Source organism: Cajanus cajan, chromosome 3, assembly GCF_000230855.2.
Source record: "Cajanus cajan strain Asha chromosome 3, NIPB_CcT2T_4, whole genome shotgun sequence".
Taxonomy (NCBI): domain Eukaryota; kingdom Viridiplantae; phylum Streptophyta; class Magnoliopsida; order Fabales; family Fabaceae; genus Cajanus; species Cajanus cajan.
Window position 1 is genome coordinate 11,233,209 of NC_138519.1, and position 72,089 is coordinate 11,305,297.

General features: G+C 32.7%; 4 protein-coding genes and 1 long non-coding RNA gene across 5 annotated transcripts in view; 1 reads left to right on the top strand and 4 right to left on the bottom strand.

Moving 5' to 3' along the window:
* The window catches only part of LOC109789411 (disease resistance protein RUN1), a 7,264-nt gene extending 1,904 nt beyond the window's left edge, over window positions 1-5,360 (bottom strand). The window contains 4 exon segments of the mRNA XM_083070385.1: window positions 817-1,647; window positions 2,663-2,938; window positions 3,142-4,243; window positions 4,505-5,360. Of these exon segments, the coding sequence (XP_082926511.1) occupies window positions 817-1,647; window positions 2,663-2,938; window positions 3,142-4,243; window positions 4,505-5,118 (2,823 nt within the window). The 5' untranslated portion in view covers window positions 5,119-5,360.
* A 1,539-nt stretch (window positions 5,361-6,899) lies between these two features.
* Window positions 6,900-9,019, top strand: LOC109789415 (uncharacterized). Its single transcript, XM_020348359.3, has 2 exons — window positions 6,900-7,369; window positions 8,193-9,019. The coding sequence occupies exons 1-2, from the start codon at window positions 7,055-7,057 to the stop codon at window positions 8,601-8,603; spliced, it is 726 nt and encodes a 241-aa protein (XP_020203948.1). The 5' UTR covers window positions 6,900-7,054; the 3' UTR covers window positions 8,604-9,019.
* Window positions 9,020-12,478: 3,459 nt separating this feature from the next.
* Window positions 12,479-14,342, bottom strand: LOC114915159 (uncharacterized). Its single transcript, XR_003803087.2, has 2 exons — window positions 13,319-14,342; window positions 12,479-13,178 (listed from the first exon to the last, which is right to left on the bottom strand). It is a non-coding gene; the product is annotated as an uncharacterized LOC114915159 (long non-coding RNA).
* Window positions 14,343-20,480: 6,138 nt separating this feature from the next.
* LOC109789416 (protein OCTOPUS-like) lies at window positions 20,481-22,743 on the bottom strand. The gene has a single exon (XM_020348360.3). The coding sequence runs from the start codon at window positions 22,499-22,501 to the stop codon at window positions 20,618-20,620; it is 1,884 nt and encodes a 627-aa protein (XP_020203949.2). The 5' UTR covers window positions 22,502-22,743; the 3' UTR covers window positions 20,481-20,617.
* Window positions 22,744-56,525: 33,782 nt separating this feature from the next.
* LOC109789410 (uncharacterized) lies at window positions 56,526-58,781 on the bottom strand. The gene is made up of 2 exons (XM_020348353.2): window positions 57,594-58,781; window positions 56,526-57,521 (listed from the first exon to the last, which is right to left on the bottom strand). The coding sequence occupies exons 1-2, from the start codon at window positions 58,779-58,781 to the stop codon at window positions 56,526-56,528; spliced, it is 2,184 nt and encodes a 727-aa protein (XP_020203942.2).
* Window positions 58,782-72,089: the final 13,308 nt, after the last annotated feature.

Below are 72,089 nucleotides of genomic sequence, written 5' to 3' on the forward strand. Positions count from 1 at the left end.
ATTAAGTTACTTGCCTATCAATTTTACACTATATCTTATATTCAATAACTTACCTTATGTAGATGCATCATAATAAGGATCTATTTATATATCTAGAGAGGGGAGAGAGAGAGAGAGAGAGAGAGAGAGATCATATTAGATCGAAAAAGTTGTACCTGACTGTCAGATTGTAAAAACTCTTTATTTTGTTAATATATATATATATATATATATATATATATATATAGTTCCCTCAGTGCTAAACAACTGTGGTAAACATTCAAATTTTTGAATGTGGTTTAGAATATAGAAATTATTGTAAGATATATTATGTTTAACTTATAGCTACTTTAGTAATTTAATATACTATAATATGAATTTCTAGTACATATAGTTTAAAGTATATTAATTTTTTAATAAATTATCAAGTAGTGTAATGAAATAAAATTCCATATTATATTATAAATTTAATATACATTTATAGATAAGAACCTATTATGTATATCTTTTCATGTTTAGTATAATTTAAACTATATGTACTAATACTTATGTTTTAATGTATCAAGTTATTAATCTAAACAATTTAAACGTAATAATTTTTTTCATATAACACGACAATCATGTCAGTAGCCACATTAGCTGCCACATCATCAGCTAATTTAATACTACAGTCACATGGAAACTTCTTTTGTTTTTGTTGTAAATTATGTTTATAGGTGGTCAACATTTTGATTAGGGACGAAATGGATTTAGGAGAAGAAAACTACTGAATAAAAACATATTCATCTCTTAAAATTACAATAGTTAGATAAATATCATAGAGAAAGAGGGTGAAACCTGTAAAATGCTTTGTCTCAGAATATAGGTGGCTCGGCAACTTATTCCCATTTGAATTAAATGGCATCCCAACAATTTTTGTGACCCTGAAGTGTGCGCATGTTTATTGCATTCAATTAATGTAGAAGCATCAATATTTGACATTTTTGAGGTAGTTGTAGTTGATTCTAAATCTTCAAAATTTGTGGCATATAAGGCATCTATAATATTTTTTGTTTCTCGAGTTAGTTGAAGTTTTGAGTCACACTCTATGCAAAGACTTTCAAGCTTTGGAAGGTCCTCTAAAATATATGATAGATGATGAGAATTGATATTTGGCACATCTAAAGAAACAAGAGATGACATTCCTCCAAATGTTTGAATGCAGGATGAGAGACTATTGGTTGGTGACATCCAAGACCAAATGATAGAAGGAAACACATCACGTGAGAATCCTTCATAACCACACAAAGAAATATACCCAATGCTTTTTGACCTTACAATTGAAAAAGGCATTCTTTTTATTGCAGTCTTATCCGCAACAAGGATTGTCAAAGACTCCATTTGTTCCAAGTCTTCTTCCAACTTGTCAATCTTTGAACATCCTGAAAGAATGAGTGTTTTAAGGGTTTTCAATTTATAAATACTCCTTGGAAGGTTGCGAAGACTAATACAATCTTGCAAATTTATTTGAAGAATTTGATTGAGATGTCCAATGGTATGAGAAATCTTAGACAATTTTGGACAATCTATGAGTTCTAACTTTTCGAGACTAGGCAATTTTGAAAAGTCTGGAGTCTGAGCTAAGTAATGGGAATGACTGAGATTGAGAATTTTAAGTTTCTCCATCCGCTGCAAGAAAAAAAATACCATATAAAAAAATTAGCAATAAAGTTTTAAAAAATAAATGGAAGTAATTACAATTGTATATGTTATAAACCTTCCATGTTAGAATGTAGTATTCATTTTTCTATTTCACGAACGTACACATATATATGATTCATTTTACTTTTGCTTCTCAAATAGGCATATTTTATGTATATATATTTGACTTATAAACACATGCTAGTATTTAATTATAAGCCTTGTAATATTACGTAAGTCATATTTATAGGGGAAAAAATGTATAGACATAATAAATTATTAAAAGTTGTTTACAGAAATTTTACATAAAGTTTAATATTTTTTTTTTGGAGGATATATATGTTTTAAAAACAACATTCATAGTTTCAGTAATCAATTAATAAAAATTGTAATTCTTACCTCTCCCTTATTTTTATTATATTAAAGTCAATGCACAAAACTTAGGTGGTCTTATAAGCTTTGTGTGTTTGGAGCTAAAAAGGAGATTCCATGTATATTCATAACAAATAAAATTTATTGGATTATATAATCTACAATAAATTAAATTTTGACTTGTATCATTGGAAGACTTTAGATAAGATCTTTTATAAAAAGTAAAAAAAAAAAAAATCTTTAATCAACCTTTATTAGCATCACCTTAAATGCAAAATTGACACTAGATGTTCACTATAGGACTTTGTGGTTTAACATTAACAACACTAAAATATCATATATTTTTTTAGTTATGTATGAATAAATTTCACATTCAAAGTGAATCAAGTTTAAACATTTTTTTTCCTATAGACTAAATTTTTCGGCTAAAAATGTTAATTACATTCTTAACTTTAGAATAGTTACGGGAACAAATTCCTCAATAATAAATAATATTCATGATAACTTGATTATAAGGTAAACTTAATTGAATGTATTTACAATGTAAAAAATGGAAAAAGCACGTACAAAATTTGTGTCTATAAGTATGAAATAGTAAAATAGATATTTATTATTTCAGAATATTTAATACCTGAGCTTCTTTCCACACAAGTTGAACATTACTATTTTGTAACTCAATTGAAATAAGATTTCTTTGATAGAAGTTTGTTGGTATATATTTTAAAGGAAATCCATGCCAACAAAGCCACCTAAGATCTTTGGAAAGATATTTGAAATCTCCATCAAGTCGTACACCAGCAAGTTGAAGCAACTTAAGTTTCTCCATCTTTTTAAAAGCTTTAGTGCTCAAACATGTTGCATTATTTGTTGATAACCTCAAAGCCAATCCCTCAATAGCTTTTGTTCCCTATGAAATAAAATGGAATAAATGGTCAAAATATGCATAGCTTAAATATATGTGCTAGCTAAAACTTTCATGAGAAAATTCATCAATTGTTTTAAGAGCTAGGAAAAAAAAACAATTCACATCTAAACTATTTTTCAACTCAATTTGTATATTTCTTCCTTTAGCTATAGATACTTTAAATCCAAAATGCATAAACATCTTACCGTTTGTTTTGATAATACATCAAGCGCATCCTCATGAAACCATAACCTGCTACGCTTCTCAAGAACCTTTGGTGAATTTGCACGAATAATTTCCCTTCCCATGTCCCGTAACAAATCATGCATTTGAAGCTTGTTTTTATTATCAATTGTTATAAGGCTTCGCTCTACAAGGACACGTATTCCATTTTCTGCGAAAAGTCCACAATCATTTAATATTTGTATAACTTCATTCCGGTCCATGCCAACAAAGAAACAAGCTATATCGAGGAATATATTTCTCTCGGTATCATCATTTAAACCATCATAGCTTATTTGTAACTTCTTTTGTACTTGATGATTAGGAATTCTCTTGAGTTTCTTCAATACAATCTCCCACTCTACTACCTTCATATCAAACAAATAACACCCAAGAACTTCAAGGGCTAGTGGTAATCCCCCGGAATACGTAATTACATTTCTAGAAAGTTGGGTAAAATTTTCTCTAGGACTTGCTTGCTTGAATGCGTGCCAACTAAAAAGCTCAATGGATTCACCTTCATCCATGCCTTTCATTGTATATAATATGTCAGCTCTCCCTCTAAGTACATCTTGATCTCTAGTGGTGATGATTATTCTACTACCTGGACCAAACCATTTGTCACTTCCACATAAAGCATTTAGTTGGTCCAATTCATTCACATCATCCAATACAAGAAGTACCTTTTTATAGTAAAGTCTTTCTTTTAATATATTTTTTCCTGATTCAACATTACGTATCCTTGTTTTTGTTTCTTTGTTGATATCAAACAGAAGTTGTTCTTGTAAATTGACTTTGCCAGTGTCTTGCCTCCAAACTTCCCTGATATTTGCAAGGAAGCTCCTTCCCTCAAAATTGCGGCCAATCTTATTGTAAATGGCTTTAGCAATGGTTGTTTTACCAATGCCTCCCATCCCCCACATCCCTAGTAGTAAAACATCATTTGATGGTTTTTGGTCTACCAAATGAATAATTTCTTGCACTCGAGGTTCTACTCCCACTGGATTATTGGCAACAAACAACTCTGTCTTGTCTAACAAATGTGTGACATTTTCAACAATGTTTTTGATAGACTCACTTTCATTCCTATATAAAAAATGAAAAAATAAAAAATAACAAAGAGAAAGTACATTAAATATGACCTGTGTGTATCAACAACGTTTTTGATACTCACTTTCATTCACAATTTCACTTGATTACTTGTGTGGTTCATGGATCTTTGAAATATATGACCTATGAAGTGCTTTAAATACAACCTCCGAGTAAATTGTGTTGAAGTATTAAAGAAATGATGAGTATTAATTTGATGAAAAAAGGTGAGAAGGAAGGAAGTGTGAATTAAGTAACCTGGAATCGAGGACTACAACTCCTGATATGCCAGCAGCCTCACGAAGTGCCTCCCTCCAACGCATCCAACGTAGTTTATTAAACCGCAGATGCTCTTTTTCCCATATATTGAACTGTTCTTCAACTTCTTCTACACCTTTTAAAATCCTGTTCTCAAGTTTTTCCAATTCTTTTCCAAACTCGCCTTTTTGATGGCGCACTTCAGAGGGATCAACATCATAGAACACTGGCAAAACAACCAGCCCTGTGGTTCTGTGACACTCCATTATTGTATCTAACTCATCCAAACACCACAGAGACCCTGCATAATTTCTTGAGAATACAACAACACTAATTTCAGACTGTTCAATTGCTCGCAGCAATGTGTCTGAAATGTGATGTCCCCTTGGAAGTGACTCATCATCCTTGAAAACATTGATTCCAGCATTCCGAAGAGAGGCATAGAGATGTGAAACGAAAGAACCACGTGTGTCCTCCCCTCTGAAGCTCAAGAACACTTCATGGATTCTGCTATAAGCTCTACTATTTTCCGCAGGCTCAGGCGTAAACTCGGCCTCATCAATCTCAAATTTGGGAATGAGAATAGAGTAACCGGAGGCAAAAATGGAAGACATGAAAGAAAATTGTGGCCTCACAAAGCTGATGAACAAGAAACAAGACAAGGAGAAACCATTCACGACTAATATCCCTAAGCTTAAAAATAATATTTTAATTGCTAACAATACATGTGAAAACAGTTGTTGAGGCTAAAAGACCACCAAATAATGGGGTGCGTTCCAATGGAATTTATTATTATTTTTATTTTGTTTCAGGGAAGAAAATGTGCTGACTAGTTGGCCAAGATGGGTGTTTTGATAGTGTAGTTATTTCTGTCCCTGGTTTACCCAAGAGCTATATATACACCGTCCCTTCTTTTTTAAAGAAAATTACTACTCAACTATGTGATACCACCAAGTATATATTTTCAGACTCTCCAAACATTACAAATTGTCGATCACAATATAATATTGGACTTTTATTCTTTTAAAGTATTATTTTTTAACAAGTTACTACAGTCTTATCAACTCATAAATATTGAAGGTTACAAGCTTTTAACTTACTAGAATGAGGATATAAAAGTTACAAAATATTTTGAACTACTTAACTCTCACTAATACATTACAGAAAAATAAAGAAATTGTCCAACAGAGACCATCCATGCAAGATAACTTAGAATGATAGCTTTTCTTGGTCTCAAGAGAATCACACTTCATGATCTTTTTAATTATTGCATCCTGAGTCTTCTTTATCGAGACACTGAAAAAGATAAAACTAGAGACAGATGTTGCAGGAGGACAAATAGTTTGTTGCAAGAACTAGTGTGGACGATATTTTCTATGTGGATTAAAATGAACTTTATGTCAATTATTGTCACACTTTCTATGTCGGTTATTGTAACGATCGACGGGTGGATTAAAATGAACTTCATGTCGATTATTGTCACATTTTCCATGTCGGTTATTGTATCACATCGACGTAAAATGTATTTTTTATATTCCATTTGTTTTTTTTTAGGTTTGTTTATAGAGTATACACTAATCTCCTCGCTACGTCAGAAGTCAAAGATATCTCATTTGTTTTATCGTTTCCCTTCATGTAAATCTTTCAATTAATCTCAGTGTATGGTTGTCCTAGGCATGATCTTGCTGATCCATCGGATTAGGCAAATGCAGCAGTTGCATAACTGTATTCGGTGCAAGCATATCTTTGGCGAAGCCAATGAAGTGGCTGTGGTTGAAAAAATCATGGCCAAAAGAGAAAGAATAGAATTTGGCATTTTGGATTTGGGAACCGATGAGAATCTAACGCAGACCACATCAGCAGGAACCAGTGGGCACTCACGTTACAAATCAAATCCAATTGTTTAAATGTATTAAAGCAATTTATCCGTTTAATTCAGTTACGAAACTCTATCACCCTCATCTCATTAACAGATGAGAAGTTCAAATATTTTATGCAAATACCAAATTCATGGTTTCACCTTCATATTACCATTGAAAAAAAATTAATTTATTCAGCTAATTTTAATTTTTTTTTAAAATGTATCTTTAAGAAAAATTATTTAAACAAACTATTTATTCCCGAGTATTGTAAAATGATTTTTTAATGATGTGTTAATAATCTATTGAATGTGTCCAACACCGCTAATTTATTTAAATTTTAAAATATATATTATAAAAAAGCTTCTTTAAAACATTAAAAAAAATATATATATTTATTTTTAAAATAAAAGAAACACCGAAGAAAACATAAACCGATAAAACTAAAAGTACTTATTTTATTTTTTCAAAAAAAAAAAAAAAATTAAACAAGAGTGTATCCATAATCCATCTCCACCGAAGTCTTTCTTTTGTTCCCTGGAACACCCCGGAAGTGAAAACTGAAGTAGGAAGCAATAACCTTATCCATTAAGTTAAATTACGAAACCACCCTCACCCTCACCCCCTTAACAAGTAACAACAGATAACGCAGAGTGAAAGGAGAGGTTGAAAAAAAGCGTTGGATGAAACCATGATTGCTCTGAAAGGCATTCACGCTTCCTTGGGTCCCACGCGCACGCTGCACCACGCCGCCAGACCTCCCAACGCGAGGGCTTCGGTGTCGTGCAAGTCGAGCGAGTCCGACTCTGATTCCACAGCCGAAGGGAATGCTCAGAGCCAGGAGCTTCTGGCGCAAATCGCCATGCTTCAGACGCAGAAGGTTCGCCTCACCGATTTTCTCGACGAGAGGTCTCAGTATTTGAGCCAGTTCGGGGAAGAGGCTAAAGCCGAGTTCGACAAGGTTGGGGAGGACGCGCTTAAGGGATTGGATGAAGCTGGTGCCAGAGTATCTCTTCTTCTTCTCTTCAATTGCTCATTCTAACATTCTTCCACATGTTACTCTTATGTTCATTTTTTAACTTCATAAAAACCTTAAATTATTCTTTATTTAAAATAATTTCGAGGTTTATAATGAAATTGAGATATGAAATAAATAAATTAAGTAGAAATTTTAATTTTAAAGGAGATGTAATACTACTAAGGTTTGAAGAGGGGAATTTTGAATTTTCATTTTTCTCTTTAGATAAATTTTTCATGTTTTAATCGATGAGTTTTGGTCGGAAGACAATTGAATCAATTCAATTTATAAAAATATTAAATTAAATGAGAAATTAAATGTTTTAGAAGAAAAAAAATACAATATATTTTTCAATTGAAACCGGCGTGAGTTGGATCTAATAGAAGTGGCTAATCTCCTATAACATGGGCCAAAGTATGAATCCTTGTTAGGAGTGGTGTTCACCTTTAATATTCGAGTGTGTTTTGAATAGGATTGTCTATGAAAGAAAGTACATTTGAGAAAGAAAAAAAAAATTGATAGGAGATCAAATCCCACGCAATTCAAATTAGAGGTATTGAAAATACGATTAAACCTTATTTTTATTATATGCTGAAATAAGGTAATTTCATATATAAAATCAAATCAAATCAAATCATTGCAGAGTAAATATCAATAGATAATCTCAAATGAAAAATGCAATTACAAAATTAAAAATTTAAATAAAACAATAGACCTAATACTGCATATTTCAATCTACATTTGGAGAAAGTATATTGAAGCAAATTTTACTTCAACAATGACCCCTTTTACATTCATTTGTGATTAACAGATAACAGCAAACATAGAGAGCCAGATGCTAGAATTCGAGGAATCTACTGAGCTTAACAGACAAGAGATTGAGGAGAGTGAAAACAAAATAGTGGAGTTTGAGGGCCAAATGGAGAAGGAGCGAAACGAAGGGCTATTCTTCAAGAACCTTGATCAGAAGGCACCTGTTGACAAAGCCAAAGCCAAGGAGGATGTGGAAAAGATCAAAGATGTGAAGAGAGAAAACAATGGTAGCAAAACCAGGAAAAATGTTTACCTCTTCTTCATTGGCTTGCTCACTTTTGGAATAGTTGATTCTGTTGCCTCATCCTCGGGTGCTGATTGGAAAAGAGTTGCAATTCTTGGTGGTTTTCTTGTGCTCTTATTTTCTCTGTTCATCAATGAACAAAACAAGGACAACAAGAAAGACTAGAAATGAAGAGCAAAAGGGTCAACTTCATTTCTCATTGTGATCAAATAAGAACTTTCTTGGGGGGAAGACATTGTGAATAGTAATGGCTGGTTGAATATATGGCCCCAAGTAAGAGCTTACAACTTGGACTTGATGCAGCAATCAGCTTTTGCTAGGGCATCAACTTCAGCTGATATATTGGTGATATCACCATAGTGTGTCCAGAATTTGGGGATGAACTTAGTTTTCATGAGATGCTGCATAAATGCAGAATTTCTTTAAATCTTATGTTGATGCAGAAAATATATATATAGCTTTCAGGTGCATCATCGTCGTCGTCATCATGGCTATTTCAAATGTGTATTTAGAAGAACAACGTGTCACTGTCTTTTTATCATAGTGTCATCATATAAACAAATATTGTGAAACCATAACAAGTCAAGGTCAAATATTCTATTGTTACAGATTAACAAAGACGCGTACTGCATGGAAACCGAGCAGTTTAGTAATTGAAAAAATAAGAAATTCTATGGTACCTATTTTATTTGAGAGGGTACCGGTATAATTTTATTATATTTTATATTTTTAATAATTTATTTAAATAATATTTATGATATTTTATTTTTTAAATTTTTAAATTATTTAATTATTTTATTTGTATTTTATATATTTTAATTTATTTGTAATAATATTATTATATATTTAAATAGTTTAATTTTAATAATTTTTTAAGTATATTTTTATCTTTTTACTTAAAATTTTTGAATTTTTATATTTTAATTTTAATAATTTTTTAAGTATATTTTTTTAATTTTTAAATTATTTAATCATTTTATTTGTATTTTATATATTCTAATTTATTTATAATAATATTATTATATATTTAAATAGTTTAATTTTAATAATTTTTTAAGTATATTTTTATCTTTTCACTTAAAATTTTTGAATTTTAATATTTTAATTTTAATAATTTTTTAAGTATATTTTTTGTCTTTTTGTCTTAAATTTTTAAATTTTTATATTACAATTTTAATAATTTTTTATTTTTATTATTTATTAATTTTTTATTTTTTTAATATTTTATAATATTATTAAAATTTTATAATTTTAATCTCTATAATTTTATCTTATTTTATTTTATAAGTATAATTTAGATTATTTATTTTATAATTAATTTTTTAAATTTTTTATGAGTTTACATAGAAAAATGTATTGAAACCCCTCAATCTTTGAGAGTACTATAGCAACTCCCTTAAAAAATACTTAAAATATATTAACGTTCTCTTTTATCTCACGGGCATCCAATTTTTCTTTTTTCATAGATTTTAATAGTGATTAATTTGTTTTTTTAAAGAATTTTAAATGCTTTGATATAAGATGTATTGTTTTCCTAAAAAAATTTATAAAGAATTTAAAATTTAAATATTTGTAAAATTCTTTAATAATTTATAAAGATGTAGAATTTCAAATTCTTATACAAAAATAACAATTTGAAAAATTCTTTTTTTTTCCTTACCTCCATTTCTTCCTTTTCAAAATCAACGTAAAAAATATTAATGATTTTTTAAAATTATTAAATATTTAAATCATTTTTTAAAATTATTAAATATTATCTAATAATAATTTTTTAAATTATTAGTTTCATAAAATTAATATTTATAAAAAAATTGCCTAATATTTAATTTTATAAAATTTAATTTTATCTACAGTGAAAGTTAAATTATTTTATTTAAATTAAGAATTTAAAATCTCAAATATTTGAATTGACTTACTCAAAAAAAATAATTTAAAAAATGATGACATTTAAAATTAAGGTAATTCAAATTTTAAGAATTTTAAATTCTTTAAACTTTAAAATTCTTTATCTAAACGCGTTATTAAATTCTTATCAAATCATTGTTATATTCTTTATTCATCTTGTATTTTCTTTTACACACGACGGTTTTTTTTTCTTTTACACACGCTTTCTCTTTTCTTTTTTTTTCAGGAGTGTAGAACTACTTACTAAATTCTTATTTTAACCATCTTTTAAATGGTTAAAAGAGTTTATTTTATTCTTTTTCTTTTCTTTATGCATAGGACGATTTCACATTTTATAGAATATAACTAAGTAAAAAAAATGTGAGATAAATATTTTTTATTTTAAAATAATTGTTAGTATAACAACTTAATAATGTTAAGGTACGTAACAATTTGATGATCTCGGTAAATATCAAATCTAGCCCGAGCTATGAAATTACCATTTTAAATCCCGTATGAAATTAGCATTATAGTCACATGAACCAAAGCAACTCCTCATCTTAAAGGAAAACAATTCATAGATAGTTGAGTGTTAATTGACGCTTAGAGTGAGAAAGAGAAGTATAGGATTGATAAGGTGTATGATGTTATAATAAGAGGGAAAAAAAATATTAATAGAATGTTCTTATACTATTAATAAAGAAGATTATTTCATTTGAAGTACATAATTTTTTAATAATTTTATTTTTATAATTATCTCTCAAACTACTATTTTTCTTTTTACCATTTTTTTAGAAACTACTCTTACAACTATACTTACTCAAAAGTTTTTCTATTAATTGGTTAATTTTTAATTTTAAAAAATATAAAATGTCTTTTTTACACTAATAATATAGAAAGGTGTTCACGTAACATTACTCTATGTAGTTGCACTCTTCTCTCGTTATATCACATATCAAATTCAAAATTTTCTCAATAGTTCTTTGTATCGTCTATCTAGTTACACTATTCTTTGTATCGTGTGCCAAATTCATCGTGCCACGTACCAAGTATCGCAATATCAAATCACTTTCCTTGTAGTAATAATGTAAAAAGTGATTAATCATGTATCTACACGAAGTGCATCTCATACTGGAATCATGGACTTGGAATGTGTTTATCCCGTGCGTGTTTGCTTCGGCTTTTGGATCTTCCACGTAAATTTATTTCAAACCATGGAGAGAGAGTGAAAAATTACGTTTATAAATTCAAACTAAACACACACCCAATCTTTTTATGTAAATGTATAAATGCTAATCATGGGCCATGCCTGATAGGTACTTTAGCACTTTAGCCAAGAAAGACAACAAAAACACGTATATAGAAAACATTTGTCCCCTTTTGGTTGAGTAAGAATAGGTGTAGATATGTCTGTCAGTGGTCACTGTATCAATTGGGAAACCAACCAATTAACAGAACCCATAGCACTCTAATTGGGCTCTCACCAAAACTCTTGTTTCTCAAACAAAGCCCATTAACAAGAGCAAGAAGAAAAAGTAGGATAAAAAATTGCTTTAACCTATTAGAAGCCTGTAGAAGCATTAACTTGAAGCATAATCACAACTGTGATGAGTATATTATAATACTATTACCATATTAATTGTAATGGCAAATTCTGAAAGCTCCATGCACTGAAGCATCACCAAAAACCCAAATGCATCCATTTAAAACCTTCCATAATGGTATTGTGAATTCCTCTGCAACTACATGTAGAGCTGCAGATAATATACCTCTTAGCCAGGAGAATGAAGTACATGATCACAATGTTATACATGGTAAATCAGGCATAAAGCCCATGTGCAGAATCTGATATCAAAATCCAAGAGCAATGTCATTCTTCTTTCTTTGTCATTCAACAATCCCTATTTGATAAGTTCTGTTTTCTACCCTATATCCAGCATTCCCTTCATTTTATGTTATCCATATCTTTCTGCTCTATATAGGATTATTACAGGACATAGGGTGTTTTTGGTTTAGAGTTGAACGTATAAAAAAATTTATTCTATGACAAAGCAACAAAATATTGCTTCCTTATTTTGAGTCAGGGAAAGTGTGAAATCCCGTTTGCTTTACTGCAAAAGGGTTCCAATCATGCACATAGAAGTTGGAAAGCAACCTTTGATTCAAATTTCTCTCCAAAGAATTTATTAGTATTGTCAAGCTTTTAATCCCCTATTAAGGAGTCTAGAATTGTTCTAAATCCTTTTAATACTGAGTTTCATTCTTACAAATTAAAAACAAAAAAAAAAAAAAAAAATTTCAATCCCATACACGTGGGATCAATTTACATTAAGCATACTTTCCCATCTCTCACCACAAAATCTCTTCTGTCTCTTGAATTTTGGTTTGACACAATTCAATCCCAAAAGCTAAAGCTAGCTCATGAGAAGCAGGTTGTCCAAACCTTCATAGCATATGAATCTATTGTCAACATGAGATTTCAACATCATATCTCCTTATAAAAAAAAGCTTTTGATCCAACCAAATTACCTGCGCCGCTCAATTCATGAATCAGATAACTACAAGTGGCAACCTTAGTGCTTTTCTTTCATTTTTCCTCTTACTGTCCTATATCTAATAAACTTACCACATTCTTAAACAGCACATTGTCCCATATGTAAGTTATAACATTTGGACAATCGACCTCCCATCAAAAAATCTCCCATATTTCATCAACCTTCAAATCTTACAAGAGTGGAGTTGTAGGAATAGTGGTTGGTCACTGGAAGAAGATCCAAATGAACGTGATTCATTGAACAATCCTGTCCTAAATTTCCATGGCATATTCACGTTGTAGCTAGCTAATGAATATATACACTGTACAGTGAAAATATTGTCACGTGCGTATATTAACAGTATAGTGTAAGTGCATGAAATTGAAAGTTGATAGCTAATAATGCATATGAATAATGGATATTTTATCTAGCCATGTGTTCGGATGAGGAATTCGAAGGTACCTCGAGTATCGATTCCGGCACGGCAGCATCCAAGGGATTGAACGACGAAGGTGGAAATAATTTGCAAGTACTCCACTCCAACATCTAAGTCACTAAAAAAATGGGCTGAATAACAATGAGTCTTGAGAAGATGTGATATTAAACCTATAACTCATGTCACTACTTATAGTGAGAGAGTTATTATTTTACATAGATAAATTGTTATGGAGTCTTGAGAAGATGTGATATTAAACCTATAACTCATGTCACTACTTATAGTGAGAGAGTTATTATTTTACATAGATAAATTGTTATGGAGTGTATTATATAGTGTGTTGCGTCATATGTGGATTGTTAGATTCTAAAGTTATTATTTAAGACGTGATAAAATTGATTTTGACGTGACTAAGTCAGTTTTAATGTAATTAAATCTGTTTAAGAGTGATTAGGTTAATTTTAATATCACTAAGTCGACTTTATCAAGTGTAGATTTTTCAAGTGATTATGTTAAAATATTTTATATATAAATCAATTAAGATAATATATAAGATTGATTCAAGACTTTTCTAGGACACCATCCAAAACTCAAGAAAAACTACCCTTTAGTATGTACATTTTACCTTGGCACAACAACATTTGGCTATCTTCGGAGGTTGTTGCATATGTTGGCTTGTGAGTTGAAGTTAGTTAACACTTAGTTACAGATTCTCACTGCTTCATGTTAAACAGGGCAAAGCTCATGTAATAGGACCACTATTGGATTATCTTAAAGGGAGTGCTTGATGATCCCTACAAAGTACAAAGTAAAGGCCCAAACCAAGGAAGCGAGGAAACCAAAGTGCTCTTTCTCCCAAGTGTAGGACACTCGAGAAAGCTCCTCTACATTAAATTAAATTTAAATTTAAATTTGTCTCTAAATATAAGTAAAGGGAGTATGGCCTCCTACTTTTTTTTTTTTGGGTTCAATGATGTCTTTAATGGGCTTTCAGAGAGGAAAGTCTTTGTATCCTTCGTTTCATAGAACTTTTCAGCTCTGAAATTGCCAGCCATTGATTATTAAAAAAAATAACAATCACTTTGTTGCAAAAGTCATCACATTTGCAAGACTTGTTGCACTAACTGACTCGAATTTTTTTTAGATTCTTCAAAAAAAAATATTATATGTAAAATTAGTTCTATTATTACCCAAATGGAAAAATGACTTCCATATTGAGTGAAACGATCAAGTCATTTGATGTTACTAAGAATTAGTTTCAAGGAAAAAATAAATTAAATTAAAGAAGTAAAATAAGTCAAATTTTATGTTAGTTAAAGTCAAGTTTTGTACCTCAAATTTTTTATTTTTTTGTAAATTGCTTTATTTAACAAATACTTGGTCTAAGCTAATAATGGAATAAATATTACAAATAACTATTATCAATTTTTGACTTAATAATTTCATAATTAATAGCCTGTTTAAGCTGGTGCAAGATTAGTTGGGCCAAGTTATTGCCAAGAAATATATTTATAGAAATTTACCCACTCCATGAAGAACTATATTTATATATTTTTTAATCAACTACCAATTTGATCTTCTATGTATTATTTTTTTTCTCATAAATAGTTCAAAAAATAACATAATTGTATTAGTAATCCTGACATATTGAATATTTATCAATTTTCTCTTATTTGATATATGCTGTAGCTATTTATGAACCAATATTTAAAGAGTTTATTGATATGTAAAGGATTATTTAACACGAGTTTTAATACTATTTTTTTTTCAATTTTAAAGAACAGATTATTTCTAAGATTAATCGATATATTTACCCACAACTCATTTTTCTCACTTGATAAAAGAGAGACAAGTATAGCATTGCTGACAATTTTCTTTTGATTCAGAGTCCATTTGCATATAGTCTAAAAAAATATTTTTTTTTTAGAATTTTTTGATTAAAATTAAGAGTATTTTTTTTAATAGAGATATTCTTAAAGTTTTTTTATACTTATATCCAAACATGTTCTTAGTTAAGTTAAATATGCCATTTTGAGATATGATCCTCTATTTTTCTTTTTCTTTTTTTCTCAGAAAAGCTTTTCTTCTTACAATTTTTTTACACTACCCCACAACCCTAATTCTTTTCCACCGTAATTTGCTTTCTTTATCACCGAACTTTCATTGGAGCAAGCAGTGACATGCATAGATGTTTTCCTCCTAACTTTTTTGACTTGTGTAGCAAACGCGGTGATAATGGAGCTTGCTTTACATATATTGTATTGAAAAGAGAGAAAGCATCAAATATAATTTTTGGTAATTGAAATGGGGAAGGATTTTATTCCTTCAATATCCTGGTGGGTCATGCATTGATCTTACATCTTCAGCAACAATCATTAACTTGTAATTTATGTCTAGATGATGGGATTTGAGCTTCATACAGAGTTTAAAGTGCTTCTTTTTTGGACTTATTAGTCACTGCTTTCCCATGTTGCTAGACATATTTTTCTTTTCCTACGTTAGCATGTGGAATACCAAGTAACTTCAGTAGCCAAAACCATTAAAGTTGAACAAATGTGTACGACAAAATAACGAAAAATTTTCCCAATAGGGTAAGATACATGGATCAAACCATCATGATTGAACAAAATCGGGTACCGAGATAAATAACAAATCTACGAACAACTTTTTTAGGTTAATATGGAAAATATTACTTTGAGGGAATAGAATAGTATTTAATAATTGTAGTATTTTTTTTAGAACGCCGTGGTAAAAAGTGATGACTGAATTAACAACGGAGAATGGATTGACTGGTAAAAACTGGAGTGACAATTATAAACCACAAACCATTTTTTTTAAAAAGAAAAAAAGAAAGTGATTTTAATTTTGTACCAAATAATGATTTATGTTTTGGATATTTTATGTAAAGTAGAAGCTTTTTATTGAAATTATAAATATATATATATATAATTTTCATTTAAATTTAGTATTAACCTTTTGTATTTTCCAAAAACCACTTAAAGTAAATTAAAATAATAATAAAAGCTATTAAATTTCCTAAACTAACCATAGATTTAATTTCTTTTTCAATATTTTACTTTTCAAATATTAAATAAGCATACTAATTTTTAAAAATAAATAAAAATGTTTCTCGTCAAAAAAAATTTGACAAATGGGTCGAAGTCATAGTTTCCAAGGTGCGAATTATTTCTAACGTAAATTTTGTATCATATCAATTATTATAAAGAGGATATATTTTGGTAATCACTTTTTTGTTTTTTATTTTTTAGTAGATCATTATATCCCTTAAAATATAAAAGAAAAAAAAATATTTTTTCTAAATAATTATATATAATTTTTAATATTTATTTGTGTGTAATTATTAGAAGTACAAAGTGTCTCAACCCCTCTAATCGTTAATAATGGTATTAATTTAAGTGAATTTACACATTTTATTTTTACAGTATTTTTAATAGAGTTAACCACCTATATATTATTAGTGTAAAGTTTTTTTATACTAACAACCAATTATATCTTTTAATAATGTCATGTCAGTTGCTTATTTAATAAAATAATAATAAAATAAGTAACTTTAAAAGATATCATTGGTAGCTAGTATAAAAAACTTTACACTGACAGTGTATAAATGATTGACTCTTATTAATAACGTAAAAATTATTAATAAATTTTAGTATCATATTCTTAATAACGTAAAAATTATTAATTTACACCAACAGTCCATATCAAATTAAAGGATTAAAGTCTCTCTAATAATCAAATTAAGCACCACTTTTACAAACAGATTTTGGAATCAAAACACAATATAGATTTCATATTATAAATGTAAGAAGATTCTGATAAATCCTGGGTAAACTCACCATAATAGTTTAATCTTTAGAAAACCGGTTTCCAAATTTATAATATAATCCAAGTTTAAGATTTGTAATCCTCTCATTCCTCTATTTTAAACATAAAAAATAAAATAAAATAAATAAAAATATCAGATTTGAAGTGCATTTGATTTTCACATGTGAAAACGCATTAAAATACTCAAAATACAATTATATATAACTTGGAGCTTAAATACTTTATGATATAACAACATTGACGAGTTGACATAAATAAACACATAAAAGAGGATAAATTATGAGGTTGGACCGACAAATCTCACATACGTAATTGTTTGTTTAGTAGGGACCGACCCATATATTCTGCATCATTTGCCTTTCCCTGTAGTTCTCCAAGGTCGGCAATTCCCTTCTTACAAAACCTGTTTGGGGCATCCAAAATCTGTTTCCCTCAATCTCTGCAGAACAAAACTTGTCCCATGAAATAATATTCTAATACCATTGAAAATTCCCAAAGAATCTCAACTGTACAAGTTATAAATAAAAATATAAAATTGCATTTTGGGCTTTACAGTTAAGACTATTGTATGATCTTAAATAATATAAAAGTTCAAGAGTTTTTTTTTTATTTTCTTTTTTGAAATCACATGTAACCTCATGGGAGCAACAGTTGCATGTCTAATGAGGGGGGTGTGCAAGTGCATTCTCTTGTTTTAAAAATATTACGTATAAATATTTTAAAATTTTATGTCTTCTTGCCCTAATTTTATATATTTGAATTTATTATGATTTCTCATTCCTTTCTTGTGTATTGTTTTTTTATTTAAGTATTTGATTTGAAGATCTATCTTTTTTTTTTCTTCTTCTTCTATTATTAGTTTTTTTCTCTTAAAAGTTTCTTTTCAATTCTCTATCGTGTGTTCCTTTTTTTTTTTTTTTAATTAGATTGTCCACTCAAATGTTACTGGAAAGGGAATCAGGTTTGATTTAATTAAGTAAGTGCATGTTTGGAACCATTTTTATGAATGACATCCATCCAACACCGATTTCGCATCTAATAAGGCAAAATCTTGAAACAACTTCTTGTAAGTTTGCCTTTGACGTTCAGACTTGAGTCTAGTAGTGTGTTTGGAAATACGTTTCCACACATTTAATCACGTCCGTCCGAGATCAAAAACGTGAAAATAAGAAGTAAAAATTTTTTACTTCTCCATTAATGTGATTTTCAAACGTGTATCCAGACACACTCTAGGTTGACATGATGGAATACGAATAAGACACTAAGAATGTTTCAATGACAAAGTTTTCCCTTTACTTATTTAATAGAATATAACTAAGGAGTACTTGTTTTGAGTTATATTATTGCATTGCTAATAATCACATTCTCATAATATTATAACTTAAAACATTATTTATGAGAATTTTTAAAAATATGTTTCGTCTGATTTTAACATTTTTAAAATTATTCTTATAATTTTAAAATAATTAAGATAAAAAAAATATGCGTTAAAATAAAAGTTACAATAGAATTAAAAATATCTTCCAATAAGACCAATACCTAGAATTTTTTTAAAAAGTTAAAACAAACAATAATACTACATTTCCAAATTCACATTAAAGGAAATATTTGATTAAAGAAAATATCTTTCAAATATGTAAAACACATACGTTCTAAAATCCAAAATCGACACCACAATGATCGTTTACTTTCAAAGTGAAAAATATCAAAATTGATTTAGACTTTATTAAACATGATTTTACTAAACATATATATGTTATATTATTATTAAGTAAAATTAACTTTACCTCCAAATATCAATTTAATAAAATTGATATAAAAAATAATAATAATAAGTTGGATTAAAAATCTTGCACCATATTTTGCATCAAATTTACTTTCAAGATAAAGACTTCTAAACATAAAATCATTTCATTTCAAAACCAAATTAAATTAAAATCATTTTCACAACTCATTTTGACACACGATAGATTCACATTAGATCATCCAAAATCATGTTAAGATATCAACTTACGTTACTTTAAGTAAATGTCTATATGTTTGATCCCGAATTAAAAAAAAATGACTTTTAAGTCCAAAATTAGTTTAAACAACTTTTGCAAAATTATTGTACTAACTACTAACTTCAATTTAGAATAGAACATTTAAAAACAAATCAATTCACATCAAAATCGATTTTATTCAAAATAAACTTTGAAAATTCAATCTGATAAAAGCTAACCACACGTTGCAAAGACACATTTCTCATTTCCCGTTCCATATACAAAATGAATAGCTCAAAATATTACATGTGAAACACAGTGAATACCACAGAGAGCAGTTAATCACAATATTTCGTGAATAAAAAACCAAAGAGGCATGCACCTGCTATGCTTTCTATACCAAAATAAAATTACATTTTGCACCATCAAGGTTCAGTTGACGTTGACCTAACATACCAGTAGCATTAATATTCCTCTAGTTTCAAGTCAATCAGTAGCTCCAACACAGAATCTGCAAAATTGTTCTTCTTTTACAAACATGGAGGGCCAGCTTTCTGCACTCTTATCCCTATATATTCTTTTACTCTTGTCTTGTTCCTATTACCACCCTCCTCATGTTCATTTTCTCGGTAACCCCAAATGCAAGTGTCTTAATCTTCATCACTCCAACCCCACAACAATATTACATAGTGGTCTCTTTCCACATCAGTGAAAATGTCGTAACTTCTCATAATGGAGTGTACCCTTAATGCAGAAACGCCAAAAGGTGTTAATACCACCTTTGATAAGTTGAATCTTACACAACAGAGATTTTCAAACCTCTAAATTTTCCTTAGTGGACATAAATATGTTGATATGAGTTGATGTTTATGGGGCCATGGTCTGGGATAAGTCACATGTAATAAAGTTTGGTTAATTGATGCCAAAGGGAAAAAGGATCGACCGGTTATGTTGTACTCAAAACTATAACTCATGACAAAGAGCGATTGCAGGTGGCATGAGCCCCACCATGTAACCACTTTTGCAGGAATATAAAACATGCCAAAATTCAAGTTAAAAATGCTCCCAAATTATGAGCCTTCCGATCTCACGCCAATCACCAAAGCTTTTGCAGCATAAAGACAGAAAAAGAAACCATATCAAGTCCAAAGGAAAAGCATATTTTGAGTGGCGCCATGAATCTAGACACATGTCCATTCTTTTTTCTGCTAAATTGAAAGGGCATGAAGGAAGAGATTTAACATTTAAGCCACTATTCACTACCGGTAGCAGCATAGAGCAAAAGAAGGAACACAGAGAAAAAACTCTGGTTATTAAGAGTAAACCAAAGAAGCATGACGAAAGAAAAATGCAGGGTGCCTTAACCAACCAACCATTAAGAATAATAATAGTAATAATAATACATAGGGCATGTGTGGTTTACACAAGAAATGCAGAGCAAAATTAACAACATCAAACCAAAAGAACACCTTATGGACCTTCTTCTTCCATGTGAATTCAATACAATCCAAGCACGCTTCTTGCAATGGAATGTGCCTGATTTGACCTACTTTTCACAGAGCCATTTCTCCTGCTTCCCCTCATGGGAGTCAAGTAAAACCTCAAGAGACCATTGTCAATGTTGTTAGGAGAATACCTTGCACTCCTATTCCTTTCCAACACAAACTCGTCCTTCCCCTTCTTCCCATTCCCATTCCCCTGAACACTACCATTCCTCCTGAAACCCCCAAAGCCCCCACCACCATTCCCAATCCCCTGAGCATTCCTCCAACTCACACTACTATTGCTCCTCAACACCCTCCCATTAAAACCACCACCACCACTTCTGCCATCGCCACCCCACGACTCCGAATACGACCTCTCCACCCCATTCACCCTGCTATACCTATCCTCATCCTCGTCCTTGTTCCCGCCACGCCGGTGAATAAACCCCCAAATGCTCCACCGCCACCGCCGCCCCTTCTTCCCTCCCTTCCTCCCATCCCCATTCTCAATCACACCCACATCAAACATCTTCTCAGAACAGCAATCCTCCCTCATCGAATTCGACCCGAATTCTCCACGATCGCGATCATTAAGCCCCATCATCCTGACTCCTTGCACATACTCCACCCCAGCACCAGCAGGAGCCACCTTAGCATTAACATTCACATTGACATTCACATTATTACTCACACCACCACTCCCATTACTCAACTCATCCACCTCCAAACTAACACTCTTCCTAACCGAACTAGACCTATCAAGACTCTTCCTCCTCCTAGAACCCGAATCAGAGTAATACTCCCTAGTCTGTGCACTCCCACCAGGGACAGATTCATCCTCATTGAAACCCTCCTCCACGGGAATTTGCATATCAGTCCTCACCACATGGTTAATTGGCGCCGGTGCCACCGGCACCGATGGCACCGGCGCATCCTCGACCACCGACAACATCGTCGGCATCCTCGGGAGGGCGGCAGTCCTCCCGAGGATGTAACCATCCCAAGACGCCCGCGGCTCCTCGATCGAGTACCGCGGGTCGTCAAAGGACATCCGGCCGGCGTCAAGCGAGAACCGGCCGGCGTCGAGCGAGAAGCGGGGGTCGGTGTCGCAGGAGCGCCGGCCGAATCCGTAGTCGGCGATCTCCGACTGCGTGTCGCGGAATTGGCGGCCGATCGGCTTCTCCACCGGCAGCGCGCTCCGCCGCTTCTTGGCCTTCTGCTTCTGGCGCCACTTCTGCAGCTTCTTGCTGAAAACCGAGGCCGCGGAGAAGAAGCTCCCCGCGAGGTCCTTAAAGTCGCGATTTTTCTGCTGCTTCGCGTGGGAAGAGTCTTGTTCCATGTGATCCTTCATCGTCTTAAACTCTTCTTCTTCCTCTTCCTCTTCTTCCACCACGCCAAAAAGCTCTTCTTTTTCTACTTTTCCTTCTTCAAGTTCCTCGATTTCGTTCACATTGGGCTTGGGCTCCTCCAAAGCCCTAGTCTCGTCTTTGTCTTCTTCTTGCTCCTGTTGTGGGGGGTTGTCGTTTTGCGGTGGGGGGTTGTCGTTTTGCGGTGGGGGGTTTAGGTCTTGGTGGAAGAGGTTGGAGAGGGTGTTGTTGCGGACCCTGACGTCGCAGGATTTGCGCTGGGGCTCGAAGGAGGAGGAGGGTTCGTTTTTGGAGGCGGAGAAGGACTTGGTGCGGCGGAGCTCGGGGAGAGGGGGAGGGCGGAAGAGGGCTTTAAGGGCGGCGGCGGCGGCGGAGGAGGGTGGCTTGCGGGGGGAGGGGGTGGTGTTGGGGTCGAGGAGGGCGAGACGCTCGCAGAGGCATGAGGGACAGAAGCCCGTGAAGTTCTCGTCGGGGTGGCGGGGGCAGGAGGTGGAGGGCCGGTGGGGTTGCGGCGGTTGGGGGGGATTCATAACCGGAAGTGGGGAGTGGAGGTTCGGGATTTGCTCATGTTATGAAATATGAACGAAGTGACAGAGTGAAGATGCAAGAGTGTGATGTGTGATATGTGATGTGTGATGTGAGTGAGAGAGAGAGTGTGTGTGTGTGTTGATAGTGAGAGGATGGATTGAAGGTTGGTGGAACTGTTTGGTTACGAGGGACAGGGAGAGAACAAAAGTGGCGTGACAGAAAATTAAGGTTTATGCTTCCTTCTCTGCTCGTATAATATTAATAACTATAATGTGGGATGTCAAATAAAATATTTGGATTTTTTTAATGTCGAATAAGATATTTGGATTAATGGATGGATGGATATGCAATGTGTGTTCCTGTCATTGTTGACAAAAATTATGAAAAGGAAAATGTAGGGTCCGGTACTATGCAAATTTCCAACTTCTCCCTGCATTCAAATGTGACTATATTATAAAAGGGAAAGGAAGCAACGACAATTATTATTATTAATTAAAAATAAATACTGGTAAGGATTTAAGTTTTTGTTTACTTTCATGTCAAAAATAAGTCTTTCTTTATTTAAGTTATCTATAGCTAATATTAATGGTAAAATTGCTCCATTTTGGACGCGAAACCTTAGCAAACAAATACTATTTTGCACTCAATATATTTTTTTAGTGCCGCCAAAAAATTCTTTTTTAAAATACATTATTTATTACCAATTTGGAATTTCTTACTATATTAAAAGTGTAATTATATTTTAAAAGAGAGAATGTAGTAACAATTACTTCCTTCTGGACTAAATTTGATTTTTTAAGAACTTTTTTAAACATATTAATTATGAGACTCTCATTTTTGTTTTCCTTTTCTCTCCCTCACTCTCACTCTCTTTCACTTGTTTTCTCCCAAACTCTCTTCTTCCTCACAAATTCTCTGAAACTTGGGGCTAATTTCTTTTCTCTCTAGCTGAAGTCGTGAGTGAACAAGGAGGTTCATTCTCTCGGACTTGAAGCCGTTCGGAGCTAGCTGGGTGCGGATTCTCTTCTTCTTCCTTTCTTCTTTCTGGAATCTTTGCACCGAGGTAAGGGAAGCTAGGATTCATGTCGGTTGTGTGAAAATGATTTTAGTAACTCATGGATGGTTTGATGATTTGATGAATTTGGCTAAGATTGAAGAAAACTCGTTTTCAGGGTTTTCGGGGTTGGGTGAAAATTCGGGGTTTTTAACGATTTGTGGTTGCATGTTGTAAAAGATGATATTTTTTAAATGTTGGGTGAAAATGTGATGTTTTAGGCCGATTGCATGTAGATTTTTTGGTTGTTTATGCAGGTTTTGAAGAAATTTTTGAAGTTTGAGGGTTGCTGTTGAGTATCACGCTGAGCGCAGTTCTTGGTGCCAGGCGCATGACCACCAGAGGGCTCCATTTGAGCAAGCCCGCCCGGCGCAAAGGGTGTGTGCGCCGGGCGAGCTTGAAAATGCGAGCCTTTAGATGGCCCACGCTGGCCGTGGTAGGACCGTGTTGGGCGCAATATCAGTAAGTGACATTGCTTGTGGATTTCTGGTGTTGTGCCGGGCGTGACCTTGTCTCGCCGGGCGTGGAGACTCCTTGGGAGACTCTACTAGTGGTGGCGCCGGGCGTGACCTTGTCTCGCCGAGCGTGGAGACTCCTTGGGAGACTCTGCCAGTGGTGGCACCGGGCGCAATTGGTATTGCACCGGGCGTGAGACCTTGGGGAGGTCTCTGTCTACCCTACGCCAAGCGTGGGTTTGGCACGCCAGGCGTGTGAGACCTTTTGAGGTCTCTGCCTCCTAGCACGCCGGGCGCAGTTGGTATTGTGTCGGGCGCGTTTGAGCCCTGATGCTCTCTAGTTGGGCCACGCCGGGCGCGACCATGAGTGCACCGGGCGCAGGTGTGGTGTTATATTTTATGATATTATATGCTGGTAGATGTTGTGAAATGTTGATAAATGTTGAGAAATGCTGATAAATGTTGAGTTATGCTGAGCTGAGCTGTTATTGATGAATATTGTTGAGCTGAATGATAAGATTGTTGTGTGGTGAATGATTAATGTTGTTAATGACGTAAGGCACTGTTGTAGGCCGTAAGGCTGAGCTGTTATAGGCCGTAAGGCTAAGTTGTTGAAGCCGTAAGGTTGAGTTGTTGTAGGCCATAAGGCTGAGCTGTTGTAGGAGATCTCCGAGGTGATATGCGTGACGATGCATTGTGTGTTTATTGCTGTTATTGCCAAATGATGTATGTTGTGATATATTATATGCTGATGTTGTTGAACTAGATGATATACGGTTAACTGTAGCTGATTTCAGTTCTTGTAATTATATGTGTTTGTATAGATTCTTTTCACTAGCTTACCCTTTGTTGTTTCCATGTGGTTTGGACTGCGATGATCATACTATGTATGGGAGCAGAACATGGATAGGCTGGTCTTGAGGCAGGTCTGCAGTTGGCAGAAGAAGTAGATTTTGATGTTTTGTTGTTTTAGCCACTAGTTTGGCCATTTTGGATGTAATTTGTTTATTCTGATTTTAAGCCCCAGGCTAAACCTTGTATTTATATATTTTAGCTGCTTATGTATATATATACATGTCCTTATCTATGTGGTGTTGTGATGTGTTGTAAGCTGTGTGACAGCCAGGCGGGTCGTTACACTAATAAATATTTAATTTATATTAAATAACTTCATTTATTACTTTATAATTTTTTGTATTATTTTCAATTATTTTAATTTTTCAATTAATAGGAAAGATACATCGAATATAGAATTTTGTTTGCTCACTTAAAATTCAACATCTAGTTCCCCTTATTTTCCCACAAGATTGGAAAATTTGTATTTTATATTTGTGTACAATTGAATTTTTGGATTTCCGAAATAATATAAACTCTATTTGACTTGAACTTATTCTAAAAAAAGAAAAATATTTATAACTGTTTCGTTAAAATAAGGATCGAATTTAATTTTTTTTTTCATTTATCACAAACTTTATGACTAAAGTCAATCCTAATAATTTCTTCATATATACTTGTGTATGTAACATTCCAAAATTTTAATAATGAAAAAAATACATGAACTCCTTTTTTTAAGAATTGTACTAAGTACGTATAATAATTATATTATATTTTCGTACTATTATTAGTAGTAGTATTAATAAGAGGATTAAATATATTTTTTATGAGTTAGGTATATTAAAATATATTATATAGGAAAAACACAACTAAAAACTAGTAACAAATTAATGAGTTAGTTATATTTAAATATATTATATAGGAAAAACACAACTATACAATAACAAAAAATTGGAAAACACCTACAACAAACATTGAAATCAATGTTAAAATGCCAAATAATTAAAACACCTCAATAATTTTCATCCAGGATTTCATAGTCTTTGATCTATACAATTTTATTTCCTTTTGCATATACAATAAGTGACTATCTTGATCTTATTGTCATTGTCAGGAATGTTTTCAACAAATTACAAATTTTAGATGCAAGTCAAATGTTTTAATTAAGTTTTACCTTCATATAATTAATCTTTTTTATTTTAATTTTTAACTATTAATTTTTTAGTTTGAATTTATAATCAATAATTTTCAACATATTACTCAGTGATAATTCATTCATTACTATTTGTCAAATTAAATTAAAAAATATAATTTTAAAAAAATAATTACAATAATTACAAATATTAATTATAATATTATATAAATATATATTACACACATTAAATAAACTTTTAACACTTTTAATAGAATAAGTAATACTATTTTAGTATTTCAATTTATAGAAAATAGTCAAGTTTATTAATATAAAATTAATAAAATATTTTTTTCAACATCTTACTTATTAAAAAATAAAAGTTTTCAACGTGGTTTCATATTTTAAAATCCTTTCAAATAACTGAAATAAGTTATGAATAAAATCAAATAAATTAATTTTGTATTAATATAGAATAATTAAATCTACAAAAACATATTTTTAGAAGAACAAAGAGAATTAATCCTTAACCGGATGTTCTTATAATTTTATCATTATTTTCATTAATTATATATATATATATATATATATATATATATGACACTATTTTTATAAAATTAATCTTTATATTGATAACAACTCGGGTGGTCACTACACTAAATGAAATCACTATAACTAGTAACAGAAATTACTCAAATTAGATTTATTAGAACATACAAAATTAAAGAAAGGAATATGTCATACATACATATATACACACAAATTATATATATATATATATATATATATATATATATATAATAGTGAATATAAAAGTAGAATACCCATATTAGTATAGACAAGTTATATACATATATATATATATAGTAATTTCAAAATATTCTTATGTCCTAGTGCTAGTTGAACATAACTATACAAGCTATCGCAGTAGCATCGGCACCAACCAAAAAAGGCATTGCGAACCTCCAACCAGCAACTGCTCCTTCAGCCTATTCCTGATTTATTTCCATATAACGTATGATTATTATAGTCAAAATTAGAATGGAAACAAAAGGGTAAGTTAGAGTTTGAAAACATATAAGTATAGTAAATAATTATATAACCTACAACATCATAGCAAAACATACATGAAAGTCAAACACTCTAAAGCAACACATGTATCTCATTCACACCACATAAACCAAGACACCCATCAATGTATATGAATATGTCACAACATACATCATATGCAAACATCTCAGCTAATGTGTCATCATGCATTTACCTACGGAGATCTCCTAACAATATGAGTAGTTTAAATGACTCCACTATACTAAACCAACCCAATTATTTTTGCATCTGAAGCGTCAACTCAATCAAAACAAAATGAGATACCAATCTCTCGTCTAGTTTCTTAGGTCTTGTCAATTACGCTATGAAAGTCTAATTTCATCGTTAGGAATAGTATATTTAGGTATAGATTTACCACGACCTTGACATGCATTATCAAATCTCATATAAAATTCGCCCACTAATTAATTATCTTAAAGGAATCACACAACTTTTTCAGATACTTAGTTAAAGGTTGTAACCCTTGACCTTCTACCTTACTCAACTACTAATTAAGGGCCTAGAAAAGACATCAACACACCTCAAAACCCACTACAAGAGACACACCTAGTCTGTGACACCCTCTACCCCGCATACCATAACACATAATAATAAAATTTGAATAACATAACATTTCATAATTAAAATATCAAACATGTTCAAATAGAGAGTACCACATCCATAACTTAACAAAATCAGCGGAAATTACAAAGAAATAAAACTAAAGTTTCCAAAATAATTTAATAAAAACATCTTAATCTAATCCTGTCTACACCCGATGTCACATGTCCTATCAGAGCAAATCCCTATATAGAAGCCTAAGCTTCATCACCAACATCTTTAGTCTCATGCTGATGATAACCTGTAAGGCAGTCAAGGAAAACAACACAAGAAAAGGGAGTGAGAAACATTTCACTCTGGCTCACAATGTAGGAATATACACCGGATAGTCAAACACAACAAAATATATATAACACAGATAAATTAATAATAATATCACATCTCACTCATTCAAGACATAAAAATATCAATTTATTATATAACATTAAAATGCACATGGATGGACATGGACTACATTTTATCATGCATGTGGTGTCAATAACATATCACATGGCATATTGCCGCTAGCAATACACGAAGAGTAGTCTAGGAGTATATGTTGGGTCACACTATCTACGCACTCTCACTAGAAGGACATACTACCAGAGTCTCGTAGGGATAGCTAAGTCGCGCAAGATACATCCCATGCACACAATGAGCGAGACTGAGACTTACAAACCGAGTTATCCCCAAGGACTAATCCCCAAAGCTTTTACACTAGGGGGCCTTCTCTGGCGGTGTATTCCATATCATACCCTTAAAAACATTTATGCACATGATGCATGTCAATCAAGACTCTATGCATCCTCATATCACATTATCATGTGTCATTCTCATATCACATAGTCATCATCACATCTCATCATCACATTTCATCACCACATTTCATCATCACATTTCATCATCATATCTCATCATTATATTCACATTTTATCACATGTCATTCACAATTTTCATAGAGCACTTTAATCCATATTAAAACTAGTCTATTTTCAAAAATTAAATACATATTTACACTCCATAAACATCAAGAAACACAATAGAAAACTCAAAAGATAAAACAGAAAACATTTAAAATTTGCCTGTTTCTCATAAGGTTTTCACAGGAACCCACAGAGCACTCTAATTCATATCAAAACTTGTTTATTTTCAAAACTAAACACATATTCATTTATCTCATTCAACAAGGAACACAATAGAGCAATCAGAAAGCAAAATAGAAAACGTTCACATTTTGTCTGTTACAATTACAAATTCATTCCCTTAGGGTTTCCCATAGGAACCCATAGAGATCTCAAAATTATACATTTATATTTAAATAACATTTAAAAACTTGTCTACTTTTCATAGGGTTTCTCGTAGGAACCCACAGAAATCTCAAATCATATAATTACAATTTTAAAACTGAAATTAATCATCCATTCAAGCAATTCATACAATTAATTACATACAAGAGGAATAATAGATGAAACATATACAATTTGGGAAAACCCCTCATACATGAGCATACAACAAACACAGGATTGGAGGCCAATCCCACTATCCAACATACATTCCCACACCTAGAGCAAGGTTTCTCACTCTCCCCTTACCTCGATAAGTAGGAGCTGAAACCAAAACAAGACCTTGTTAATCTCCTTCTCTGAGTTCCCCTTGGTCTTCAGAGAGTATAGAAGAAAAGAGGTCAAAACTGAAAAAATGCGTTTTTGGAGTGCCAGAACGTTCTATTTATAGGTATCAGATGTGGTCAAAACGACCCGTTTCGAATCCAAAATGACCCGTTCTAGACTCATTCGTCCTACGCAAATTTCATATCCAAAACGACCCGTTCTCAAACCAGAACGGCTCGTTCTGGGATCGCATATTACTCATAAAATCGTGTGTTGGAACGGCCCGTTCTAACCTAGTCTTTTTAGGTCATTTTGGTAGTCTGGAATGACCCGTTCCAGTTTGAGAACGACTTGTTCTGGGCTACTAACAATCAAAATATTACAAAAATAATTTTCATAAATATTCATTATCAAAATACTAATAGTTATTAAAAACCTTTAAAACATTCTATAAAAACCCATTAAAATAACTATAAGAACATAATCTCCACAAATATAAAATAAATAATAATTAACTATTTACCAATAGAAAATTCGGGATGTTACATAGTCAATAAGGGTTTTCCAACAATGACCTACCCGAGCACCACTCCAAGATTTCCTATCTAAGATCTTCAATTTTCAAAAATAATTTCCTTTTCTCAGGTTTTATGTTAGCCAACATGCATTAGTGTCGTATCGCATTCTCAGCATCCTAACCTCACCATACATCATTTATATGCATCACATATAGTTAATACATATAAAGATCAACAACATCATACATATATGCAATATAAATATGCTTACTGTCATCCAACACTATACAAACATCTATATATGTCATATCCAATCAAAATATATAGAATAATCAATATACACCCATTGCAACATGCCCTGTGCCTAACATTGAGGCAAGAAACTCTCTGTCTCCTCGCGCCTGGCCCCATCCAAATTGTGTCCGACGTGATCAAGTTGAGGACCCCTTAGGACCTCACCCCTAGCATGACAAAACTCATACTCGGCCTCATATTAGGCAAAGACTTTTTGCTTTACTCACACCCGATGTTACCTCAACAGTGCCTAGTGTAACCAAGTTAGGGATTTTCCTATGTTCTCACATTTGACACCATTCAAACTGTGTCTGTCACCATCCTTACTTGAGACAAGTCTCTTTTTCCTCATGCCTAGCATTGCGAAGATGCACCCGACTTCACTATGATTTCTGCATAATGCAAATCCCAAAAATTGCCTCAAGATCCTGAAAGACAAAAGATCCAAGACATGCAAAGCATCATATCACACAATTACAACATTCTCAACTCAATTTTGGCATTAGAACCCATATGCAACCACTAATCCAACAAATCATGCAATTCTCACTTTTATGAACCCAACTCATTCAAGTCTAACATTTTCATTATATCATTTAGAACCCACCAACATAAACATGTTTTAATAACTACCAAGCAACATGTAACTCCATAGAACAACAATACATCATTCCTAACTTCTCTTACCTCAGAACTCCAACCACCTGAATGAAGAAAAAAAGGGAAAGGGAAGAATAAGCAACTCCAAGTTTGACTCTCCAAAGCTCCACACCACTACATTGAAATGGAGCTCCAATGCTAGAAGAAATCACCAATCACCAACACCTAAACATATTGCACCAGAAAGTCTACAAGAAGAGAAGAAGGAGAAGAATAAAGATCTTAGCCTTAAAAAATTAATCTTACACAAAACCCATCCATCCCAAACACTAACCTCCAAAAAAGAGAATGAAACCTTTCACACAATGTTACAATATTAATTTTAATACCACTTTTTTTTAATTGAAATTCCAAGTAATAAATATAATATAACTTTTAAAATTATAATAAATTTTCTCAAACTAATAATCCTGTAATAATATCTATGTATATACAAATTTTTTAAATAATTGTATAATCTTATGTAATAAAAAATTAATTATAAATAATATAATAAAATATATTACTTAATTATTTAAATTGAAGCTAATTATCTTAAAAAATTATGTCTATAAAAAAATTAACAACTTTATTGATGGCCTAAGGTAGTGATTATTTAACTTCTTTTCTTCTCCCTAGAAGAAAAATAATTCATGTTAATGTTAATTCAAACCTTTAATAAACTCAAGCTATTAGTACTTTCAACTCCTACAATACCTCTTCTCACATAAAAGGAACAACCAAAGCTTAACAATGATCGTCATGGTTTCAAATTTAAAACAAAGTACAAAGTCACTATAGTTGGATGAAATCTAATGTAAAATAACTTCAAAAAATCAAAAATAAAAAAAATCACATCAAAATGCAATTTGAAGTGACCTTTGTCACATGTTCACAATACAAATGATGTTAATAAAAAATAAATGATTGAGAGAGAAAAAAAACTATGCATAAGGATTAAAAATAGATAATTTAAATTATAAAAACTAAAAAAAGTATAAGAGAAATAATTGGAACTAAAATATAAAGTAAATAAAATTATAGAAACTAAAAAACATATTTTATAAAATGTCATGTCAAAATAATTTTTTATCACATTATCATAATATAAATGATAATGAAAATAAATAAGAAAGACTAAAAGAGAAAAAAATTATATGTATAGAAAAAAAAGACATTTTAAAATATATTGACTAAAAAAACAAATAAAAGTACGAGATAAAAAGATATTTAAAACTTATAATAATCAAAAAAACTTATTTATTAAAAACAGTTTTATGTGATTAGATAACTATACAATTAGTTCATTTTAGTTAATATTATATTTTATATAAATAAATACTCAATCATATTTTTATTAGAAGTTTATTTGGACTATCAAAATTAAAAGTTTCAAATAAAGTTTCTAAAATTTATTTGGCTAAATACCTATTTTGGTTCCTTATAATCTTTTTTTGTTTTAATTTAGTTTCACTTTTATTTTTTGTCTCAATTTGGTCCTAAATTAAACTAATTAATTGGTTTCAATTTAGTCCCTAATAAATTAATTGGTTTCAATATGGGACTTCCGTCCAAATTTCTTTAACGGAGTTAACTGTTGCATAGGTGGATGTCACGTGAATGCATAGGTGGATGCCACGTAAATGCCACGTAGATGCCACGTAGATGCCAATTTTTTGAAAACACTTGGAACCAGAACGGCCCGTTCTGAAACCACAACGGGCCGTTCAGGTTGCACTTTTGGTGTGTTAACTTTGCATCCGGAATGGCTCGTTCTGAAACCAGAACGGGACATTCTGGTTGTACTTTTGGTGTGTTAATTTTGCATCCGGAATGGCCCGTTCCAGGTGCAAAACTAACACACTAAAAGTTAAACCAGAACGGCCCGTTCTGGTTTCAGAACGGGCTGTTCTGGTTCCAGACTGCTAAACATAAACGATCAATGATTATGGTTCACGGTTATGAATCATGGAAGGAAAAAGACTCAAGGTATAAAGCATTTCAAACACTGAATTTGGTAATATTGTCAATGGAAATTGATAACTTCAATTGCTAAACAGTTAGACTATACAGTGTATTATATTAAGGACAATGCAATGTATTACTAAAGGATGAACCACTTACTACCAAATTGACACTATATAGTAAAGGATGAAATGACACTATATTGTCAATGAAATGATACTATACAGTAAATGATGAAATGACATTATTAATTATATTTTAATTATGCTGTTATATCTAATATAATAAATATATTAATATTTTTTATATTTTATTTTATTGTTTAATTATTTTTTATTTGTGGTAAAATTATTTTCATTTTTAATGAAGAAAAAATTTACTTACTTCAATAGTAAGTCTTGATAGATTTTATTCTATTTAATAATTAATGTTCTATATCAAATTTTTAAGAATTTAATTGTAAAATTTAAAAAATTTTCATGTATAGATCAAATTTATAAAAAATTTTAAAAAATTAAAAATCATATGATACTTCGTTAAATTAATTCAAATTAACATATAAAATATTTTTATTTTAAATGAATGTAAAAATTTAGAGGACACAAAAAGAAAATAAATTAATAATTTTATTATGTTTATCCTATTAATTTTTATCATTTTATTCCTCTAATTTTAAATAAGTTACAAAAAATTATAAAGTGACACTTAAATATTTCTTCAGATAGAAAGAGAAAAAGAAAAAGTTATTATTCTATTTATAAGACAATTGTATTTTATAAAAATAAGTAATTTTAAAATTTTTACCATAAAAAAATATTTTTCAAAATTATTAAATTTTTTAATAAAATTAATAAATAATATTCTATTATCAGTTTTGGAACGGGCCGTTCTGATTTCAGAACAGCCCGTTCTTATGTACTTTTGGTGTGTAAATTTTGCATTTGGAATGGCCCGTTTCCGTTGCAAAATTAACACACCAAAAGCACATTCAGAACGGTCCGTTCTGGTTTCAGAACGAACCGTTTTGGTTCCAGGTATTTTTAAAAAATTTTCATCCACGTGGCATCTACGTGACATCCACATATGCATCTAGGTGCTAGGTGGCATCCACATGGCCAATAGTTAACTCCGTTAAAGAAATTTGGACAGAAGTCCCACATTGAAACCAATTAATTTATTAGGGACCAAATTGAAACCAATTAATTAGTTTGGGACCAAATTAAGACAAAAAATAAAAACAGGACTAAATTGAAACAAGAAAAGATTATAAAGGACTAAAATAAGTATTTAGCCAATTTATTTTTATGATATCTCAGTGAATTATCTAATTCAAACTTTTAACAAAATAATTATTAATAAAACATTGGAAAGAGCTCCATCGATAGTTAACTTAATATTATATCTTAATTCAAAATCTTATATATCTTCTTTCTTACTTATATGTAAGAATATAGTTAATTCTATTTAATGTAACAATCTCGTTCTTATTTTGAACAACAACGATAAGATATCTTTTTCTTAATCAAGATTTTGAATTATCAAAGAAAAATCAAACACGAGTTTTTTTTTTTTTTTTTCAAGCTGGAAAAAGAAATCAAATTTGAAAGTTCCCTTAAGACCCCATGGACCAGTTGTACAATCCATATGCTCATTTGTACAATTGTACTACTACGAAATTCAGTGTGTATGACAAAAAAAAATAACAATAATATAAACGAATAACTTTCCACTAATTTTCACCCCCTCCAACTCAGTCCTACAGTAACATCTTATTTATCCCGAAATAATTTAATTGATTTTGAAACTTATAAGAGGACGATCCATTTGAAGATCTGAGTTGTCTTTCTTTTTCGGGACCATATTTTTGTCTGGTCACCAAGTGCACGCACGAGCACACGAATAATCATAAAAACAGTAAATATGACCAGGCCACACTCCATCGTAGGCTTATCATAGGACCAGCAAAGTCCTAATACATCGCAATCTTATCAATAGCATAGGCCTAACCAAAATTAAGGAAATCTCTCTATTCATTTTTTTCTCACCAAGTTCCAACAACACCAAATCCCATAATAGTACTAACCAGTAACCAGGTGTAACTATTATAACATGAATGATTAACACATAATTGTAACTTCTAAGCATGTAATGAAAAATTCAATTTTTAAATTATGTTTTTTTCTTTCCTCTTGAAATGGCTTCTAAGCATGCATGCATGCAAGTTAGAAGAAGAGTCTCTTTGGTGTTGCACATGCATTCCTTTCTGTTTGGTTATTAAAGTGGATTTAATTTCCCTTTTGCTTGGTTGATCGTAGTATATATTTTTTATTTATTTTAATTTTTCTGCTTTGTTGTTGTTTGATGGGGATGCTTTGGATTTTCAAAGATTCGTGTCGAGAGAAAAAGCGAAAGTAAATCACGCCATCACCACGAAAGAGGGCTCCTTCCTTCTATCCTCTGCCCTTTCTCACATTTCGCTGTCTTTGCTTTTTTTATTTTTTATTTTTTTAAAAATAATTTTCTTCTTTATTCCCTCTCTCCTGTGTGCTGTGTCTCTTTTACTTTGGGTTCCCTTTTTTCTTTTTTCTTTTTCCTGTTTGGAGTTTCCTTAAAGTCACGCGCCTTCAACGTACTGCTTCGCCTGCGAAGAGTTCAGGTCCACGTGGTCCTTCATTCTCTTCAACTCTTCCTCTCTTTCAATTTCTTCCAAGCTAGCTTTCCATCACATTGGGCTTGGGCTTGGGCTTGGGCTTCTTCAGGTTGGTCGAGGACGAGCGCGGCGACATGCATGTGAAGCGTTGTCATTTTGGTGGGAAGAGGTTGGAGAAAGGTTGGTTTTTGGAAGGAAAGAAAATGTAAATGAGAGTGAGAGATTGAAGGTTGGTGGAACTGTTTGGTTCGGAGGGACGGCCAGAAAACAAAAGTGCCATGGCGTTACTCAAATAAAGCTTTATTATATTTAATTTAATTGCAGGAAAAACAAATATTTAATTTATATTAAAGTGCCATTATTTATTATTTTACATTTTTATGTTATTTTTCATCTACTCGAATTTATTATCGTGTCTTGATATATTAACAATCAAGTCTTTTAATGGAATTTTTTTTTAATGCAAAATGCCACTAAATACTAATATTAGCACTCTACTATAATTATCTTGTATAAATTAAAGTTGCTGATTTATTTACTTAATTATTCCACTATATATATGAGGATAGAATTGAAGAAATATGCCTAATTATCTTTTGAAATTTTAAAACAATCAAAATTTTGTATATATGAAGATATAATTGAAGAAATATGCCTAATTATCTTTTGAAATTCTAAAACAATCAAAATGTTGTAAATAAAATGTCAAAGTAATCGAAGTTTAAAAATAGGTAGAATATAAATTAAAATTATGGATTTATGTTTATATTTATTTTTATTATTGCTAATATAAATGATAATACTGCACATTTTATTAAATGTGTGTATAAGTGATTGTGTCCCAATAAATGAGGTTCATTTTTTACTTCAACATTAAATCATAATTAAATGTATTATTTTATTTTTAAATAAATCAACCTATTGGAAAAAAAAAGTTGTATTTATTAATAATATGAGGAAAATTATGATTTTTTAATCATGAAGTTATGAAATTTTATCACTACCAAAGGTCGGAGGTGGTAAAGTGTTCATATAAAGAGATACTTAATAATTTTATATTTGTTTTAAAAAAATAAAGAAATGAAAGTTATAAAATAGGGAGTGCAGAGACAACTTTTGTGGGTAATGGAAGCAACTTCCGTTCTTAGATCAGAAGAAAAGAATGCCAAGAAAATAGTAGAAAATAATTAGACATAATAGTTACATTATTTATTATTAATTAAGGATAAAATTATCTTTAAAATAAAAAAGTGAAGAAAAGTAATTATAAACAACAATATTCCCTTGTGTATGGTGCAGAAGACAATAAATTTAGGATGGGATATATTTATTATATGTTCATTCGTACATGTTTTAATATTTTTTATTATCCTCTAAAATATCATTTGTTATTATTTGTTAAGCTTAAATATTTTTTTTTACAAAGGAGCTTAAATATGTTTTTGGAGTAATAAAATGAACACTCTTTGATTTTAATCTTTGAGTGTGTTTAGTGAAGTATTTGAGAAATTTATAAAAAAATTTAATTAACTTATAAACTAATTTAATTAAAATAAGTTTGTTTAATAAAAAATTTATTTAATGAAATATTATAAAATAATTTGATTAAAATAAATTTTCATAGTAAAAAGGTTAATTTTATGAAATAATATTAACTTATTTTCATAAACTAATTAAAGTAATTTTTCACTCATGAGTTCTTATATTTTTTTTTCTTTTCATTTTTAATCCCCATTTATTTACTTAAAATATTTTGTTAACCTTTTAAAAAAAATTATTTTTCTTACATGTTATTCTTTTACTTTTATTATCAAACAAATAATTATGTCATCTTACATTAATCAACTAGCTTATCAAATAATAATACCAAACACCTTCAATTCAATTGATTAACTTATAAATTTTCAGTTTTCAAATTTTTATAACTTATAAGTTTTTAGTCAACTTATAATCTTTCAAATAACTTATAAACTAATTTTATCGAATACATCTTTTGTAAAAAATATTCTTTACTTTTTATTTTTTGAAATTTAAAATAATTATTTTTTTATCTCTATAAGAAGAACAAATTTTAGTTTTTGTTCTTAAAATATATACTATATCTTTGTTCCTATTTATAAAATCCAACTTGAAATAATTATTTATTATTTTATATAAAACTCAATTTATATTTTTCATATTTTAATTATTTTTTGACTAAAATACTCATAATAAAAATGTGTTTTCTTAATTTGGTAAAATATATTAATTATAAACTCTTTAAAAAATATGTATTCTAATTGGTTTGAAGATATTTGGATATTAATTAGGAAAGAGAAGTAGTATAAAGATAGTTTAAAAAAAAATATATATATATATATGACAAGTTTATTATTATAAACAAAATTAACTATTTTCTTAATGTTATTGAATTAGGTTATTGAGTCTTATATATAGGAATATAAGTAATATTTTTTCTCTTTTTAAATTTAAAATCACTTTTTTTCCTTTATGTTAATTTTAAGTTAAATATATAATATTTATTTTAAGAATTCATAGTTTTTTTTAAGTGTCATATGTTGTGATGGTACAAAATAAAAAAAAATTGAGTGTTACACGAGATCATCTCTTAACATTTTAATTAATAAATAAGTAATTAATAAATATTATATTTAGTAAGAATTAAAATAAATATTTTTTAAATTACATTGATATAAGAAATAATGAGTTTTTTTATATATAAACTAAAAATTATTTATTTTGAAAAGAGAAAACATATGCGAGCGTTATTTATTATTGTGGTTGTAGTATTAGTATTTCCTCTGACTTTGTTTCGGTTGTTGCTTTAACTTTAGATGTGGTCACTAGTGCAAAAGATGTATTTTACGTATGTTATTTTAGGATTTTTACGTCGTAAAATAGTTCGATGTTAATTTACATTGGTTGAGTTAGCCGACGTAAATTTACGTCGGTCATCGCCAAGGATCGACGTAAAATTGTAACCAGACATGCACAACAAAAACCCTAAAATTGTTTCACTGTTGAATCAATTCTCAACATGGATAAAAAATTTGGTTCAGTGTTCTCTTGAGTGAACATGGATCAATTTGAAGCAAAAGATACTTTCTTGGGCGTCATTTGAGGTATTCTGGACGTGTATTCGTCAGAAAACATGAATCCTAAACTCAGAAGTCAAATCCAAACATGCACTAAGTATGTATGGTTGCATGTTGGGAAACTTCGACACCCGAATATAGTGAAGCTTATTGGGACAAAGAGAGGCCCTTCATAAACATAAACATAAGCTTGCTCACAAAACATAAGCTTATGTAGGTGTGGGAAGATAAGTTACTTGGTGTACGAACACGAAGAGGGAAATAAGTTAAGCCAAAATTTCAACAGTTTAATACAGAAAACAATTCATAAACATAAACTCACTCGGCCCAGCAAGATTCATACACAATGGAAGGAAGCCAAAACTCATTCACATATATACTAACCACAAATCGTCCAAAACCCAGAAAACACCCAAACCAATCGGTTAGAAAGATCTGAAATCACCCACAGATGTCGAGAAGCCCTTCGCCGAAAATCGTCGTGACTGAAAACGCCCACACGTACTCGAGGAACCCTTCGCCAGAAATCGCACCACCAAAAAAAGCTTCCTTAGATGTAATAACCTTGCACGTGCGAAAGAAGACGAAGGCACTCAGGGAAAATAAAAAGCTTTTTTACGACGGACTACATAGGGGTCCAACGTAAAATTTGAAATCTACGTCAGATGTAGCTATTGTTCGACGTAGATTTACAATTTTACGTCAGGCCCCTATGTAGTCTGACGTAAAAAAGTTTGATTTATCTTCAAAACTACCACCACATCTTTTTCACGTTAGATATTTTTATGTCCGATGAGAAAATCCTTATGTAAATTATATATTTTCCACTAGTGGGTGTAGAGTTTTATGGGGTTAGAACTTGACACTGTTTACAGAAAATAATCAGCTAGAGGTTGTCGAGAAAAATTCAAATTTCTAAATGAATGTTGTGAAATTCAAGAGCTATTTTCTTAAAACTTGTTATTTATATTTTGAATCTTTAGGACATCGTGTAGATTTATAGATATTATTAATTTGTTTTAATTTATTTTTTGAACTTGTTTCCTTTTTCAAGATTGAAATATTGGTATTACAGTTTAACTTCATACACATAGTCAAGAAATAAAAACTTAAATCCGTGTATTTTTCTTTTGGGAAGATAACTAAAATGTTCAAATCCAAATATCCAAGTTGTTATTTAGATTTAAAAAGATATTATGTAACATCGTATTTCTTTAATTATTGTTTATTATGTTGAATTATATGTTGTTGTGATTTTGGAGTTTAATATTAGAGAAACTTTGGAGATTTAGAAATTTCTAAGGAATTTTAGGTATTTAAGAGTTTTTTTAGGTAAAGATCCGGTTTGACCTTAAAGGAAAGGTATATAAAGTTCTCTTTAAGACTTGAGCTTCATAAATTCATTTTTTAAGAAAAATATAGAGATAAATTAAAGAGAAGTGCTTTAGAGTCAATGAGAAATCATTTCCTCTACTAACCTCTAAGTGTTTATAGGGTCCTTCCTTTAAGAGTTGTTGCTGCTGATCGATGATTTTAAACTTTGAAGGCTGAGAATCTAAATTGGTGTGAAGCTTTAGTGTTAGCTTGAAGTCGTCTCCTTCCTTTTCTTCCTCATTTCTCTTTGATTTCAAGGTAAAGGAAGTTAGACTTGATCTTTTTGATTGTGTGCATAAAATAGTTGTTGCATGATTGCTTCTATGTTGTTAAGTTCTATGAATGATGAAGTTGGTTGTGAACTTATGGGTTCTAGGGTTTTTCCAAGGGGAGAACCTCGTAATTTGGTGATTTCTTAAACCATTGTTGTTACATGTTGCCAATGTGATGGTAAATGAGTTGTTGATGATGAGTATATATGAATGGTTGCAATGCATGCTTGGAATTTCCTGATTTTCAGGTGAAGAGAGCCAATTTCGTGATTTTTCTATGTGAAGAAATCACCATCGCCTGGCTCAAATAAAGAGTTCTCTACTCTAATCAAGTCGGGCATATGATTGCTGACATGCATCAGACATGAAAGAGAGAGAAAAGTATTTGATTTGGTCACGTCATGTATGAGTTGATTGGCATTAGATGAGACGAGTGAAAAGAACCTCTAACTTGGTGATGTTAGGCCCAAGTTAAATGGTTCCCAACAAGATCAAAATAGAAACTCTCTATATGAATGATGTTGGGCACCAATAGAATGACATCGAGAGTGAGTCAAGTAGAGAGACTCTTTGCCTCATTTACGTCGGGCACAGGTTAAGTAGCGTCGAGAATAAGCAAGCTTGAAGACTTTTTACCCCAATGATGCTAGTTGCGAGAAGAATGATGTTAGACACGGGTTGCTTTATAAAAACTTGTTATTTGATTGGGAAAATGGTTAACATGTGCAAGTTAGTTGAGTTTATTACATGTTGTATATTGATATATGTGGTTAGTTCTTTATACATTAATATCAATGATATGTTGATAATTTATATTGGTGATTAAATTGTTGATAATTGAATGCTGAGAATGGTTAAGGCATTAAGGCATGTTGTGTTGATTGACTTAGGGCTAGAGGAAAAGGTGTTTTAGAAAGTTGGATATTGTCGTGGTGCTCTCTAAGCCCAATTGTTGAAAACCCTCATTGAGTAGTTGACTTTTGGAGTGGATAATTTAGTCACCTCTAGAACCTTAATTGATGTGGTATGTGGGCAACGTCGAGGCATACCAACTATAAGTAACCATAGTATAAGAGTTAGGTCGAGTTATACTAATTACAAGTAACTAATGTTGATCCATATATATATGAGCAAGGTTGAGGTATATATGTATAAAGTGACCAAAAATCTGAGTAAGGTACAATGTCAAGAGCCAAAATCCCTAACCAAGTACTAGAAAAGCATAGTATTTGGAAGGTAGTCAGTGAGTTAATCCTATAAGTGACTTAGTTATGCAAGCTAATATCGTGGCAGACTCACACCTAAGTTGTTCTACCTTGACAAGAGTACTAAATTTCCTAATTTAAGTAGCAAAATATGAAAAAACTATGTTGTTATGGATTGGTATCCAAATAGGTTGGTGATCTAGCAGCTGTAAAAAGATTGTGCTAGTTCGGTAGGGTAAAGCCACTTAGACTTCTCACCTTTTTTGTAGGAAATATCCGTAGTTGAATGTGTGACGACGTATATAGTTTATGTGCTATGCATATAATGTGTTGATTTCTGGTGTAGTTCATATGCTATGTGGATTTGTTGTTGAATGGCCTAGTTGTTGGTGTAAGTTGAGATTGTTGTTTACCTTTCAAGGTTGAATGTCATGTTGAGGTGTTATGTTGTGTAGTTTACAAGTGGATATTCGATAGTATAGTTGTTTTAACTTTTATACTTGATATATTTTTATTCTTTGAATACTAGCTTATCCTTACATATTTTCTTGTGGTTGGATTACAATGATCATATTTATATGGGAGCATGACAAGGTTAGGCTAGAAGTGATGCTTTTGAGGTCATGTATAACAGTTGTGGTGACCATTTTGGGCTACTGTAACATAACTAGTTTTAGATGTGTTGATTGACCAACAATTTAGAATTTTTATCTTCAATACTAAGTTATTGTACATATTTATATACTTGTATAGTATTATTTTTTGTTTTAGTAGTTGTTGAAAATTTACACATATAAATAGTATTGTGCATATATCCAAATATTATGTATATAATTATCCTAGGTATTAGATGTTTTTTCGCTAGAAATAGTTGATTCATCAAGTGTAGGGATCATAATGGATCATTACACATTATCTTATCTTTAAGATATTGGCTAGAATTAAAATATCATCTTTATTTTGTAGATTTATTTCTTTATGATGCATGATCAATAAACATAGGTCCTTGAGATAAGAAAAATTGTAACATCATTTTTTTAAAAATAAATAATAAAATAAAGTTAATAAAATAAAATAGAGTTTAAGTGGTGAGTTAGGGAGGAGTTTTTGAGTTTGAACTCTTAAGTCCAACCTAGAGTTTTATTAAAAAGTAAGTAGGGGTTAGGTCATATAATGTACTTTATTATTAAAATAAAATAAACTATTATAAAAAGTACTAAACTATTTTGAAAACTAAAATAAACTAGACTATAAAAAACTAAACTAAACTATATTTTAGGTTTATATTTTAAAAACTAAACTATTATAAAAAGTACTTTATTATTAACTATTTTGGGTGGCTGTTTTGTATGTTCATAGCAGTGTTTTAAAACCCGGACCGACTCGGCCGGTCGGACCGGTTGGACCGGGAACCGGTGGTCAAGCCGGTCCGAAATTGAAGTTGGATCGGTTTTGTAATTGACCCGTTTCAAACCGGATTGAACCGGTCAATTTTTCGGTTCAACCGGTGAACCGGTGAGTTAAACCGGTTCAACCACTTTTTTTATTTTTTATTTTTTTAAGGGACCATAAATCACAAAAATAATAATGAAAATTGAATCTCTTAATGAAAAAGTAAGGAGTCTTATTAAATATAACAATGACTACTTATTCTAATATATATATTTGTTTGCAATATATACAACTTAAATAACTTTTATAGTATATTATTAATTTTAAATTATATATTTAATAATGCAATATTTATGTAAATATTACATATATTATTTTCTGATATTAATTGCAAGCATATTATATATGTACATATTACTTATATTTTTAATTTATATTAATATACCATTTAACATTTAATTTTTTTTATGTATTTTTTTATAAAATAAAAATAAAAATAATTTTAAATAAGATAGAAAAATTGAAATTTAAAATAAGGTATGAATTTATTAAAATTTATAAGTATAAAATATATTTAATATGAATATTTTTTAATAAAAATAAATAAAAATCGAGTCATGCAGTTCAACTAGTGACCCACCGGTTCAACCTTTAACCCACTGACTCAGTACCTTAACCGGTTCGATGACCGGTCCGGTTTTTAAAACTATGGTTCATAGTCTTTAGTTGCATGATTTGTTACATGATTTCTGCTACAATTTTTGGTTTAGGTGGTTGTTTTTTTGGTTCAATTTTGTTTTTGGCTATTTAGGGTTTGAGTGGATTACTTTCGATCCTTGATTGTTAGGTTGGGAACTAGTTGCCTACTACACATCTTTGGTTTGGTGCTACTGTTATGGTTTTGGCTTGATGGAGCTACTGCTCCGTAGTTCTAGTTTTGACTATGGGTTAAGTTGTTGGTTGCATCAACTGACTGGTCTATTTTCGTCCTCGGCTAATTTGGTCATGAGTGTTTGGAATTGTCATTATGATATAGTATGTGTGATATATATATTCTTTTGACTAAGTGCTTTTTTTTTTTTTTATTTAAGCCAAATGATGCTTCAAGTGTTTCTAATACACCTTTGGATGCAAGAGGATCATTTGGTGCTACCAACCCTTAATTTTCTTATAATGTATTTTGGATTTAAAGTTTAGTACGAGATTGATTTTACATTGTTATGGATTTTATGTTAAACTTGGGCTTATAATAGAAGTTTGAATTGTAAATCTTTGAATTATATGTTGTTATTTTGGTTATTGACAATTGAATTTCTTTGTTCACATTATGAGTATTTGTTTTATATATTAAGTTTCTTATAGAAATCACGATTGAAAATAAGAAATTATAATACATGTAAATTATGAAATTAAAATGAGTATAAAAATTGTTATATATAGGAAAATAAAAAGGATTAGAGACTTGACAAAAAATATATCTATTAATGACTTCTATAGTTAATTTACTTTAAAATCTTCACTAAACACTAGTACAAAAGACCCCTTTTACGTCGGGTATTTAAAGCCTTTTACGGCAGAAAAGCATCAGACGTTAATACGGGAGACGTAAAATTTACGTCGGGGGTCAAAAATCGACGTAAATTTACGTCGGACATGCCAAGGTCCGACGTAAAAAAGTCATAAAAATTAAAAAAAAGAAAAAAAGAAAAATGAGTGCAAGCAGAACGGGCCGTTCTGCTAGCAGAACGGCCCGTTCTGCTAGCAGAACAGCCCGTTCTCCAAGCAGAATGGCTCGTTCTGCTTGATAGGCCCAGGCAGTGGTCACTTCCTTCTGCAGCTTCACAAACACGAAATGCAACACAAACATTAACACAAACAGATGCTACCTCATAGAAACACATCCCAGAAAACACAAACTTGATAGAAGATGCTACCTCATAGAAAAACAGATGGATGTATGGTTAAGCCATTTCCATCAACACGCGAAGAAGAAACCAACGCAACTCCGAAGAAGAAAAACAGAAGAACGTGAAGATGAGGAAGACAGCCACGATTTGAGGAGGAGGCGGAGGGATGAGGAAGAAAAATCCACAACGCGCGGGAGAACGTGAAGGTGAGGAAGAATGCCACGATTTGAAATCTATAGTGCGCGCCCTTCATTTAAGGAGTTATTTAAAACCTCTATGATTTATTATGAGTATTTTTTTTATTAAGTTTCTTATAGATATCACAAGTGAAAATGAGAAATTGTAATACATGTAGATTATGAAATTAAAATTAGTATAAAGATTGTTATATAAAAAAAATAAGGAGGATTAGAAACTCAACAAAAATATATCTATGAATGACTTCTATAGTTAATTTATTTTAAAACTTTCACTAAATAGTCTCTACTGTTAGCATGCTTTAGAGTCTCCGCTAGAAAAAATCTCTACAATTAACTTAGCTTTAAAACTTCCTTTAAAAAATCTTCATTGTTAATGTAGGTTTAAAATCTCTATAACAAAACCTTCATTAAATACTCATAATACAAAAGACTTTTAAAAAATGTTGCTAACCGCTTGCGACAAATTTAACTATAGAGATTTTTGAAAACCTCTACAATTTATTTTGTGAAGGATAAAAATCTCCACTAAATGTAAAAATAACTTCCATTATTTAGCATATTTATCGTAGTGATCACATGTTTAAGTGATAAAGTTATCAATTAACCTAGTCACACATTGTTAGTGTTTTTATTTTTTCCTTTTAACTTCTTGGGATATATATATATATATATATATATATTAAATAGGAATAAGATGAATTATGTATTAAAATTTAAATTAAAAATGAGTTAATCTTAAATAATAAAAAGTTAATTTTCAAGCTCTAGATAATTGATCATTGAAATAAATGGTGGATTTTATAAATGCAGGAGATGCACATCCCTTGCTTGGTGTGTGTGAAACATGTCATAAAGATATGTCCACCTTTGCCCTTCAGACAATGGAAAAACAAATTTCCAAAAAGAAAATGGCTTTTCATTCCTTGTGTGGTTTTGTCTCTCTCTATCACTGGATTGATTCGAGCTTTGGCTTTTCTTTCTAGATCCAGTTTGCTAAATAATTAATTTGGTTGGTTTTCCGGAATCTGATAACTCATATCATATCCAAAGTGACGCGACATGCACGTATTATTGTAGTACATGGTTGGTGAGTTATATAAAATCACATAATGTATGGTATATATTTTGGAGCAAAAGTAGAGTGTGCCCCAGCTTGTTCGATCTCTTTATAGCGACTTCTCTATATCCTCCACTAAGTAAAATAGAGTACAGAGCCAATGTTTTCAACATATAAACTTTTTCGTTTTCAACGGAGTGCAAATTTGTGTTTTGTTGTCTCTTCATAATTGAACGACTACCGAATTGGCTTCTCCCAATTTTTTTGAAATTGAGTTAATTAAATTCATATTCTAAAGATAAATATCGAGTTTATTTTAGTTATTGTTATTAAACTTATTGAGTCACTCATGCTCAATCCTCATCCTAAAAGGTGTGTTAATATGATATTGTCAAACCTAAATTTACATTTGTACGTTTGCCCTAAAATCAATCACTGCCATATTGATATTTGATTTCTGTATAGATTGTAACTCGGAGACGGAGAGTAGAATCTTAACTACCATAATATCATGAATAGTAAGTTTTCACTAAGGCATTGGACATTATAGTGGAATAATTCATGGGTGGAAATATTTTAATACTACTTTAATTAATTATAAAATTTTCTAGTTATACCTATATATAAAATACATTTTTCAGGGTATTCAATAGCAGTTTTGCACTTTATGGGAACATGGTGTGATGAATATTTTTATTGCACTTTATAGGAAAGGTTCGGATTGGTACCATTAAAGCACGCAAATGTAGACTACATGAAGGTAACACTTCGTGATTTGAAGGGAAAGTATTTTCATTTTGTTTTTAATTGAAAAATATTGTCAATTGTGCACATTATAATGATTTAAATAAGTAGTAATAAATAATAATGTGAAAGTGCAATATATTGTTTCAAATAAATTAATTTTTTAAGTATATATTAAGTGAGTATTTAAATTATTTTATTAAAAATTTAAAATTTTCAACTTTAAAGGAAAGTTTAAGTCAATCATTTTCTATCTTAGCAAACATATAGGCATTAATTCACTGTTTTAACTTTATTTAATTGGGGTGTTGATCTTAATAAGATCTACTTGTAAAGAAAGATAGGGCAAAATAAACAAGGTATAAAGAAGAATAATCAAACACATTTTCTTTTCACTAGTAATGCAAAAGGAAAAACTTCACTCTATTCTTAATTAATTCCAATGTAATTTTTAATCCAATTAGTTCTCATTACTCTATTTTCTTTGCTTAGGGTAGTGGCATTGCCTATCCAAAAAGCATCTCCACTTTCTCCTAAATGCACTAGGTTTCTCAGTGTTGTGGCACTGAAGACTTAGCATGCTTCCTTGAGTTTCTCTCTTCCTCTTCATTCTTGATTTCCTTCATCCTTTTCGGATCAAGTTCACCTTCACACTAATAAAAGTCTAATTATAGAATGCTCATTCATTTTAAAGAAGATGCTAATTAATAATGTATATGCATGCATAAAGGATCGTCTCCGGATCATCCAATACACAACTAATGACCTTAATTAATCTTAATTAGCTAGATATACTTTTACTTTTCCATCACATTTTGTTTTAGTTCATTATGATTGTATTCCATGTGTCCATAATTCAGTGGCGGGATGAGAATTTATGTAGAGGACCCATCTGAATTTATTATTTCCTATGTTTGAATAAAGGTTTTCACTTTTCACATTATGAAAGGTTATCTTGAGCCATATAGACTTTGTACCTTATATAACCACGTTAGATGAGATTTACAACGGAAATGAGTTGGCCTTCTTAGAATAGTGGATTAAGTCTAACTCAACCCTATAAAACTGGCTTATAAGGTGAGGATTGTTTTCCACTTATATATTATTCAATTGCCTAATCTCTAGTCGATGTGGGACTTGAGTTTTTTTCCAATACACCCCCTCACGTCCAGTACTATTGGGCTTGGTACGTGGATAAATGGTGGGTGACCCTTTATAATGATCTAGGATTGGCGGGACTTGGGTTTTTCCCAATACACCCCCTCATGCCTATGAGGCATGCATCAATGGTGGGTGACCCATTTTTTAAAGTAGATCTAAATGGCTCTAATACCATCTTAGAATAGTGGATTAAGCCTAACTCAACCCTACAAAACCGGCTTATAAGGTGAGAGTTGCTTTCCACTTATATATTATTCAATTGCCTAATCTCTAGTCGATATGGAACTTGAGTTTTTTCCCAATAGGCCTCATTACTCATTGTGTGGTAGCGTTAGTTAGGCATGGCAATCTAACTCGTTCCCGTGGGTACTCGCCCGAACCCGCCCCGATTTGGACGGGGAAAACCTGTGTTTATCGGGTTCGGGTTCGGGTTTTCCTCAATTGATAAAATCGTCCCCGCCCCCGCACCCATACCCGCCCCCACTCCCGCCCCGCTTAATAATATAATTAAAAATTATTTTTATATATATATAAACCAAAATTAAAAATATTTATATGTAAAAATTTATATTATTTTTCTTTTCTTTTATTTTTTTAAAATTATTCATATTTATTTAAAAGAAAAAAAGAAGAAAAAAAGAAGAAAAAAAATAGGAGCGAGGGCGGGGACGGGACGGGGAAACCCGAACCCCGCCGGGGGCGGTGATGAGAACCCAGATTTTACCCCCAACGAGTATCGGGGGCGCAGGCAGGGACGATTTAAATTTACGGGGGCGGGGGCGGGGAACATAAAACCCGCCCCGCCCCGCCCCGTTGCCATGCCTAGCGTTAGTATATATATATAAATTAATTAGTAATTGCTTTGAACTCAATTTCACTTGCCCTATTTTCCTTCATGATAATTGCGATATATCCATTATCTATATAGCTGTATAAATTAGAATAGGTCGTTGTTCTTTTAAAAATAAATTATTATTATTTTGGAATTGATAACAGGTAGTAGTATATCTTGGCAATGAATGCAATGTAGACGCGCGTGCGCATCCAATCCATAGATTTCACTGATGATTGCTGAGGCCATTATATCCAAGTTCAATCATGTTGTCGAAGTATACGTTTGGGTAATTATTGTCCATAATAACTCAAACTATTTGCACCAATTTTGTTATACAGTGAGGTGTGAATGGAAACGGGACGGATTTCTTTCATTGAGAAAAATTATAGCCACAATAATAAAGTTTTAATTAAAGATACTGTATTTCAATTTTTACTATATCAGTGATTTGTGATGAACCTTTATGAATAAAATAATATTTTTTGTTATAATTTCATATCTAAATTCTTAGTTAAGAAACATACCTGACAAACTAGCAATTTTTGTTGTCGAAACTAGTATACGATTAGTATATAAATCTGTTCCGATAAATTTATATAAAAAAAACACACATAAAAAAGGAAAATGAAATAAAATATAAATTTCTTTATGAGCCTAAATTAATTTATTATATATAAGTTAATTCTTTTTAAAAGTTAATATGAGATAACTTTTATAAATTAATTTAGTCATAAACTAATTTAAACTTAAGAAAAAAATATTTTTTCTTTTATATTATTGATAAATTAATCCGAACAAGCTCTATTTTAGATTAGAATTATTATGAATTTTCCTACAATATTCTTTTAATATCCTTTATTTATTTTATAAGGTGGGTATTAAACGCAATTTATTTTTTGAAGTTATTAAATATTTTTAAATTTTCATTTAATATTTTTTACTATAAGTAGTAGGAGAATTTATAAGAGAATTAATATGATGATATTGCATTATACATATTAGGTTAAATGTATAACTATTTATTAAGTAAGTTAAATAGTATTTTTAAAATGGTTTAGTTGAAAATATTTGGCTCTAAGTAGTTTACAAAGCTTCTGTAAAAATAAAAAATAAAAAATTCCTTTGGCATGTGTATCTTACAACCCACTAAGGCATCATAGACTAATCTCACTTGTGGTAGTATAATTTTGGTTGATCAGAAGGGTTTTTATATACAACTAGCTAGAATTGAATACAAGATTTTTCACTAAACATATATATTGTCATCACAATGTTTAAATACAGAATATTTAACCACTACACTAATTCATAAATTAATTTATAAAGCTTTTAATTATGTACTTTCACCTTTTTTTTTTTGTTACAAGTACTTGAATATTTAAGTATAAAAAATGTATTGATCATTATATTTGTTTTTGTTGCTGTCTGTATTAATTCATTATTATTGGCTTTTTAAACATCAGCCTTTAGGATTGATTATAAACAATTAATAAGGTGACATTTACAGTGAGGAATGCTTTATTATTTTCAAGACATGGCATAGAACAAAAGTTTTCCATGTCTGATATGAGAGAATAAAAACATGTCTGATGTATAAAAGATTTCCAGGGCGTGTGCTAATTTGTTAATAAGTGAGTAAAACTTTCTATCTTTTATAGGTGGAAATAGAACTTTCCCGTAAAGTTTTACTAAACTTCTTTATAGTAATCGGTTGTAAACACATTATTCACAGGAAAGTTTAACAGTAATCAAATATATGAATTTCATAAACCTATCTAGAAATCTGATTCTGAAGAAAGTGATTTAATTAGAAATGAATGATTTCTGGATATCAAATGTCACATAAAAGTAAAGGGATTTTAATGAGGAACAAATTCTTATATTGCAAATACAAAAATGTAATAAATATTTTTCACAATAAAAACTATTTTTTAGATATTTAAAATCAACTCTATGGACTAAATTCATTTTAAGAATACCATTGTACTACAAACACTATAAGGTGTCTCGTAGAAATGATAGAATGATAACTTGAATTAACTTTTATTAGATATAATTTATAAGTAGTAGTTAATCAATTGATACTGTAGTAGGAACCCCAAAACAGTAATTTTAACTTTTTGAGGGATGAAAGTGAAAATTATATATATATATATATATAGAGAGAGAGAGAGAAAGACTAAAATTAAAGTTTAATTATTTTATAGACACTAAAAACACTTAAATTTTAGTTTATATTAATATTTTCATATTTTAAAATAAAAAAATTAATATTATTTATCCATATTTTACTGAAAACAACAAGTTTTTTTTTTTCTTATCGCATATTAGTAATGTATATTTTGAAATAAATCAAACGATGACATGATAATATTTTGTTAAATCATGTCTATAGAAAAGAATATGATTTTAAATAAGTTTTACCTATATTTTTCTTCATCTTTCTCTATTTTTATCTCTAATAATAAATTGAATTATCCACAGTTTGATCTACTTCTTGGACTTTTAAAGGTTAAATTTAAAATAACAATAACATATATACTAGTCAAATTTAAAAGAGAAAAACAGGGTAACTGTACAAGTCCATGCCTAAATGTGCAAAAGAAAAGGAATGAAAGCAAAAGCAAGAACCCCATCATTACAAAGGAAAATTTGATGCAAAAGCACAACCTCATGACAGTCCTTTGGCCCACAACCTTAATACATCATATATAAATCAAAGGCTTTTCGGTTTTTGTGAATAAAATAACGATGCTGAGAATGATAGACTACTTTAACAACCAAAGCCTCCATCTTGGGCCCAATGTCTGTCAAGATCTTCGTTCACATTATGCCATTTTGCTCCAATCAATTATTTTAATTTTTATATAATTATGTTATTATACAAAATATCTATCATATTAATCTCTATAAAAAATTTAGTTGAATATTTTTAGTAAAATTTTTTTTAATCATTTTTTTATCTATGAAATTCAAATGTAAAATTTTGCTTAAAAATATTAAGTTTAATATTACTTGAATTAACGACTTACTAGTATTATTTTGACAATTTGATCACATGAAAATAATAATAATATTTAATTATGTGTAGCAAGAAAAATTTTCAATGCACTCATAACGCGAATTTGACATCTTCTATAATCATAAATCTTACTTTGATAAACATACTTATTCAAGGAGATCTCTTGACATTAGAGGTGAAATTCTTAAAGTGAACATTTGTTAATCTTTAGTTTGACAAGTAAAGTGTTAGATCAAACTCATCATTATTAAACTTTGACAAATCACTAAGTGAACAATGATACTTGATTTCAAGATCTACACTTCCTTGCCAATAATCATGAGAATGTGGTTCTCTTACCATCTTAATAAAAATAAATAAATAATAGATAATAAATTAAACCAACTTTTCCGCCGCGCTAATCACGCTTTAGTGTGCATCTATCTCAATTAATGGTCTCAATTGCACTGTCTTGCATATAGTTTGAACGGAGATTCATTTTGCTATCCAATTATTAGGTCCTATTCCTATACAATTTTCTTAACCTCAAGCCAGTGCTTGAAATGGCCACGATTGCGCATTTTCTGTCTAATTAAGTTGCACGAGGGAATTCCATCATGATATAAATTTCTAGTCTTCATACCTATCACAGAGAGGATGTGCAAATAATGCTACAGTACTATAAAATGAAGGAATCTCAATGGAGAAGAATGTAGTTTGGCATGTTACTAAATATTAAATTAGGATAAAAAGGGCAAAGACGCATACATGATACAGATATCAAGGGATATTAATTTAGAAGATTTTTTTATAAGAAAAATATTGTTAGAAACAGTGTACAGAGGGTACTCTATCTATCCCATCGAGAAAAAAAAAAAAGAAAAAAAAAGTCTAACAAAGTTAATTTAGAGGAATAAAAAGAGACAATTTACGAGATCAATACACCAATAAAGTAGAAATATTGAGCATTGTACCTGTCGAAATGACACACCAGTAATCTTCTTGTATTCTGAGGGCCGAACGAGAGCTCCAATCGAGTATTCCGGTGAGGGGGAGGTACCTGCAAAAGGCACTCCGACGCTCAAGTCAGGACAAAGCACAGATATCGATAGTAATTAATGAACAGTGACGTTATCTCGTGACATGAGCTATTTATACTGACATTTATGGGCCCTGACCTCCCTGGGCCCTGTGGCAGGATTACCATATTAGGTAATACGCCTTTAATCGGTTTATTGGTGTGATTAACTCTTAATCCTTAATTAGAGGGAATCCTTAACTCTTTATTAGTGAGAATCTGGATCTATGGATCATCTGGTTGCTGATCGGCCACCTGGTTCGGCCACTCGGGCGCCGAATGGGTGTCGACCATCAGGTGACCGAATGGCCGAGCCAAGTGGCCGAATGGCCGTGCTAGTACACTTGCCCCCTAGCCTTGTGGGAGGGATACCTTCTGCAAGGGTACAAAGATGCGGTTAAGTTATAGGGTAGTCGAGAGGTTGGGACGATCTCCAGCGTTGGATCTTGAAGATTAGGCAGTTACATTTTTCAACTTTTTGAATTTTTCCCGCCCTTTCCCTTTGCTATATATAGTGATGAGTGGTAAGGCCTTTTACGCGTATCGCTCTCAGCCGAATTGCGTTTTCCGAGCCCGTTTGAAGATCCAACCGCGCGCCGAGTGACCGTCCTGAATTTACATTGCTGGTAAGTTTGCTTTTATGGCTAGTTCATCCGAGAGTTCTTCGGCTAGTGAGGCTCGGTCATCATCCGAGGGGTCGTCGTCCAGTGTTTCGGGGCATTCACCGAGTGAAGAGAGACGATCTAGCGAGAATACGAGCACGTTCGAGGAGGCTTCAACCAGTGGTAGTGAGGGGGCACCGATTAGGACGAGACGTGTCTCTAATCGACAAAGATATGGGCCATCTGAAGTGCCCGAGTATGAGCGGGTGAACGGTGAGGTGACTTCGTATTACTCACGTTATCGAGATACTACGATGATTACCAACTTGTTGGAGTATATGAAGTGTTTGTATTTCGACGCTAGAGAAGAGCCATACCCGATTGGGATTCGTGCCTGCCGAAACAACGCTTTTCCCGATCCCGATATGGTCTGTTTGGACAAACAGGCCGAGAAGATGGTGTCTTTCTACATGTGTGACTGTCTTCTGAGAGACCTGAAGGTGAAGTTGCCGTTTGATGAGTTTACGATGGGAGTTCTCCGGGCTTTAAATGTGGCGCCGACCCAGCTTCATCCGAATAGCTGGGCGCAGCTTCAAGGGTTCAAACATCTATGCCGATGTGTAAACATTAGGCCTTCTCCTTTACTTTTTCTTTACTTTTATTCTTCTCGGCCGTCAGATTTGGCGAAGTGGGTATCTCTGAACCGAGTGGGGACTCGACAACTTTTGGATAGCTTCACATCGTCCTACAAGAACTTCAAGGCTGGGTTCTTCCGGGTGACCATTCGGCTGAACGGACGACGGTTCTTCTTTGGTGTTGACGACAAGAGTCTGTTTCCATTGTACTGGACACGTGCCCCTCGGCCATATGATGAAGTTCCGGACGATCTTCTCACAGCCAAAGAGCAACAAAACGTCCAATTTTTGCTTCAACTACCTCGGCGTTTACCGACGAGGTCATTGATTAACTTGGTTGATTCGTCCCGATGGGATTACGATTTGATAGGTAAGTGACTTTCTCATTTCGGCCTTAAGCTAAATTCATATTGATGTTCACTTGGTTACTTATGCAGGAATCATGGTGAAGAGTGGTGCGAACGAGTTCAATATTTGTGACCTCCTTGCCAATTGGGTGCAACAGGTTAAAGCTTCGGGGGTTATGGGTAGCTCCTCGGTTGCTCCATCGCCTCGGCCAGAACAGGACACTCGGACCCCTCCCTCGCCGACTCGCAAGCATAAAAAGGGGAAGAAAGGGAAAGGAGCATCCGAAGAGAGCCATAAGAGGAAAGCTGCCGAGGAAAGGCTTGAGAAAACCAAGAGGTCGAAACAAACGATGTCTTCACCAGGTGGGACGGTAATTTGCGTCCCTCCCGGGTTGATGTCTAGAGCTTTTTGGGGTGAAGGTGTTTCTACCGATTCGCTAGTTTGGCTAGAGGCCTTCTCGGAGCAGGGCCGAGAGTTGCTGGGTCAGCTGGACGCAGCTTCAAAGTGGAAGTACTACTGCGAGTTACAATCGCGGTCGTTAGCATTGGTGAATCAACTTGCCATGGGGCCAATCGGCGAGTTGATGCAGTTGAGGCAAAGGCTGGAGGATGTTGAAAAGGCAATAGCCGAGGCCAATGCAACGACCGAAGGGGTTCTTGCTACAAACCGCCAGCTCGCAGCTGAGCTAGACGTGCAGAGGCGCAACAACGACACTCTTCGGCTGGACCTTTAAAAAGTAGAAAACGAGGGGAAGCGCCGAGCCGAAGAGGCCGAAGCCGAGCTGGAGAGGTTTAAAGTGGAGGCAAAAGGGCACATAGTGGCTCAGCATGAGGCCGGTTTTCGTCACACTCTTCGGCAAGCACGATACTTCGGTCGTTTTCGTGAGGGCTTTGAGTTTGATATTACCAAGGACTTTTACCAGAGATCCTTTATGTCGTTCGGGGAAATGTCTGCCGGGGCTGAGCCCGACAATGATGAGTCGAATAACACCCCTGAGGAGGAAGAAACTCAAGGTGCTTCGGATGACGAGGCTGAGGACGAGCAACCCGAGCAGGATGGTGAGCAAGAAGACGAGCCGGAAACTCGAGAGGATGCCCCCGTGAACCCCGAAGATTAAATGTTTGATAGGCCGATAGAGCCCCTTTTTTTTGTATGAAAGGTCATTAGAACCTTCTGAATAAAAGCGAGTTTTTCCCTTTCATTTCCCGAACTAGTGCTGTATGATTTTGAATTGTTAAATCTGAGGAGTTTGGGCAAAACTATATATTGCATAAGTTAATAACTCAACAATTCGTCCTAGGAAGAACCGAGCGAGATTAATTTGAACAAAACCTAGTAACCTCCTTCGGAATTGTTGTCTTTTTTAGAGAAAACCGAATGGACTTATTCGGTGTTGCTTGCTTTCCGAGACAAGACCGAATGGACTCATTCGGTGTTGCCTACTTTTTGAAATAAGACCGAATGGACTTATTCAGAGTTGCTTACATTTTGAGAGAACACCGAATGGACTCATTCGGTGTTGCTTGCTTTTTGAGACAATACCGAACGGACTCCTTCGGCGTTGCCTACTTTTTGAAATAAGACTGAATGGACTCATTCGGAGTTGCTTACGTTTTGAGAGAACACCGAATGGATTCACTCGGCCGAGTGGGGTCACTCGGGAGGGAAGCCTTTTTAGAGTAGATCCGAGGCACGTCCTTGGCCGAGTGTGGTCACTCAGGAGGGAAGCCTTTTTAGAGTAGATCTGAGGCACGTCCTTAGCCGAGTGGGGTCACTCGGGAGGGAAGCCTTTTTAGAGTAGATCTGAGGCACGTCCTTGGCCGAGTGGGATCACTCGGGAGGGAAGCCTTTTTAGATTAAGTCTGAGGCACGTCCTTGGCCGAGTGGGGTCACTCGGGAGGGAAGCCTTTATGCGTATTCCGAAGGCACGTCCTTGGCCGAGTGGGGTCACTCGGGAGGGAAGCCTTTCTGCGTATTCCGAAGGCACATCCTTGGCCGAGTAGGGTCACTCGGGGGTGAAGCCATTTTTAGAAAATAAACACTGAAGAAAGATTAGACATATGTGCTGAATTGTATTTCATTGATGTGTGCCTCGTTAAAAACCTCGTCGGCCAAAACCCCTTTTCACTTTTTTATAAGGGGAAAAAAGACCGATCAAGGAAAAGTGTGCACCATGTATTTACATCTTTGAACATTGTTACAAAGTGTCAACTATAGTACGTCTTCAAATGGGACGAGTTCCATGTTCGTGGAATGATCTTGCCTGAGAGCTCTTCAAGCTTATACGCGCCATTGTCGAGACTGTCGAACTCGAAACGGGCCGTCCCAATTAGCTGCCAACTTGCCTTCCCGCGGATTGCGCCTTGCCGATCCCTGTATTCTCCACACTAAATGCCCTTCCTTGAAGCTTCTTTTGGTGAGGTTAGAGCTGAACCTTCGTGTCATCCTCTGTTTACATGCTTCGGCTATAACCTGAGCCCGAGGGCGTATTTCCTCGACTAAATCAATTTTCGCTCGTAAAGATGCCTCATTGGACTCTTCGTCAAAATGTGTTCGACGAAAGGAAGGTTCTCCGACTTCAACTGGTATCATTGCGTCGGTGCCATATGTTAGTCGAAAAGGGGTCTCTCGAGTTGTGGATTGAGGTGTACACCGATACGCCCATAGTACTTCCGAGAGCTCCTCGGCCCATGCGCCCTTTGCTGCCCCCAAGCGCTTCTTCAATTCCGAGAGGATGACTTTGTTAGCGGCCTCAGCCTGGCCGTTTGATTGGGGGTGTTCGACCGACGTGAATCTGTGTTTGACTCCCAAGTCTTGAAGAAATTTGTTGAGTTTCTGATCTGTGAATTGAAGTCCGTTGTCAGTGACGATGGCATGAGGAATCCCAAAGCGTGTGATGACGTGTTTCCAAAGGATTTTCTGAAGATTATGTGTTGTGATAGTGGCGAGAGGCTCGGCCTCAATCCATTTGTTGAAATAATCCACCGCAACTAACAGAAATTTGCATTGCCCTTTAGCCATTGGGAATGGTCTGAGTATATCCATTCCCCACAGGGCGAACGACCAAGGTGAATTGATGTTGTGTAGTTGTTCGGCTGATGCATGTATCAAATTGCCATGTTTTTGGCACTGGACACATTTTTTGACGAATTCCATGCAATCGGTCTTGAGTGTGGGCCAGTAATAGCCAGCCTGAAGTACCTTAGCAGCTAAAGTTCGCCCTCCGGTGTGAGAACCACAAATTCCTTCATGAACTTCCCTCAGCACATAATTGGCCTATTCGGGGTCAAGGCATTTGAGTAGGGGAGATAAAAAGCCTCTTCGATAAAGTCCCCCCCCCCCCACAACCAAGTACCTTGCGGCTTGAGTTCGAAGCTTTTTGGCAGCTGAGGGACATGTAGGTTCAACGCCTTCCGAAATGAAGCGGGTGATATCAGTCATCCATGTTGGTGACGGCTTAGAGACCGATAAACAATCAGTGCTGTCGATACTTGGAACGGCGAGCTCGAGGTGAAGAGTGGTTCGGAGCTGTCCAGGTTTACCACTGCTCGTAGCCAACCGGGCTAACTGATCGGCTCTTTCATTGTTTTCACGGGGTGTGTGCTTTACAATTACTTCATCAAAAAATTGGCACATATTCCGGAACGTATGATAGTACTTCAACAGGTGGGCGTCTTTAACTTGAAAATTTTCATTTACTTGTTCTGAGACGACCTTTGAATCGGTCCAACAGACTAGTTTTCGGACGCCCACTTCTCGGGCTAGCCTCAAACCTGCCAACAATGCCTCATATTCGGCCTGGTTATTAGAGGCTTTGAACGCAAATCGCAGCGATTGTTCAAGTTCCATGCCTGTCGGTGCTTCAAGAATGACACGGGCCCCATTGCATTGGTTATTAGACGACCCGTCGACCCGGATCGTCCATTGATCACTTTCAAAAAGTCCTGTCGACTGCAATTCGTTAACAAAGTCTGCTAAGCATTGTGATTTTATCGGGCCCCTTGGTTCGAATGAGATGTCAAACTCGGACAACTCAATAGACCATGCCATCATGCGGCCTGCCAGCTCAGGTTTTCTCAAAACCTTAGCGATAGGGCAGTCGGTGCGTACCACGACTTTATGCCCCTGAAAGTACTGCCGAAGTCTACGAGCCGTGTGAACAAGTCCGAGTGCAACCTTTTCAAGTAGCTGATACCTCCCTTCCGACTCTTGTAACATCCGGCTGATGAAGTAAATAGGCATTTGGGTCTCCTTTTCTTGTATCAATACCGAGCTGATAGCCTCGTGCGAAACGCACATATAAACAATGATGTCCAAAGTAGGGTCGGGCTGTGAAAGGATTGGAGGAGTTCCGAGACGCTGTTTTAAAGCTTGAAAAGCTGTTTGACATTCCTCCGGCCATGTGAATTTGTTTACTTTCTTCAGCAGCCTGATGATGGGTTTTGCAGTTTCGGCTAAACAGGGTAGAAACCGAGAGAGTGATGTCAGGCGACCTGACAGCTGCTGAACCTCCTTGATGTTACGCGGACTTATCATGCCGATTACTGCCTAACATTTATCTGGGTTTGCTTCAATACCCCTGGTTGACAACATGAAGCCGAGGAATTTACCCCCTGCAATGCCGAAAACACATTTCTCAGGGTTCAACCTCATGTCGTGTTTCCGAAGTTGGTGAAAAACTTCCATAAGGTCGTCTTTATGTGTACATAGATCATTTGACTTAATCACCATGTCATCAACGTAGACCTCAAGATTTTTTCCGATTTGATCTTTGAATACCTTGTCCATTAACCGCTGATAGGTTGCCCCCGCATTTTTTAGTCTGAATGGCATTACCCGATAACAGTAGTTGGCCGAGTCCGTGATGAAGGCTATGTTGACCTCGTCCTGCGGGTGCATACGGATTTGATTGTACCCCGAATAAGCATCAAGGAAGGTTAATAATTTATGTCCGGATGCCCCATCGACCAGTCGGTCGATATTAGGCAATGGGTAGGCATCCTTGGGGCAGGCCTTGTTCAGATTGGTGTAATCCGTGCACATGCGCCATTTTCCATTCGGTTTTTTAACCATCACTACGTTTGCTAGCCAAGTAGTGTATTGCACTTCACGAATGAATCGAGCTTGTAACAACTTGGCAACTTCTGACTCAACAGCAACCTTTCTTTCTATTCCCATTTTCCTTTTTTGCTGAGCAACCGACTTGGCTGCTCGGAAAATCGACAACTTGTGACACATGAACTCTGGATTTATGCCCGGCATGTCCGAAGGCATCCAAGCAAACAAATCTTTGTTGGAGATGATTATCCTGCACAACGCAGTTCTTTCTGTTTGTGACAAACCAATCCCGATATAAGTAACCTGGGAGGGGTTCGAGCCGACCTGTAGAGGGACCTTTTCTTCTATCGGTTCTGCCCGCTCGTCGTTTAACCTCAGATCAATGTCCCATTTTGAAGCTGATTCTGAGAGCTGAGGAGTTATCGCGTGAACACGCCTTGCCTTTGTTTGCCTTTCTTCAACTGGAGGTAGGCGGAGACTTGCAAAGTAGCATTCTCGAGCTGCTTTCTGATCGGCATGTATGGTGAGGATGTTCTCCCTATCGGAGGGGAACTTCATGGCAAGATGGGGGGTAGAAACAATGGCCCCCAAGGCATTCAGTGACGACCGACCTAGCAGAATATTATATGATGTGTTGGCTTGAACAACAATATATTTCACCTGGATGTCCCGATGTTCCTTTTCGTCGAAGCAAACCGAGTGGAGAGCTTGATAAACCCTTTGGTGTTGACTCTCTCACCTGCAAATCCTACAAGCAGTTTATTGTAAGGAGTTAGCTCTTCCTCGGGGATGCCGAGTTGTTTGAAGGTATTCCAGTACAGAATATCGGCCGAACTGCCTTGATCTATGAGTGTTTTCTTCACAATACAATTATGGATCTCAACACTGATGACCATAGGGTCATCTTGAACCGGGTCAATTCCTTGAAAGTCTTTGTCAGTAAATGTAATAGCGGACATTCGCCGACTTGGACGTTGTTCGACATGATTGACTGACCTAACCGCTCGTAGATGTCTCTTTTGAGCCGACGAAGTTGATCCTCCCCCGGCAAAGCCCCCTGCGATGGTATTGATCACACGCCTATGCGATGCTTGTTGCTCACCTTTCCGATCTCGCGACCTGCTGCGCTCACGCCGATGTCTATCTGAGCGCTCAGGTCGGTCTCGCTGCTGATACTGGTAAGATGAGCGATGCCGAGATGTATTTGACCGATCGATGAAATTTTGGAGTTGCCCTTGCTTGATGAGGTCTTCAATTCTATCCTTCAAGGCGGCACACTCTTTAGTAGAATGTCCCCGATTGCGATGATACCTACAAGACTTGTTGGTATCAGCCCTAGGGGGGGTTGCTGCTCTCTTTGGAACCGCTAACACTTCTGACGCCAGTGCTTGCTCAAGAACCGCAACTCAGCTCGCATTTAGGGGAGTATAATGAGAGTACTTCGGACCTCGTGCCGGTCGATCTCGAAGAGTTAGCTCTTTGCCCCGCCCCCTGTAGGGTTGCTCTGTCTGCTTTTCGGGTTTGCTCACCGGTTTGGTCCGATCCTGATTACGGTATTCAGCCAATTCTTCCATCTGCATATATTTATCGGCTCTCCTTCGTAGGTCATTCATGTCTGAAGGAGGTTTTTTGCAAATACTGTTGACAAATGGCCCGGGCTTCAAAGCCGTAGTGAGATGGTGGAGAGCAACAGCTGGATTGAGGTCTCTGATTTCAAGAGTTGCCTTGTTAAACCGATCCATGAAAGTCTGGAGTGACTCTTTTTTATCTTGTCGAAGGCCTACCAAAGATAGAGATGTCAAGCTGTGAGGACGACTTGTGGCAAACTGGATGGTGAATTGTGACGACAGAGTGTTGAATTAGTCGATAGAGTTGGGTGGGAGCCGAGTGAACCAACTCAGGGCTCTGCCTTTGAGGGATGTTGGAAAGATTTGGCACAACGCAGCATCATCAGTGGTGCTTAGAGTTACCTGCGTCAGAAAAACATCCAAATGTTCATCAGGGTCTGTTGTACCATCATATTTGTCTATAGGTAAAGATTTCCAATTATCCATTAGGGGAAGTGGCATAATAGAGGGGGTGAAAGGGTGTCGGTGCGATCCGATAGTTGTCAGATCGGCAGGACGACCGACAGTGGGTAAGGCCGAAGGGAATTTCTCAGGTTCCATCGCCGAGGCATGGGGGGCCGAGGTGTGGATCGCATGCGATTGGTACGACCCTTGTGTTTGTGTGTTGGTGGCCTGAGTAGGTCTCCATGAGGTATCTTGATTTTTTAACGCCTCGTTTTCAGCTCTCAAAGCCGAAAGCTCCTTTGCATCTTTTTCTCGCTGCTGTTTCATAACCTCCATTTCCTGTTTCAACAACCGAACGGCTTCAGAAAGATCCGTTTCGTCAACAACTTCAACATGTTCTTCCTCTTCGGTTTGGTGGCCCTGCGTGTTTGTTTTCCTAGTTATCGCCATGACTCAATTCAGTTAATCTTCCACTATCTTCGTTCGGCCCCACAGTGGGCGCCAAATGTACCTGTCGAAAGGACACACCAGTAATCTTCTTGTATTCTGAGGGCCGAACGAGAGCTCCGATCGAATATTCCGGTGAGGGGGAGGTACCTGTAAAAGGCACTCCGACGCTCAAGTCAGGACAAAGCACAGATATCGATAGTAATTAATGAACAGTGACGTTACCTCGTGACATGAGCTATTTACACTAACATTTATGGGCCCTGACCTCCCTGGGCCCTGTGGCAGGATTACCATATTAGGTAATACGCCTCTAATCGGTTTATTGGTGTGATTAACTCTTAATCCTTAATTAGAGGGAATCCTTAACTCTTTATTAGTGAGAATTTGGATCTATGGATCATCTGGTTGCTGATCGGCCACCTGATTCGGCCACTCGGGCGCCGAATAGGTGTCGGCCATCAGGTGACCGAATGGCCAAGCCAGGTGGCCGAATGGCCGTGCTAGTACACTATCTATATTGACCTTAAATCATGGTGCAACAAATGATCGAGAGGTAAGATGGGTAGTTTATATCTTTTATTTTGAACAATTTTGAAAGGTGCAACAATAATCCAAACTTGTCCTAGATCTTATGAAGTGTTTGTGTACAAGTTCTATGTATGTATATTGAATGCTTTAAATCATATAATAGCAACTATTAAGAGAAAAATCAATGTACACCAAAAAAAATCCCTCAACATCACACTTGATACATGGTGAATTATACGTATAAATATAGTTAATTTTATTTTAAAAGTGATTAAAATTAAATGAACCCCTAATTGTATAAAATACTATTATATGAATAATATTGTTTTAAGACCATTGAAATGTCTAATGGTGATTAATTTTGTTTCACGAATGATTAATAAAGTCATGATATTGTCCACTACCACGCATAATTAACTATATGTGTGAATATGATTTATTTTGCATAACAAGTGGTTGAAAGTAAATGAACAATATATTGTATACTCTTGAGATACAATCTCACATCTTTAGATCATAAGGATAAACATAAATTTATATACATATATGTATCTATTTGTAATAGAATTTTTGGGTGATATTCAAAAGTAAAATCAAGGACTTACACCAAAAGTAGACAATATCTTATCAATGTAGATATATGTGTGTAAATCCCCTAATGTACAACAAGTAGTATCAAAGTCGCTAGTTAGACCAAGTGATCGGTTAAACAAGTATAATGGTTGGTAGGTGGATTTGAATATAGGATTCCTTGTATCGAAGGTATGTTTAGGAGGTATGTTTTTTCTATCGTGAGGCATTGAATGATGATACAAGTATTTAGAATGTGACTGAACTCTATAAATCATCATTGGATATATTGATGGACCGATAGCTTGTGATGCAAATGGGAGGTTAAACCATGATCCTTTCTTTGACGGGAGGATTGTTAGGATACAATCAAAATCTCGCATCCTTAGAATATAAGGATGGACATAGATTTATATACACGTACATATCTCTATTAGTTAAAGACTTTTTGGGTGATGTCCTAAAACAAAATCATGAGGGTTTAAGGTCCAAAATGGACAATATATTATTAGTATAAAGACATGTGTGTGTAAACTTTCATTGCACAACATACACAAAAACCTATTGATATATGATTATTAGAGTCATGAAATTATTGAAATATATAATGGTGATTAACTTTATCTCTTAAGTCATTAATAATGCCATGAAGATATAGTATGTCATAAATGATTAAGTAAATATATAAATGTGGTTGACTTAATTTTTTTCACAAGTAGTTAAAAATAAATATGTGATTGTATCATTTATTAATGTTGTTAATAATATGATAAAGTTGTTGAATATTTAATATTGATTAGTTAATTTTTTCTCAAAAATCAATTAATAATATCATAATTTTTCTTATCGACGAGAAAGATCACAATAATGATAAGATTGAATCTAGATTCTCATGCATTTATCTCAACTTTTCAATTATTAGGTCCACCCTAATAGATCAATATTATAAAGTTAATTATTTTTTGTCCTTAGATATAATTCATGTAATATTTCAAAACTAATAATTAAGAATTATTCTGTTCTGCGGAGCGTAACTTTCATTGATCAAACATCATTTTAATACTTACAAAAGTCGATCAATTTTAGAACACCAGGTCAATCATAAAAATAAAATTAACCGTATTATGTGTGTTATGAGAATACTAGCTAGGTATATAATTTTGGGTGTACATTGATTAGTGCTCAACCATTAATCCCCTGCGACCTTGATAGACAAACACCAATAAAGAAAAACAGAGGGAGAGGTATAAGATGGGAAGTTTCATCTTATTTTATTTTACGTTCAAATTGCATGAATAGATAGGGGAAAGTAAAGATTTATGGTCTTTTCCTTTTCTTTCTGTGACCCTTTTTTTTACGATCCATGCTGAAGTGATCATACTGATGCAGATGTGCTTCAAAAGGATTTAAATGAAAAGAGGGTTTCCATGTTAAAGCTGTAACTAACGTATTAAAGAACTAGGAAAGGTAGCTAAATTAAGCTGGACCTCGCTTTAATTAATCTTAATACACCATGCATGCAAGTTATTCATCAACGACCTTGTGTATGTACCAGGTATTTTACATAATAATTTGCTTTATTTAGAATAAAGTTACTTATATATAGTTAGGAACTACTACTATAATACTGAGTACATTAACGAGTCACGAGTGCATAGCATGTGTATCTTAAAAATCTTAGTAATATTATACTTTAGAATTAAATATGTTTTTCTTATTATAATTTTTTTTTTATTTTGTTCATTGTAAAATTAGTATTTTAAATGATTTTTGTAAAAGTTTTCTTTCTTATTTTGATTCTTGTTATTTATTTTAATCTTTATATTTATTTTTAATTTTAGTTCTTTAATATGCTATTCATTTTGGGTTTGTCCCGTGATACCATAAAAAGAACTAGAAACTGAAAAGAAACTCATCATAAGGACAAAATAATTATTATTGAACACGATGATTTCATACTCTATATATACACATTTGAGAGATGTGGGTACAAGGCAGCAACTAGCAAACTGTCTTAACAACTGAATCTAACTGAAACTAATTAAGAGACCTGATTTCTTTCTCTATATTTGATTGTAAAAAACCAATTTACTTTTCAACTATACAAATTATCAATAACATTGATTAAAAGAATATAAAATGAAACCACTAGGGTTAGTCTAATGGTTGGGTGGGGAGGTGTTGGGGTAGTTAGAAGCATGGGAGACCTAAGTTCAATCTTCAGACCATCACTGTAATATTTCCTATCTTTACCAAAAAAAATATAAAATGAAAAGAAAAGAAAAAAGTTTTTCTATGAGAAAACTGCATGTGTAGTTAAATTTATTTTATCACCTTAAAAATCTTTTAAAAAATTATTTGTCTGAAGAACATATTTCCTATTCAGCCACTAAATTTGACTACCTGTTACTAAAATTATTTATTATTAATATTATCTCTTCAACTTTTTTTTCTCATGCACGTGGTTCTTTGCCTTGACTTTGGATCACATATATTCCACATAGAGTATATGTTATGCATATATATCTTGGTATTAAGTGGAGAATTTCTAGGGTCATGTTGGGATTCAGAAGCCAAATGAGATCCTTGTCCGAATTCCAATACCATTTGGATACTTATTAAAGTCAAGAGTGAGTTGCTTTTGTGGACTATTAAGTACAGTTAATTATGTCTTAACAAAATATTAAATATGGCTTAAAACAGCTGAGCGTATTACTAACACTGTGACTGTGAGATCAGTTGTCTTGTACTCTTGTTTTATAATAAGTCCCACCCTAAGTTCTTTATATAAAAAAACTAAAAAAGAAATTACAAAATGAACTTTAATATTCATTTTTTAATAGAAACGATACAATATAACAACTTTTTTAGAAAATCTTATTAATAATATAAATAAAAAAGAAGTAATATATTAATATTATTAAAAAATTAAAATGATATTAAACTCATTTTTTCTTCTTTATGATACTTATAATAAGTGGTAGGGCTAGTCCAACACATTTGTAGACTCAAAGCAATTTTTAAAGTGAAAACAATCTTTAGACTGATTTTTAAAATAATTAATATATACATATTATTAATAAAGGTGATATCTTTTTTGTTTAAACAAATTTTAGACTAATTTATTCTTATAACTATTTCTAAACACTTTCTCTTTTATTATCATTTTATTTATTTATATATTTATTTTCTATTTTTTGTATTTTAACAGTTTTCAAATCCCTCTCTTTAAATAATCACTCTTATCTTTTTATTTTTATTTTTTCTGTATATACAAATAACTAATATTTTAATTTGTATAATACATAGGTTAAATATTCATTACATATAGTTAAAATTTATAATAAATTATATATATAAATAAATATTATATTTAAATACATAAATCATATCTATAATTTGTATAAATAGATAATTTTAAATATATAAATTATATTTTTTACAACAATATATAAATTATATTTTAAGTTATGATAAATAATTTATGTCGTAGTATAGTATTTTTTATTTTAAAATATAAAAAATTAATTTATAAATAATTATGATAAATAAAATTTAAATTAGATAAAAAAATTAAAAAAATTTCTAAAAAAAAATTTCGTCAAAGAAAATTTCATAAAAATATTTTCACATAAAATAGAGATTCATATTTAATATATATATATATATATATATATAAAAGAATTTTTGTGAGAATCAATGTATTTAAGAAATAAATCTTTAATATAGTCAATTAGGTAACGAGTAATTATCTATAATATTATATAAATGAGATATTTCTCTTTCATTTATCTCTACTTTTATTAAAACATTTATAACTTTATATTATACAATATTCTCTACTACTAACAATCTCTTAAGGATAAAAAAATATATTATTTACTTTATAATAACTACTCATTTATTTTGTTATTATTTATTTTAATAAAGGTATGAAAAAAGATAAAGTATGAAATTTATTAAGCTGAGACAGCCTAATAAGTGGAGAAAGAATATATAATTTGGTTAAATAACTATTAATGATATATATAAAAGTTATTTATTTAGTACTAACTCATTTTGTTTTCAATTATCGTACACATCATTAATTACTGGAACAAATTGCAGTAAGGATTAAAGATTTAAATATCTTAGAATGTGATTTGTCAAAACCATATTTGATTTATATAACCTTATTGGAATTGGGCTGTAATGGATTTAACAGAGCGTGTCCCTGGATAACTACTGAAACCAGCATGGCCCATATATGTGTTATATTTGGACCCCCGAAAAGAGCTAATGAATTCCATGAACTTGAAAAATTATCTAGGTCATTGTTTTTTTTGCATAACTCAATTTTGTTAACAATGCCACCCTTTAATTTTTTTAACAGTTCTTTTAAAGTTATCCTAAGTTGTTATTATGATATGATATAGTTATTTTTTAAAAATTTATCTCACTTCCATTTATTTTCTTTCTTTCTTTTTAACAATAATCTCACTTAATTCTTATTCTATTAGAATTTGTCTACTCTAAAGTGAAATAATGATAAAATGCAATAATAAATATTAATTAGAAAAATTAATGATAAATATTATAATTAATTTTAACTTTCATTACATATGTATTTGATTTTATCCCGACTATTAATCATTGATTTTTTTAATCAATAATTGTAAGTATACTTTATTATCTAAAATATATATTTTCACTGGAAAGAAGTTAAACCCATTATCTTATAATAAGTGTTATGAAAGAAAAAAAATGTTTCAAAATAATTATTATTTTAACTTTTTAATATATTATTATTATTTTCATTTACGCTCTTTGTAACAGCCCAAATTTTCACTGGGTCGTGGGCCCAATTCGTTGCCTGGAACGGGCCGTTTCGAAAGTGAAACAGGTCGTTCTGGAATAAAGAAATTTCCTAAAAAACGTAGTTGAGAACGGGCCGTTCTGGTTGGAGAACGGGCCGTTCCGGTTGGAGAACGGGCCGTTCTGGTTTGGAGAACGGGCCGTTCTGAAAGTAGAACGGGTCATTCTGCTGGGATTGAGAACGGGCCGTTCCAGTTGAGATTTTTGCTTGGTTCTGGAGGGTCTAGAACGGCCGTTCCACTTTTGGAACGGGCCGTTCCGGGTTAGCTGAGGCAGAATCCTATAAATAGCGCCAACACCTCTCTTTCACACATCTCTCATTCTCTCTTCCTATTATCTTCTGTTCTCTCTTCTTTCCCTCTTCTTCTCTCTGAAGACCAAGGGGCATTTAGAGGAGGAGACCAAGAGATCCCTGTTGTAGTTTCAACTGCTGTTTATCCAGGTACAGGGAAAAAAGGAATTATTTATATGTAGAGTTACATGAGGGAACTAGGTAGAGGAAGAATCCTTAGAGTTATGAGTAATTTTATAATTATTTCTATTTGGAGAATTAATTGTCTTATGTGATTTTGTATATATTTAAGACTACGAATATATGATTTGTTTGAAAAAATGATGTTCTGGGAGAGAGAACGAAATTATAAAAAAGTGTCTGTAAGTTAGGTTTTGGAATAATTAGGGGTTTTATTGTTTATGTTGATAATTCCATTGATTATCATTACATTTATGAATGTTACATTAAATTGGTAATTCTATTGATTTAATATTGTATTAAACTGGGGAATTAATTGAGTTGTATATTATTGTTATATTATTGTTATAATGAGTATTCATGGTGAATTGCTTGATGAGTATGTGAATCGTTGCATGGAGTGAACTTATCAGTATGTAGTATGGAATTGTGATATGAGATGAGATGTTGTGTGGATATGATTATGATTGTGACTGTGGTACCTCACACTAATGACCAGGGATGAGACGAACCCTTGGAGGTGATGCTCCAGGGACGAGCGTGCCCCTGACATAGTGTGAGATGAGTGAGACAATTAACACGCATCACTTATGTCAAATATGGCAGCCCTGGCATAGAGTTAATTGCAAGAGATTGTGTGGATTGTAATGTGATTATGGTTCCTCGCACTAATGACCAGGGATGATACGAACCTTGGGTAAGTGATGCTACAAAGACGAGCGTACCCCTGGCATGGTGTGGGATGAGTGAGGCAATTAACCCGTATCACTTGTGTCAGTTGTGGCGTGGTCTTGACATAGTGTTAATTGTAAGATTTATGTGGATTGTGATGGATTGATGTGAATAAGATGTGATTGTGGTTCTTCACACCTATGACCAAGGGTGAGCATGGCCCGAGATTGTTATATGAGTATCGTGACCTTGGTTAACATGTCAGGGGTGAGCACGACCCTAGGTTAGGGGTAATGTGACCTTGGCACAATGTTATAACAGGGGTGAGCACAGCTCTGGATTGTTATGTGGGTATTGTGACCATGGTTAACATGTCAGGGGTGAGCACGACCCTAGGTTAGGGGTAACGTGACCTTGGCACAGTGTTATATTAGGGGTGAGCACGACCTTGGGTTTTTAATTGGGTAGCGTGACCTTGGCATAGTGTGAAGTACAAGATTTGTGATGAATGGTGTAATTGAGAATTATAACATGATGACGATGCATGATTGATTGAAATAAGATATGTTGAAATATTTATGAATATTAGTTATAATGAGATAATATGTTGTGTTTTCTTATGTGCTATATATATAGATGTTTTCTTTTCTCACCGTGTGATTTGTGGACGTTTTAGGTAAGAAGATCCGGCTGCGAGTGGCATCTGGAATGCCAACAGTTAAATTAGGGGTATGCTTTGATAGTGTGACATCGGGGCAGAGGACTTTTAGGACAGAATTTTTATATGGATTTGGAATTGTAAATATCATTTTGAAAATAATTTATAAACTCTTGTGTTTCATTTTCTAAATCCTTATTATTGTGGTCATTGAAGAACGATATTTGAAGTTTCTCATGTGAACCCTTTTACCAAAATTTAAAACATTTATTTGTAAAGTTACAATATGTGTTGGGGTAGTAAGGGTGTCACACTCTTAATAATCTTTGTTAAGAAGTTGTTCTAAAGCATTGTAACAGTCCAAACATCAGAATGAGAGAGATTCATAAATTTGTACATGTGTGGGATTATACAATTGATGATAATTTAAATGAATTAATTAATACTACCTAAACCAAGATGCATCAACTTTTAAGTATCCCATCATTTAAAAACCTCAATAATTAAGTGAGTTTGATTTTGAGTGATTTAAAGATGAGTAACATTTTAAGAAGTTTTCCCAAAAAGTATGTGAGTGAAGATAGAGCACTCTGAAAAATCTTGTATTGATTTTTGAGGACATTCGTTGATCCTAAAGGCAAACGAACATCTCATAAAGGACTACTCACATAGGATTCTAGCCAACGAGAAATTATATAAAGTGTTACTATAAGAAGTGACGTGAAGTAAAATTACTGAGATGTCAATTATGAAGGATGTTACAAATGGTATTAGAGATGATCCTCTCTCCTAACACTGTGTAATTTGGGGCGAATCAAATAGATGGTGGACTTGTAATAACCCAAACACATTCAAGCATCATTTCTAATAAATAAAATCAATTATATAGTTAATTTTTTTAAAATATCATTATCTTTCATTTATTTATTAACTTGATTTGTGTAAAAAAAATTATTAAGATGCCACTTATTATGATAGAAAAAATATATATTTTTCTCTTTATTTTCATTACATCATCTATTATATCAGTAAATTTCTTCTTCTTTTTTATATACATTTACTTTCTATATTTTTCTTCTTTTCAACCATAAATATCAAAAATAGATGTACATCAATCCTTTTAATTATCCTTATGTGAATAAATAACTACCTCTTGCTTAGTCATGGAAACCTATCGATTTTTCTTGCTAGAAAATTCTCCTTTCTCTTCCACTGCCTCCACCTGGAATCTTTGTTGGACAGCCATCAAATACATGTAAATTAACGATCTAATTCAAATGGTTACATATACCTTAGGAATGACAATAAATTGAACAAACTCAAAAATAGGTTGAAACTCAATTAATAATTAACGCGTTGAACTTGATTCATAAATCAAATGAGTTGAATTTGAGTTAATAATTGATTTTAATAAATAAATGAGTCAAAATTAAGTGGCATATAATTCAGTTTGTTTGGTTCATGAATCGACTCGATACATAAATATATGATTTATATAATCAAATTTTTATTTAATTTCTTCTTATTAAAATTTGAAAGAATCTTCAAAATTTAGTTATAAGTTAATAATAATAAAAGAAGGAACACTTTAGAATTTCATGGTTATCGATTATTTTTATTATTTTATGCAAGGTAGAATAGTTTTTATTTATACAAACTTTGGTTGTAATTATGTATCATTGAAGTCATCCCTTGTGACCTTGCAAAAACTAATAGAATAGTTAGACATAAATATGTTTTTAGTCTCTCATATTTAAGGTAAATTTGTTTTTAGTCTCTTAAATTTAAAACAAGTCTTTTTATTCCTATAATTTTAAAAAAATTTATTTTAGTCCTTATATTCAAATTTTTTTAGAAAAATTGTCAAGTACTGTCGCATGAAATCTATCTATTAGTATCCCTGTAATGAAAAGATTACATTAAACCCAAATGATATTACATAATTGTCTCAATCTATCACTTTCATATATGTTATTGGTGATCTGAGGCTTAATAAGAACAAGATTTTTAAAGATTACATGGACTAAAAACAAAAATTTTAAATTTGAAAGACAAAAAAAAATTTTACCCTAATAATTGGATGAATTAAAAACATATTTAATCCAATAAGTTATGTTTTGTCTTTCAAAACAAATTAAACAATCATTTTATGTAAATGTTTATTAAATTAAAATTTTAAATGTATAAGATTAAAAAAAATTGATTCTTAGTTTATGAGATTTGAGTTAACGAACTGAGTTAAATATTATTGAGTTAAGTTTTGCTGAATCGAGTTCGACTCAGCTCAACTCATAACCAGTCCTACATCAAACACAAAGAGATTGGATCACATAATTTAAAACCAAATGAAAAATTAAGTGAACTATAATGTTAAAAAAGGAGAAAAATATATTTTCAATTGGCTCAATATAACATCAATTTTGTTTTCCAACTCATTAAAATTTTGAAGGTTGAAGACTTTGCTACATATAAGTTATAACATTGAAAAACAAATAAAACCTAGTAATAGCATGTCTCACATTTTTAGGTTAGATGTCATGAATAACCACATAAAATAGTTGGTGTATAAG

What these genes read in the sequence shown, in the direction of transcription:
- LOC109789415 (XM_020348359.3), top strand. Translation starts at nt 7,055, where the DNA reads ATGATTGCTCTGAAAGGCATTCACGCTTCCTTGGGTCCCACGCGCACG. An exon ending in TGGATGAAGCTGGTGCCAGA is followed by an intron (nt 7,370 to 8,192) that starts GTATCTCTTCTT and finishes TGTGATTAACAG; the next exon opens with ATAACAGCAAACATAGAGAG.
- LOC109789410 (XM_020348353.2), bottom strand. Translation starts at nt 58,781, where the DNA reads ATGATAAGTCCGCGTAACATCAAGGAGGTTCAGCAGCTGTCAGGTCGC. An exon ending in CTCAAGCCGCAAGGTACTTG is followed by an intron (nt 57,522 to 57,593) that starts GTTGTGGGGGGG and finishes GACCCCGAATAG; the next exon opens with GCCAATTATGTGCTGAGGGA.
- LOC109789416 (XM_020348360.3), bottom strand. Translation starts at nt 22,501, where the DNA reads ATGAATCCCCCCCAACCGCCGCAACCCCACCGGCCCTCCACCTCCTGC.